At 33.9% G+C, this 72,089-nt stretch overlaps 1 protein-coding gene and 1 long non-coding RNA gene across 3 annotated transcripts; one reads left to right on the top strand and one right to left on the bottom strand.

Annotated features, from left to right (window-relative positions):
- Window positions 1–28,561: 28,561 nt before the first annotated feature.
- Window positions 28,562–44,578, top strand: LOC143247667 (uncharacterized). The gene is made up of 4 exons (XR_013026649.1): window positions 28,562–28,675; window positions 35,505–35,647; window positions 39,609–39,793; window positions 44,441–44,578. It is a non-coding gene; the product is annotated as an uncharacterized LOC143247667 (long non-coding RNA).
- On the bottom strand, window positions 40,475–66,478 carry LOC143247666 (uncharacterized). Of its 2 annotated transcripts, XM_076496051.1 has the most exons (10): window positions 66,278–66,478; window positions 61,225–61,803; window positions 56,333–56,448; window positions 55,817–56,050; window positions 55,406–55,516; window positions 54,608–54,643; window positions 54,136–54,195; window positions 53,707–53,820; window positions 51,176–51,400; window positions 40,475–45,542 (listed from the first exon to the last, which is right to left on the bottom strand). In XM_076496051.1, the coding sequence occupies exons 2-9, from the start codon at window positions 61,781–61,783 to the stop codon at window positions 51,176–51,178; spliced, it is 1,455 nt and encodes a 484-aa protein (XP_076352166.1). In that variant the 5' UTR covers window positions 61,784–61,803; window positions 66,278–66,478; the 3' UTR covers window positions 40,475–45,542. The 2 variants fall into 2 exon arrangements, with proteins under 2 accessions (XP_076352166.1, XP_076352165.1); XM_076496050.1 differs by having other exon boundaries at window positions 40,475–51,400.
- Window positions 66,479–72,089: the final 5,611 nt, after the last annotated feature.

Genomic DNA, 72,089 nt, shown 5'->3' with positions numbered 1-72,089 from the left:
GTAGTAAACCCTTAGTAAATAAAACAATATACCAAGTAGTAAACCCTAGTAAATAAAACAATATACCAAGTAGTAAACCCTTAGTAAATAAAACAATATACCAAGTAGTAAACCCTTAGTAAATAAAACAATATACCAAGTAGTAAACCCTTAGTAAATAAAACAATATACCAAGTAGTAAACCCTAGTAAATAAAACAATATACCAAGTAGTAAACCCTTAGTAAATAAAACAATATACCAAGTAGTAAACCCTTAGTAAATAAAACAATATACCAAGTAGTAAACCCTTAGTAAATAAAACAATATACCAAGTAGTAAACCCTTAGTAAATAAAACAATATACCAAGTAGTAAACCCTTAGTAAATAAAACAATATACCAAGTAGTAAACCCTTAGTAAATAAAACAATATACCAAGTAGTAAACCCTTAGTAAATAAAACAATATACCAAGTAGTAAACCCTAGTAAATAAAACAATATACCAAGTAGTAAACCCTTAGTAAATAAAACAATATACCAAGTAGTAAACCCTTAGTAAATAAAACAATATACCAAGTAGTAAACCCTTAGTAAATAAAACAATATACCAAGTAGTAAACCCTTAGTAAATAAAACAATATACCAAGTAGTAAACCCTTAGTAAATAAAACAATATACCAAGTAGTAAACCCTTAGTAAATAAAACAATATACCAAGTAGTAAACCCTAGTAAATAAAACAATATACCAAGTAGTAAACCCTTAGTAAATAAAACAATATACCAAGTAGTAAACCCTTAGTAAATAAAACAATATACCAAGTAGTAAACCCTAGTAAATAAAACAATATACCAAGTAGTAAACCCTAGTAAATAAAACAATATACCAAGTAGTAAACCCTAGTAAATAAAACAATATACCAAGTAGTAAACCCTTAGTAAATAAAACAATATACCAAGTAGTAAACCCTTAGTAAATAAAACAATATACCAAGTAGTAAACCCTAGTAAATAAAACAATATACCAAGTAGTAAACCCTTAGTAAATAAAACAATATACCAAGTAGTAAACCCTATACCAAGTAAAACCCTAAAACAATATACCAAGTAGTAAACCCTTAGTAAATAAAACAATATACCAAGTAGTAAACCCTAGTAAATAAAACAATATACCAAGTAGTAAACCCTTAGTAAATAAAACAATATACCAAGTAGTAAACCCTAGTAAATAAAACAATATACCAAGTAGTAAACCCTAGTAAATAAAACAATATACCAAGTAGTAAACCCTTAGTAAATAAAACAATATACCAAGTAGTAAACCCTTAGTAAATAAAACAATATACCAAGTAGTAAACCCTAGTAAATAAAACAATATACCAAGTAGTAAACCCTAGTAAATAAAACAATATACCAAGTAGTAAACCCTTAGTAAATAAAACAATATACCAAGTAGTAAACCCTTAGTAAATAAAACAATATACCAAGTAGTAAACCCTTAGTAAATAAAACAATATACCAAGTAGTAAACCCTTAGTAAATAAAACAATATACCAAGTAGTAAACCCTTAGTAAATAAAACAATATACCAAGTAGTAAACCCTTAGTAAATAAAACAATATACCAAGTAGTAAACCCTTAGTAAATAAAACAATATACCAAGTAGTAAACCCTTAGTAAATAAAACAATATACCAAGTAGTAAACCCTTAGTAAATAAAACAATATACCAAGTAGTAAACCCTTAGTAAATAAAACAATATACCAAGTAGTAAACCCTTAGTAAATAAAACAATATACCAAGTAGTAAACCCTTAGTAAATAAAACAATATACCAAGTAGTAAACCCTTAGTAAATAAAACAATATACCAAGTAGTAAACCCTTAGTAAATAAAACAATATACCAAGTAGTAAACCCTTAGTAAATAAAACAATATACCAAGTAGTAAACCCTTAGTAAATAAAACAATATACCAAGTAGTAAACCCTTAGTAAATAAAACAATATACCAAGTAGTAAACCCTTAGTAAATAAAACAATATACCAAGTAGTAAACCCTTAGTAAATAAAACAATATACCAAGTAGTAAACCCTTAGTAAATAAAACAATATACCAAGTAGTAAACCCTTAGTAAATAAAACAATATACCAAGTAGTAAACCCTTAGTAAATAAAACAATATACCAAGTAGTAAACCCTAGTAAATAAAACAATATACCAAGTAGTAAACCCTAGTAAATAAAACAATATACCAAGTAGTAAACCCTTAGTAAATAAAACAATATACCAAGTAGTAAACCCTAGTAAATAAAACAATATACCAAGTAGTAAACCCTTAGTAAATAAAACAATATACCAAGTAGTAAACCCTTAGTAAATAAAACAATATACCAAGTAGTAAACCCTTAGTAAATAAAACAATATACCAAGTAGTAAACCCTTAGTAAATAAAACAATATACCAAGTAGTAAACCCTTAGTAAATAAAACAATATACCAAGTAGTAAACCCTTAGTAAATAAAACAATATAATAAAACCCTAGTAAATATACCAAGTAGTAAACCCTTAGTAAATAAAACAATATACCAAGTAACCCTTAGTAAATAAAACAATATACCAAGTAGTAAACCCTAGTAAATAAAACAATATATACCAAGTAGTAAACCCTAGTAAATAAAACAATATACCAAGTAGTAAACCCTTAGTAAATAAAACAATATACCAAGTAGTAAACCCTTAGTAAATAAAACAATATACCAAGTAGTAAACCCTTAGTAAATAAAACAATATACCAAGTAGTAAACCCTTAGTAAATAAAACAATATACCAAGTAGTAAACCCTTAGTAAATAAAAAATATACCAAGTAGTAAACCCTAGTAAATAAAACAATATACCAAGTAGTAAACCCTTAGTAAATAAAACAATATACCAAGTAGTAAACCCTAGTAAATAAAACAATATACCAAGTAGTAAACCCTTAGTAAATAAAACAATATACCAAGTAGTAAACCCTTAGTAAATAAAACAATATACCAAGTAGTAAACCCTTAGTAAATAAAACAATATACCAAGTAGTAAACCCTAGTAAATAAAACAATATACCAAGTAGTAAACCCTAGTAAATAAAACAATATACCAAGTAGTAAACCCTTAGTAAATAAAACAATATACCAAGTAGTAAACCCTTAGTAAATAAAACAATATACCAAGTAGTAAACCCTTAGTAAATAAAACAATATACCAAGTAGTAAACCCTTAGTAAATAAAACAATATACCAAGTAGTAAACCCTAGTAAATAAAACAATATACCAAGTAGTAAACCCTTAGTAAATAAAACAATATACCAAGTAGTAAACCCTTAGTAAATAAAACAATATACCAAGTAGTAAACCCTTAGTAAATAAAACAATATACCAAGTAGTAAACCCTAGTAAATAAAACAATATACCAAGTAGTAAACCCTTAGTAAATAAAACAATATACCAAGTAGTAAACCCTTAGTAAATAAAACAATATACCAAGTAGTAAACCCTTAGTAAATAAAACAATATACCAAGTAGTAAACCCTAGTAAATAAAACAATATACCAATATACCAAGTAAATAAACCCAAGTAGTAAACCCTAGTAAATAAAACAATATACCAAGTAGTAAACCCTTAGTAAATAAAACAATATACCAAGTAGTAAACCCTTAGTAAATAAAACAATATACCAAGTAGTAAACCCTAGTAAATAAAACAATATACCAAGTAGTAAACCCTTAGTAAATAAAACAATATACCAAGTAGTAAACCCTAGTAAATAAAACAATATACCAAGTAGTAAACCCTTAGTAAATAAAACAATATACCAAGTAGTAAACCCTTAGTAAATAAAACAATATACCAAGTAGTAAACCCTAGTAAATAAAACAATATACCAAGTAGTAAACCCTAGTAAATAAAACAATATACCAAGTAGTAAACCCTTAGTAAATAAAACAATATACCAAGTAGTAAACCCTTAGTAAATAAAACAATATACCAAGTAGTAAACCCTTAGTAAATAAAACAATATACCAAGTAGTAAACCCTTAGTAAATAAAACAATATACCAAGTAGTAAACCCTTAGTAAATAAAACAATATACCAAGTAGTAAACCCTTAGTAAATAAAACAATATACCAAGTAAAACCCTAAAAAATAAAACAATATACCAAGTAGTAAACCCTTAGTAAATAAAACAATATACCAAGTAGTAAACCCTTAGTAAATAAAACAATATACCAAGTAGTAAACCCTTAGTAAATAAAACAATATAAACCAAGTAAATAAAACAATATACCAAGTAGTAAACCCTTAGTAAATAAAACAATATACCAAGTAGTAAACCCTTAGTAAATAAAACAATATACCAAGTAGTAAACCCTTAGTAAATAAAACAATATACCAAGTAGTAAACCCTAGTAAATAAAACAATATACCAAGTAGTAAACCCTTAGTAAATAAAACAATATACCAAGTAGTAAACCCTTAGTAAATAAAACAATATACCAAGTAGTAAACCCTAGTAAATAAAACAATATACCAAGTAGTAAACCCTTAGTAAATAAAACAATATACCATAGTAAACCCTTAGTAAATAAACAATATACCAAGTAGTAAACCCTAAAATAAAACAATATACCAAGTAGTAAACCCTAGTAAATAAAACAATATACCAAGTAGTAAACCCTTAGTAAATAAAACAATATACCAAGTAGTAAACCCTTAGTAAATAAAACAATATACCAAGTAGTAAACCCTTAGTAAATAAAACAATATACCAAGTAGTAAACCCTTAGTAAATAAAACAATATACCAAGTAGTAAACCCTTAGTAAATAAAACAATATACCAAGTAGTAAACCCTTAGTAAATAAAACAATATACCAAGTAGTAAACCCTTAGTAAATAAAACAATATACCAAGTAGTAAACCCTTAGTAAATAAAACAATATACCAAGTAGTAAACCCTAGTAAATAAAACAATATACCAAGTAGTAAACCCTTAGTAAATAAAACAATATACCAAGTAGTAAACCCTTAGTAAATAAAACAATATACCAAGTAGTAAACCCTTAGTAAATAAAACAATATACCAAGTAGTAAACCCTTAGTAAATAAAACAATATACCAAGTAGTAAACCCTTAGTAAATAAAACAATATACCAAGTAGTAAACCCTTAGTAAATAAAACAATATACCAAGTAGTAAACCCTTAGTAAATAAAACAATATACCAAGTAGTAAACCCTTAGTAAATAAAACAATATACCAAGTAGTAAACCCTAGTAAATAAAACAATATACCAAGTAGTAAACCCTTAGTAAATAAAACAATATACCAAGTAGTAAACCCTTAGTAAATAAAACAATATACCAAGTAGTAAACCCTTAGTAAATAAAACAATATACCAAGTAGTAAACCCTTAGTAAATAAAACAATATACCAAGTAGTAAACCCTTAGTAAATAAAACAATATACCAAGTAGTAAACCCTTAGTAAATAAAACAATATACCAAGTAGTAAACCCTAGTAAATAAAACAATATACCAAGTAGTAAACCCTTAGTAAATAAAACAATATACCAAGTAGTAAACCCTAGTAAATAAAACAATATACCAAGTAGTAAAATAAAACAATATACCTAGTAAACCCTAGTAAATAAAACAATATACCAAGTAGTAAACCCTTAGTAAATAAAACAATATACCAAGTAGTAAACCCTAGTAAATAAAACAATATACCAAGTAGTAAACCCTTAGTAAATAAAACAATATACCAAGTAGTAAACCCTTAGTAAATAAAACAATATACCAAGTAAAACCCTAGTAAATAAAACAATATACCAAGTAAAACCCTTAGTAAATAAAACAATATACCAAGTAGTAAACCCTTAGTAAATAAAACAATATACCAAGTAGTAAACCCTTAGTAAATAAAACAATATACCAAGTAGTAAACCCTTAGTAAATAAAACAATATACCAAGTAGTAAACCCTTAGTAAATAAAACAATATACCAAGTAGTAAACCCTAGTAAATAAAACAATATACCAAGTAGTAAACCCTAGTAAATAAAACAATATACCAAGTAGTAAACCCTTAGTAAATAAAACAATATACCAAGTAGTAAACCCTTAGTAAATAAAACAATATACCAAGTAGTAAACCCTAGTAAATAAAACAATATACCAAGTAGTAAACCCTTAGTAAATAAAACAATATACCAAGTAGTAAACCCTAGTAAATAAAACAATATACCAAGTAGTAAACCCTTAGTAAATAAAACAATATACCAAGTAGTAAACCCTTAGTAAATAAACAATATACCAAGTAGTAAACCCTTAGTAAATAAAACAATATACCAAGTAGTAAACCCTAGTAAATAAAACAATATACCAAGTAGTAAACCCTTAGTAAATAAAACAATATACCAAGTAGTAAACCCTTAGTAAATAAAACAATATACCAAGTAGTAAACCCTTAGTAAATAAAACAATATACCAAGTAGTAAACCCTTAGTAAATAAAACAATATACCAAGTAGTAAACCCTTAGTAAATAAAACAATATACCAAGTAGTAAACCCTTAGTAAATAAAACAATATACCAAGTAGTAAACCCTTAGTAAATAAAACAATATACCAAGTAGTAAACCCTTAGTAAATAAAACAATATACCAAGTAGTAAACCCTTAGTAAATAAAACAATATACCAAGTAGTAAACCCTTAGTAAATAAAACAATATACCAAGTAGTAAACCCTAGTAAATAAAACAATATACCAAGTAGTAAACCCTTAGTAAATAAAACAATATACCAAGTAGTAAACCCTTAGTAAATAAAACAATATACCAAGTAGTAAACCCTAGTAAATAAAACAATATACCAAGTAGTAAACCCTTAGTAAATAAAACAATATACCAAGTAGTAAACCCTTAGTAAATAAAACAATATACCAAGTAGTAAACCCTTAGTAAATAAAACAATATACCAAGTAGTAAACCCTAGTAAATAAAACAATATACCAAGTAGTAAACCCTTAGTAAATAAAACAATATACCAAGTAGTAAACCCTTAGTAAATAAAACAATATACCAAGTAGTAAACCCTTAGTAAATAAAACAATATACCAAGTAGTAAACCCTAGTAAATAAAACAATATACCAAGTAGTAAACCCTTAGTAAATAAAACAATATACCAAGTAGTAAACCCTTAGTAAATAAAACAATATACCAAGTAGTAAACCCTTAGTAAATAAAACAATATACCAAGTAGTAAACCCTTAGTAAATAAAACAATATACCAAGTAGTAAACCCTTAGTAAATAAAATAAATACCAAGTAGTAAACCCTAGTAAATAAAACAATATAAAGTAGTAAACCCTTAGTAAATAAAACAATATACCAAGTAGTAAACCCTTAGTAAATAAAACAATATACCAAGTAGTAAACCCTTAGTAAATAAAACAATATACCAAGTAGTAAACCCTAGTAAAACAATATACCAAGTAGTAAACCCTTAGTAAATAAAACAATATACCAAGTAGTAAACCCTAAATAAAACAATATACCAAGTAGTAAACCCTTAGTAAATAAAACAATATACCAAGTAGTAAACCCTTAGTAAATAAAACAATATACCAAGTAGTAAACCCTTAGTAAATAAAACAATATACCAAGTAGTAAACCCTTAGTAAATAAAACAATATACCAAGTAGTAAACCCTTAGTAAATAAAACAATATACCAAGTAGTAAACCCTTAGTAAATAAAACAATATACCAAGTAGTAAACCCTAGTAAATAAAACAATATACCAAGTAGTAAACCCTTAGTAAATAAAACAATATACCAAGTAGTAAACCCTTAGTAAATAAAACAATATACCAAGTAGTAAACCCTTAGTAAATAAAACAATATACCAAGTAGTAAACCCTTAGTAAATAAAACAATATACCAAGTAGTAAACCCTTAGTAAATAAAACAATATACCAAGTAGTAAACCCTTAGTAAATAAAACAATATACCAAGTAGTAAACCCTAGTAAATAAAACAATATACCAAGTAGTAAACCCTTAGTAAATAAAACAATATACCAAGTAGTAAACCCTAGTAAATAAAACAATATACCAAGTAGTAAACCCTAGTAAATAAAACAATATACCAAGTAGTAAACCCTTAGTAAATAAAACAATATACCAAGTAGTAAACCCTTAGTAAATAAAACAATATACCAAGTAGTAAACCCTAGTAAATAAAACAATATACCAAGTAGTAAACCCTTAGTAAATAAAACAATATACCAAGTAGTAAACCCTAGTAAATAAAACAATATACCAAGTAGTAAACCCTTAGTAAATAAAACAATATACCAAGTAGTAAACCCTAGTAAATAAAACAATATACCAAGTAGTAAACCCTTAGTAAATAAAACAATATACCAAGTAGTAAACCCTAGTAAATAAAACAATATACCAAGTAGTAAACCCTAGTAAATAAAACAATATACCAAGTAGTAAACCCTTAGTAAATAAAACAATATACCAAGTAGTAAACCCTTAGTAAATAAAACAATATACCAAGTAGTAAACCCTTAGTAAATAAAACAATATACCAAGTAGTAAACCCTTAGTAAATAAAACAATATACCAAGTAGTAAACCCTTAGTAAATAAAACAATATACCAAGTAGTAAACCCTTAGTAAATAAAACAATATACCAAGTAGTAAACCCTTAGTAAATAAAACAATATACCAAGTAGTAAACCCTTAGTAAATAAAACAATATACCAAGTAGTAAACCCTTAGTAAATAAAACAATATACCAAGTAGTAAACCCTTAGTAAATAAAACAATATACCAAGTAGTAAACCCTAGTAAATAAAACAATATACCAAGTAGTAAACCCTTAGTAAATAAAACAATATACCAAGTAGTAAACCCTTAGTAAATAAAACAATATACCAAGTAGTAAACCCTTAGTAAATAAAACAATATACCAAGTAGTAAACCCTTAGTAAATAAAACAATATACCAAGTAGTAAACCCTTAGTAAATAAAACAATATACCAAGTAGTAAACCCTTAGTAAATAAAACAATATACCAAGTAGTAAACCCTAGTAAATAAAACAATATACCAAGTAGTAAACCCTTAGTAAATAAAACAATATACCAAGTAGTAAACCCTTAGTAAATAAAACAATATACCAAGTAGTAAACCCTTAGTAAATAAAACAATATACCAAGTAGTAAACCCTTAGTAAATAAAACAATATACCAAGTAGTAAACCCTTAGTAAATAAAACAATATACCAAGTAGTAAACCCTTAGTAAATAAAACAATATACCAAGTAGTAAACCCTAGTAAATAAAACAATATACCAAGTAGTAAACCCTAGTAAATAAAACAATATACCAAGTAGTAAACCCTAGTAAATAAAACAATATACCAAGTAGTAAACCCTAGTAGTAAATATAACAATATAAACCAAGTAGTAAACCCTTAGTAAATAGAATAATATACCAAGTAGTAAACCCTTAGTAAATAAAACAATATACCAAGTAGTAAACCCTTAGTAAATAAAACAATAAACCAAGTAGTAAACCCTTAGTAAATATAACAGTATACCAAGTAGTAAACCCTTAGTAAATAAAACAATATACCAAGTAGTAAACCCTTAGTAAATAAAACAATATACCAAGTAGTAAACCCTTAGTAAATAAAACAATATACCAAGTAGTAAACCCTAGTAAATAAAACAATATACCAAGTAGTAAACCCTTAGTAAATAAAACAATATACCAAGTAGTAAACCCTAGTAAATAAAACAATATACCAAGTAGTAAACCCTTAGTAAATAAAACAATATACCAAGTAGTAAACCCTTAGTAAATAAAACAATATACCAAGTAGTAAACCCTAGTAAATAAAACAATATACCAAGTAGTAAACCCTTAGTAAATAAAACAATATACCAAGTAGTAAACCCTTAGTAAATAAAACAATATACCAAGTAGTAAACCCTAGTAAATAAAACAATATACCAAGTAGTAAACCCTTAGTAAATAAAACAATATACCAAGTAGTAAACCCTTAGTAAATAAAACAATATACCAAGTAGTAAACCCTTAGTAAATAAAACAATATACCAAGTAGTAAACCCTTAGTAAATAAAACAATATACCAAGTAGTAAACCCTTAGTAAATAAAACAATATACCAAGTAGTAAACCCTTAGTAAATAAAACAATATACCAAGTAGTAAACCCTTAGTAAATAAAACAATATACCAAGTAGTAAACCCTAGTAAATAAAACAATATACCAAGTAGTAAACCCTAGTAAATAAAACAATATACCAAGTAGTAAACCCTAAGTAAATAAAACAATATACCAAGTAGTAAACCCTTAGTAAATAAAACAATATACCAAGTAGTAAACCCTAAGTAAATAAAACAATATACCAAGTAGTAAACCCTTAGTAAATAAAACAATATACCAAGTAGTAAACCCTTAGTAAATAAAACAATATACCAAGTAGTAAACCCTAGTTAAATAAAACAATATACCAAGTAGTAAACCCTTAGTAAATAAAACAATATACCAAGTAGTAAACCCTTAGTAAATAAAACAATATACCAAGTAGTAAACCCTTAGTAAATAAAACAATATACCAAGTATAAACCAAGTATACCAAGTAAAAACCCTAGTAAATAAAACAATATACCAAGTAGTAAACCCTTAGTAAATAAAACAATATACCAAGTAGTAAACCCTTAGTAAATAAAACAATATACCAAGTAGTAAACCCTAGTAAATAAAACAATATACCAAGTAGTAAACCCTAGTAAATAAAACAATATACCAAGTAGTAAACCCTTAGTAAATAAAACAATATACCAAGTAGTAAACCCTTAGTAAATAAAACAATATACCAAGTAGTAAACCCTTAGTAAATAAAACAATATACCAAGTAGTAAACCCTTAGTAAATAAAACAATATACCAAGTAGTAAACCCTTAGTAAATAAAACAATATACCAAGTAGTAAACCCTAGTAAATAAAACAATATACCAAGTAGTAAACCCTAGTAAATAAAACAATATACCAAGTAGTAAACCCTAGTAAATAAAACAATATACCAAGTAGTAAACCCTTAGTAAATAAAACAATATACCAAGTAGTAAACCCTTAGTAAATAAAACAATATACCAAGTAGTAAACCCTAGTAAATAAAACAATATACCAAGTAGTAAACCCTTAGTAAATAAAACAATATACCAAGTAGTAAACCCTAGTAAATAAAACAATATACCAAGTAGTAAACCCTTAGTAAATAAAACAATATACCAAGTAGTAAACCCTTAGTAAATAAAACAATATACCAAGTAGTAAACCCTTAGTAAATAAAACAATATACCAAGTAGTAAACCCTTAGTAAATAAAACAATATACCAAGTAGTAAACCCTTAGTAAATAAAACAATATACCAAGTAGTAAACCCTTAGTAAATAAAACAATATACCAAGTAGTAAACCCTAGTAAATAAAACAATATACCAAGTAGTAAACCCTTAGTAAATAAAACAATATACCAAGTAGTAAACCCTTAGTAAATAAAACAATATACCAAGTAGTAAACCCTTAGTAAATAAAACAATATACCAAGTAGTAAACCCTTAGTAAATAAAACAATATACCAAGTAGTAAACCCTTAGTAAATAAAACAATATACCAAGTAGTAAACCCTAGTAAATAAAACAATATACCAAGTAGTAAACCCTAGTAAATAAAACAATATACCAAGTAGTAAACCCTTAGTAAATAAAACAATATACCAAGTAGTAAACCCTTAGTAAATAAAACAATATACCAAGTAGTAAACCCTAGTTAAATAAAACAATATACCAAGTAGTAAACCCTTAGTAAATAAAACAATATACCAAGTAGTAAACCCTTAGTAAATAAAACAATATACCAAGTAGTAAACCCTTAGTAAATAAAACAATATACCAAGTAGTAAACCCTTAGTAAATAAAACAATATACCAAGTAGTAAACCCTTAGTAAATAAAACAATATACCAAGTAGTAAACCCTTAAAACAATATACCAAGTAAAACCCTTAGTAAATAAAAAACAATATACCAAGTAGTAAACCCTTAGTAAATAAAACAATATACCAAGTAGTAAACCCTAAAAAATAAAACAATATACCAAGTAGTAAACCCTAGTAAATAAAACAATATACCAAGTAGTAAACCCTTAGTAAATAAAACAATATACCAAGTAGTAAACCCTTAGTAAATAAAACAATATACCAAGTAGTAAACCCTTAGTAAATAAAACAATATACCAAGTAGTAAACCCTAGTTAAATAAAACAATATACCAAGTAGTAAACCCTAAGTAAATATAACAATATACCAAGTAGTAAACCCTAGTTAAATAAAACAATATACCAAGTAGTAAACCCTTAGTAAATAAAACAATATACCAAGTAGTAAACCCTTAGTAAATAAAACAATATACCAAGTAGTAAACCCTTAGTAAATAAAACAATATACCAAGTAGTAAACCCTTAGTAAATAGAATAATATACCAAGTAGTAAACCCTAAGTAAATAAAACAATATACCAAGTAGTAAACCCTTAGTAAATAAAACAATATACCAAGTAGTAAACCCTTAGTAAATAAAACAATATACCAAGTAGTAAACCCTTAGTAAATAAAACAATATACCAAGTAGTAAACCCTAAGTAAATATAACAATATACCAAGTAGTAAACCCTAGTTAAATAAAACAATATACCAAGTAGTAAACCCTTAGTAAATAAAACAATATACCAAGTAGTAAACCCTTAGTAAATAAAACAATATACCAAGTAGTAAACCCTTAGTAAATAAAACAATATACCAAGTAGTAAACCCTTAGTAAATAAAACAATATACCAAGTAGTAAACCCTTAGTAAATAAAACAATATACCAAGTAGTAAACCCTTAGTAAATAAAACAATATACCAAGTAGTAAACCCTTAGTAAATAAAACAATATACCAAGTAGTAAACCCTTAGTAAATAAAACAATATACCAAGTGGTAAACCCTTAGTAAATAAAACAATATACCAAGTAGTAAACCCTAGGTAAATAAAACAATATACCAAGTAAAACCCTCAGTAAATAAAACAATATACCAAGTAGTAAACCCCTAGTAAATAAAACAATATACCAAGTAGTAAACCCTTAGTAAATAAAATACCAAGTATAAACCCTTAAAATAAAACAATATACCAAGTAGTAAACCCTAAAACAATATACCAAGTGGTATACCAAGTAGTAAACCCTAAGTAAATAAAACAATATACCAAGTAGTAAACCCTAGTTAAATAAAACAATATACCAAGTAGTAAACCCTAAGTAAATAAAACAATATACCAAGTAGTAAACCCTAGTTAAATAAAACAATATACCAAGTAGTAAACCCTTAGTAAATAAAACAATATACCAAGTAGTAAACCCTTAGTAAATAAAACAATATACCAAGTAGTAAACCCTTAGTAAATAAAACAATATACCAAGTAGTAAACCCTTAGTAAATAGAATAATATACCAAGTAGTAAACCCTTAGTAAATAAAACAATATACCAAGTAGTAAACCCTTAGTAAATAAAACAATATACCAAGTAGTAAACCCTTAGTAAATAAAACAATATACCAAGTAGTAAACCCTTAGTAAATAAAACAATATACCAAGTAGTAAAACCCTAGTAAATAAAACAATATACCAAGTGGTAAACCCTTAGTAAATAAAACAATATACCAAGTAGTAAACCCTTAGTAAATAAAACAATATACCAAGTAGTAAACCCTAGTTAAATAAAACAATATACCAAGTAGTAAACCCTTAGTAAATAAAACAATATACCAAGTAGTAAACCCTTAGTAAATAAAACAATATACCAAGTAGTAAACCCTTAGTAAATAAAACAATATACCAAGTAGTAAACCCTTAGTAAATAAAACAATATACCAAGTAGTAAACCCTTAGTAAATAAAACAATATACCAAGTAGTAAACCCTAGTAAATAAAACAATATACCAAGTGGTAAACCCTTAGTAAATAAAACAATATACCAAGTAGTAAACCCTAGTAAATAAAACAATATACCAAGTGGTAAACCCTTAGTAAATAAAACAATATACCAAGTAGTAAACCCTTAGTAAATAAAACAATATACCAAGTAAACCCTTAGTAAATAAAACAATATACCAAGTAGTAAACCCTTAGTAAATATAACAATATACCAAGTAGTAAACCCTAGTTAAATAAAACAATATACCAAGTGGTAAACCCTTAGTAAATATAACAATATACCAAGTAGTAAACCCTTAGTAAATAAAACAATATACCAAGTGGTAAACCCTTAGTCATGATAACAGTACACCAAGATAGCATTTACTGAGAAGACATGAAATATTGTTATACTGTGTTCTTTCAGAGAACGTACTCAGAGAGAAGACGTAAGATATTGTTACACTATGTTCCTTCAGAGAACGTACATAGTGAGAAGACGTAAGTTATTGTTACATTATCTTCCTTCAGAGAACGTACTTAGTGAGAACACGTAAGATATTGTTACATTATGTTCTTTTAAAGAACGTACTTCGTGAGAAGACGTAAGATGTTGTTACATTATGTTCCTTTAAAGAACGTACTTAGTGAGGAGACGTAAGATGTTGTTACATTATATTCCTTCAGAGAACGTACTTAGTGAGAAGATGTAAGATATTGTTACATTATGTTTTTTCAGAGAACGTACTAAGTGAGAAGACGTTAGATATTATTACATTATGTTGCTTTAAAGAACGGATTTACTGAGAAGACGTAAGATATTGTTGCATTATGTTTTCTTTAAAGAACGTACTTAGTGAGAAGACGTAAGATATTGTTACATTATGTGTTTTCAGAGAACGTACTTAGTGAGAAGACATAAGATATTGTTTCATTATGGTCCTTCAAAGAACGTACTTAGTGAGAAGACGTAAGATATTGCTACATTATGTTCTTTCAGAGAACGTTCTTAGTGAGAAGAAGTAAGATATTGTTACATTATGTTCTTTCAAAGAGCGTACTTAGTGAGAAGACGTAAGATATTGCTAAATTATGTTCCTTGGGAGAACGTCGTTAGTGAGAAGACGTAAGATATTGTTGCATTATGTTTCTTTAAAGAACGTACTTAGTGAGAAGACGTAAGATATTGTTACATTATGTTTCTTTAGAGAACGTACTTAGTTAGAAGACATAAGATATTGTTTTATTATGGTCCTTCAGAGAACGTACTTAGTGAGAAGATGTAAGATATTGTTACATTATGTTCCTTCAGAGAACGTGCTTAGTGAGAAGACGTAAGATATTTTTACATTATGTTCCTTTAAAGAACGTACTTAGTGAGAAGACATAAGATATTGTTACATTATGTTCCTTCAGAGAACGTACTTAGTGAGAAGACGTAAGATATTGTTACATTATGTTTCTTCAGAGAACGTACTTAGTGAGAAGACATAAGATATTGTTTCATTATGGTCTTTCAGAGAACGTACTTAGTGAGAAGACATACGATGTTGTTACATTATGTTCCCTTAAAGAACGTACTAAGTGAGAAGACGTAAGATATTGTTACATTATGTTTGTTCATAGAACGTACTTAGTGAGAAGACGTAAGATATTGTTACATTATGTTCCTTTAAAGAACGCACTTCGGGGGAAGACGTAAGATGTTGTTACATTATGTTCCTTTAAAGAACGTACTTAGTGAGGAGACGTAAGATATTGTTACATTATATTCCTTCAGAGAACGTACTTAGTGAGGAGACGTAAGATGTTGTTACATTATGTTCCTTTAAAGAACGTACTTAGTGAGGAGACGTAAGATATTGTTACATTTTGTTCCTTCAGAAAACGTACTTAGTGAGAAGACGTAAGATATTGTTACACTATGTTCCTTCAGAGAACGTACTTAGTGAGAAGACGTAAGTTATTGTTACATTATCTTCCTTCAGAGAACGTACTTAGTGAGGAGTCGTAAGATATTGTTACATTATGTTCCTTCAGAGAACGTACTTAGTGAGAAGACGTAAGATATTGTTACATTATGTTCCTTTAAGGAACGTATTTAGTGAGAAGACGTAAGATATTGTTGCCTTATGTTTCTTTAATGAACGTACTTAGTGAGAAGACGTAAGATATTGTTACATTATGTTTCTTTAGAGAACGTACTTAGTGAGAAGACGTAAGATATTTTTGCATTATGTTCCTTTAAAGAACGTACTTAGTGAGGAGACGTAAGATGTTGTTACATTATGTTCCTTTAAAGAACGTACTTAGTGAGGAGACGTAAGATATTGTTAGATTATATTCCTTCAGAGAACGTGCTTAGTGAGGAGACGTAAGATATTGTTTCATTATGGTCCTTCAGAGAACGTACTTAGTGAGAAGACGTACAATGTTTTTACATTATGTTCCCTTAAAGAACGTACTTAGTGAGAAGACGTAAGATATTGTTACATTATGTTTCTTCATAGAACGTACTTAGTGAGAAGACATAAGATATTGTTACATTATGTTCCTTCAGAGAACGTACTTCGTGAGAAGACGTAAGATATTGTTACATTATGTTCCTTAAAAGAACGTATTTAGTGAGAAGACGTAAGATATTGTTGCATTATGTTTCTTTAAAGAACGTACTTAGTGAGAAGATGTAAGATATTGTTACATTATATTGCTTTAAAGAACGGATTTAGTGAGAGAGACGTAAGATATTGTTGCATTATGTTTTCTTTAAAGAACGTACTTAGTGAGAAGACATAAGATATTTTTTCATTATGGTCCTTCAAAGAACGTACTTAGTGAGAAGACGTAAGATATTGCTATATTATGTTCCTTCAGAGAACGTTCTTAGTGAGAAGAAGTAAGATATATTTACATTATTTTCTTTCAAAGAACGTACTTAGTGAGAAGACGTAAGATACTGTTACATTATGTTCCTTTAAAGAACGTTCTTAGTGAGAAGACGTAAGATATTGCTAAATTATGTTCCTTGGGAGAAGGTACTTAGTGAGAAGACGTTAGATGTTGTTACATTATGTTCCTTTAAAGAACATACTTAGTGAGGAGACGTAAGATATTGTTACATTGTATTCCTTCAGAGAACGTACTTGTTGAGAAGATGTAAGATATTGTTACATTATGTTCCTTCAGAGAACGTACTTAGTGAGAAGACGTAAGATATTGTTACATTATGTTCCTTTAAGGAACGTATTTAGTGAGAAGACGTAAGATATTGTTGCATTATGTTTCTTTAGAGAACGTACTTAGTTAGAAGACATAAGATATTGTTTCATTATGGTCCTTCAGAGAACGTACTTAGTGAGAAGATGTAAGATATTGTTACATTATGTTCCTTCAGAGAACGTGCTTAGTGAGAAGACGTAAGATATTTTTACATTATGTTCCTTTAAAGAACGTACTTAGTGAGAAGATGTAAGATATTGTTGCATTATGTTTTCTTTAAAGAACGTACTTAGTGAGAAGACATAAGATATTGTTTCATTAGGGTCCTTCAAAGAACGTACTTAGTGAGAAGACGTAAGATATTGCTACATTATGTTCCTTCAGAGAACGTTCTTAGTGAGAAGAAGTAAGATATTGTTACATTATGTTCTTTCAAAGAACGTACTTAGTGAGAAGGCGTAAGATGTTGTTACATTATGTTCCTTTAAAGAACATACTTAGTGAGGAGACGTAAGATATTGTTGCATTATGTTTCTTTAAAGAACGTACTTAGTGAGAAGACGTAAGATGTTGTTACATTATGTTCCTTTAAAGAACATACTTTGTGAGGAGACGTAAGATATTTTTACATTATGTTCCTTTAAAGAACGTACTTAGTGAGAAGACATAAGATATTGTTTCATTATGGACTTTCAGAGAACGTACTTAGTGAGAAGATATACGATGTTGTTACATTATGTTCCCTTAAAGAACGTACTAAGTGAGAAGACGTAAGATATTGTTACATTATGTTTGTTCATAGAACGTACTTAGTGAGAAGACGTAAGATATTGTTACATTATGTTCCTTTAAAGAACGTTCTTCGTGAGAAGACGTAAGATGTTTTTACATTATGTTCCTTTAAAGAACGTACTTAGTGAGGAGACGTAAGATATTGTTACATTATATTCCTTCAGAGAACGTACTTAGTGAGGAGACGTAAGATGGTGTTACATTATGTTCCTTTAAAGAACGTACTTAGTGAGGAGACGTAAGATATTGTTACATTATGTTCCTTCAGAGAACGTACTTAGTGAGAAGACATAAGATATTGTTACATTATGTTCCTTTAAAGAACGTACTTAGTGAGGAGACGTAAGATATTGTTACATTGTATTCCTTCAGAGAACGTACTTAGTGAGAAGATGTAAGATATTGTTACATTATGTTCCTTCAGAGAAGGTATTTAGTGAGAAGACGTAAGATATTGTTACATTATGTTCCTTCAGAGAACGTATTTAGTGAGAAGACGTAAGATATTGTTACATTATGTTCCTTCAGAGAACATATTTAGTGAAAAGACGTAAGATATTGTTACATTATGTTCCTTTAAAAAACATATTTAGTGAGAAGACGTAAGATATTTTTGCATTATGTTTCTTTATAGAACGTACTTAGTGAGAAGACATAAGATATTGTTTCATTATGGTCCTTCAGAGAACGTACTTAGTGAGAAGACGTATGATGTTGTTACATTATGTTCCCTTAAAGAACGTATTTAGTGAGAAGACGTAAGATATCGTTACATTATGTTTCTTCATAGAACGTACTTAGTGAGAAGACATAAGATATTGTTACATTATGTTCCTTCAGAGAACGTACTTCGTGAGAAGACGTAAGATGTTGTTACATTATGTTCCTTCAGAGAACGTACTTAGTGAGAAGACGTAAGATATTGTTACATTCTTCTCATTTCAAAGAATGTAATTAATAAGACGTAATATTACTAAAATTTTTCTACCTTTAGATGTCATTTGAGGAAGTTTCTTACGTCATAATATTCCCACAATGCTTTGCACAATTATAGGACGTTAATCTTGAACCAAACTATTGAAATGGATTTACGTAAACCTACTTTGTTATTTCATATCGGGCTCTACACACATCATGTGACGACATATACAGAAGCTATGATAATTGGTGTTTCATTTTTTGTCATTTCGAGTCTGAGCTGCGTGTACAATACTTGAGTGCTGCCATCTAGTAACCAGATATGAAGTTTGACGAGTATAATATGGAAGTTATAAATATTGATGTTACTAACTCTGCTTATGGTCGTCTTCTAACATAATTCTTAATATATTTTGTTTTGCAGTATATGTGTAATACTGGGACGATAATTACTATTAGACAATATAGTTTTAAAATTTAAATATGCGCAGTTCAGTAGCGAAAATTAAAAAAGGAAAAAGTTGACGTAGAAAACCACGACACAGAATAAGGAACTTCATAAACCACATATTTCCATAGATTGTCTTTCTTCTCCATTGGTGAACTTAGACTGAACGGAATGAAACCGTAAAGAAATAATAATTAAACTGTTTCGAATTTCGCGCAAAGCTACACGAAGGCTATTTGTGCTAGCAGTGTAAACCTAGTGGGAAGGTAGTTAGCGAATACTTGGCATCAATTCTTGGGCTACTTTTTACCAACGAATTGTGGGATTAACTTATGTATTGTAACACCCCCACAGTTGAAAGGCGACCATATTCGGTGACAGGAATTCGAACCCATAATCTACAAATTGCGTGTTGAGTGCCATGACAACCAGGCTCATAGAGGCGTATAGCGCTAAGAACTGTGCTTCGATACTCGTGGTTGGCTAGTACAGATAGCTCATTGTATATATTTGCACTAAGCAACAAACAAGTGTCAAAGTTTGTGTGGCCTATTAGTAAGACTGCCAGCCTGCTTATCAAAAAAGTCCAAGGTTGGAGACTTGATACCAATGCACATCCATCATATAATATATAAATAACAGTCAGTTCCGATATTCTGTGAGACAGCAGTAGGTATACGGATTTACAACGCTAAAATAAGGGATTCAATTACCCTCGGTGGACACAGCAGCTAGCCCGATGTGGCTTTGCTATAAAAAAAAAATTAAAAAAAAAACACACATGTACCAGTCATTCTATTCAAAGGCTTTATGGAGGTGGTTACTTTACTGTTAACTGACTGTGAACTCACTGCGGTCAGCCATTAAAAATTAAGGACAGCTATATCCAGGCATTTCTCCCTTTTGTTTTATTTTTTTTTTACTAAAACCTTATTGACGTAGCTGTTTAGCTGATGTGCCAATAAAGGTACAGCTCCGATTGAAACTTCCAGTTTCTAAGAGCGCCCTCTACAGTCTGTTAGTTGCAACTTCAGGATTATTATTCTTATTTTAAATATTGTTCATTGTTAGGAATGAGCTAACGGTTCATATTATTATATATCGTTTTACTGTTAGTCACTCCAACACACATATACGAAAGAAATATCTTAATAACGAACTTGATCTGTAATTTAGATAAATCTAATTATAATGTTTGTTACATGTTTCGCGTACATACCAATAGCTCAGTAATAAATATGAGGGCTTACAACACTAAACATTTAGTTTCGATACCTGTAGTGGACAGAACACACATAGTCCATTGTGTAGCTTTGCATTTTATGACAAACAAATCATATGTTGTTGTTTTTTTATTTCTTTGGTTCATGTATGTGTTTGTCTTTAAGCACAAAGATGCACAGTGTGCTAACTGTGCTGTACCTATAGCAACAATAGAGCACTGAATTTTAACATTATCAACTCATAAGCTTATCGCTAAACCAGTAGGGCAGAAGCCCAAATATATTTAACATGTTATTATACAATCCACATGTTTTGTATCATTCGTCTTTCAGGCCCGGCATGGCCAAGCGTGTTAAGGCGTGCGACTCGTAATCTGAGGGTCGCAGGTTCACATCCCCGTCGCGCCAAACATCCTCGCCCTTTCAGCCGTGGGGGCGTTATAATGTGACGGTCAATTCGGTGGTAAAAGAGTAGCCCAAGAGTTGGCGGTGGGTAGTTATGACTAGCTGCCTTCTCTCTAGTCTTACACTGCTAAATTAGGGACGGTTAGCACAGATAGCCTTCGAGTAGCTTTGTGCGAAATTCAAAAAACATTCATCTTTTTATTTCAAATTATATGGCAGGAAAGGTACTTATGCTCTGCTATCTAGTGATTTAAGTACAAATCGTCAAGTTATTATTCGGAATTGACACCAGAGGCCAGCACGTTCTGACATATTGTGTCCTTATGCCATGTTAGTTCTTTAGAAGCATGCATATGTGAAATATGGTGTGTGATTTTTATCACAAAATAACTCAATAATAGTCGTATAAAAATTGGTAACATTCAATTATGTCACATTGCTAAATAATGATACGTCAAACCTACATTTTTGTTTCCATACGTGATTATAGTACACTTAACTTTTACTCCCATAGATGGCACGGCAGTCTCCAAAATGTAATTAAATATAATTGTTGATTTATGTTGCATGGCAATATAATATTTGGATATATATAAAGGGTGCACAGTTTTAAAGACCATGGGTTGATTACAGGTGTACCTTATCAAACTGTCTCTGTATTAGCTTTCTTCAACTAATTAAATTTTCATATTATTATTTAAAGATTCAAATCTTGTTCAAACTTTACGTTGTTGACTGATATGAGTAAAGTCTAGCTAAGTGACTTTCATTAGTAATTTGAGAGAACATTTAATGTAAGGTGTCCAAATCTGTCGCGCAACGGTTAACAAGCTACATTAATAAAACAAGTAGCCTGTCTTTTTTTGTTTGTTTGTTTTTATAAGAATATGATAGAAACTTATTCAATATATTTAATTATAATTCTACCATTTTACGTGCATAAGTCATGATACAAGACTTATTCAAATTAATATGGCACTTCTGCAATCAACACTGCGCACAACTAGTAGATACACTGATGTGAGGATGTAATAATTAATTGTTATAGGTTATTGTGACATTTCTGTAACCAACATGGTACAAAACTCCTGGATGCACTAAGGTGGAGATCTGTTAATGAAATACAACAGCGTCGAAGTCAATAATCGGGGCATTTATTTGTACTTAAGTTCACGCAATTTTCGGATACTCGTTGGATGGTAGGACTGGCAACAAAATTAATATCTGATAAGACTGTCAGTTATCTTACTATAATGGAACTCTTGCTTCTATGATACTGGAAAAACATTTTATTACGCGATGTGCAACTCACAACTTCGCGAAACTTTTATCCTGTGTACATGTAGATTTGCAATAGGGGGCTACATTATTCTCGCTTCGCCACCGTTTCCTGTCACGAAGAACTTTATTTTTCAGGGTGCAGATATGATGTTAGAAACACGTCTTACGAGGATCTAATGCGCTGGGCCATCTATATAAATATAATAGTACTGTTTGTTGTATGTCCATGTATTGTTTGTGTTTTCTTATGAAAAGGCCACATCAGGCTATCTGCTTAATTCACCGAGGGGAATCCGAGCCCCTGATTTTAATGTTCATGTAAATACTTCACAGGGTGTAGATATATGAGTGTGTTGTTGTGTTTTACCACTGCTTTGCTCCTGTTAGTGGATCTTCACCAAATTCAGCATGAAGGTTTGTTAGGTCCACGAGGAGATATGTGCAAATTTACGGTTTCACGTTTTGTGTTTTGATGTTTTCATGCGCGTTTTGGGTTGTTGTTATTGGTTTTTACTTATATATAAAGGAAACAATTTTTCATGTACTAATATAACCTTTCATTAATCATGAATGTACATAACTTCTGTCCGGGGGACGGATACCCCAGCACGTTTTTGCGATCCAAAACGTGGTCTAAAAGCTATGAAAGTGATCAAAAATTCACATAACCACGTGGAAATTTTAAGGTTCATTTCCTGCAGGTTCATAGGTCATTATTTGTACTTGTTCTTTTGAATTAAGCACAAAGCTACACAATGGGTTATCTGTGCTCTGCCCATCATGGCGCGTACCGCTGAGCCACTGGGGAGCTACTTGTACTTTCTCGGAAGATAAATACTGCCTTAACAAGAAACATACAGAAAAAAAAAATAGATAACTTATCGATATATCGGAATTGTGAAAAAAAATTGATGTAAGGTCATTTTTCAACATATTTTTATAATCTTAATTATACTCTGTATTTGCAACTGAAAAAATATTGTGTTCATCTCATATAATCCATCATCATAACTAATGACGTTAGGATCGCATGTAAACTCGATCAAGAAAACGAAAATGCTCTAGTTCTAATCGATTTCGGTGGTCCACTGAAGAGTTATTATTGAACGAGGGCTAGCACGTGACTTTTATAGGTGTTCATAAAGATTGAAGCTCGATATGGCCAGTTGGTTAAGGCACTAGACTCGTAATCTGAGGGTCGCGGGTTCGAATCCCTATCGCACCAAACGTGCTCGCCCTTTCAGTCGTGTGGGCGTTATAATGTGACGGTCAATCCCACTATTCGTTGGTAAAAGAGTAGCCCAAGAGTTGGGGGTTGGTGGTGGTGACTAGCTGCCTTTCTTCTAGTCTTACACTACTAAATTAGGGACGGCTAGCGCAGATAGCCCTCGTGTAGCTTTGCGCGAGATTCAGAAAACAAACAAACAAACTATTTTATGTTCTAGAAAGTGGCTGATAGAAATCAGTCTTTAAGTTATTACAAAATTTTATTAAAATATTCTAATCTTTACGTATATATCGAAATCTGTCGTATGTTTGTCCACTAAATCCTCATACAATGTTTGACTATTCTCCACCAAACTACGCATGGTGACTCCTACAACCCCCAAGAGTAACCTTAGAGGTGAATATTCTGTCTGGTCATCTGTCACACCGATAACTTTGGCCATATGGTACACTGCTGACCAAAATCTTAAGGCCAATGGACATAAAGAAAAAATATACATTTTGCGTTGTTAGACTCAACCACTTATTTGAGCAGAGCTTTGAAAGATGAAAATAAGAAAAGGGAAAATAAAAATAAAAAACTTTTTTCAGCATTTAATAAGGAAAATGTGAACACTATGAAATTAGCCTAAATACTAGCTGGTCAAAAGTTTAAGACCATACCACAAAGAAGTCGTAAATAGAGTAGGAAATGCCAAACAAGAGGTCTCAGTAGTGAGTTGCACGGTCGTCATTGTGAATAACTGCAAACATTCGCTTTGGCATGGTCGATATAAGCGTTTGCAGAAGGCTGGCTGGAATGTTATTCCAAGTGGTGAAGATGGCTTCACGAAGATCATGCACTGTTGCACTGTTTGGAATTGACGTCTATTTCTATAGACTTTCCTTGCCATCCACCCCCCAACATTTTCAATGGGGTTCAGTTTGGGCGAACACGCTGGATAGTCCAAAATAATCACGTTATTCGCCATGAAAAAAGTCCTTTGTCCTGCGGGGATTGTGGATTGCAGCGTTGTCCTGCTGAAAGATCCAGTCATTTCTACACAAGCGAGGGTCTTCAGTCAATAAGGATGCTCTCTCCAACATGCCAATGTAGCCAGCTGCTGTTTGACGCTCCTGTATAAGATGAAGCTGCATTGTTCCATGAAAGGAGAAAGCACCCCAGATCGTGATGGAATCTCCTCCACTGTATCGTGTAGAAAATGTCTCCAGTGGGATATCCTTATCGTGCTAGTAACATTGGAAGCCATCTGGACCATCCACGTTAATTTTTTTCTCATCAGAGAACAAGTGTTGATGTTGTCACTGGGAGTCGTAAGATTCGGCTTGCCAATGTCTATGCACCTGCCCAGTCTGGGGAGTGGGAGACTTTCTTCTCGGGCTTGGACAGGTTCATGGTTACACAGGCCGATATCGTCCTTGGTGGCGACTTCAACTGTGTCTTGGATCTTCACCTCAACAATATTGGGGATGATCCTTTTTCTGGTGATCGGTATATCCAGTCTCTGCATGCGGTGCTGTCAGATTTCGCCTTTTCCGATGTCTGGTGTGCAATGCATGTGTTTGCTTTTGTGGCAGCTTGGACAGTTGGGGTGTTTCTTGTCGCCTTGACAGGTTCTATGTAACACCTGGCCTTTGGCACAGCCTCAGTTGGGCTGCTGTTCACCAGGTTGTGGATGTCTCGTTTTATGTGTCTGACCATCGGGCGTTTCTCACCACATTCTGAGATTTTGTCCCCGTTTTTTTGGGGCCCTGGTGTGTGGAGGCTCAACGTCTCCCTCTTTGTCGAGGATGGGGTTGGAGACGATTTGCTTGCCCTTGTTTGAGACCTCTGTACTGTCGAGTCTGTCATGGGGTCTTGGTGGGCGAGTCTCAAGGAAGCCTGTGCCTCCTTGCTGCGGCAAGCTGGCATGCAGCATTTGCAGGCCCGGTGCTTGGTCTTGTGGGGCAAGAAGGACACCTTGGCTGCCTCGCTTCGTGGCAGACCAACGAATCGCTGGGTCCTCTCGAACTTCGAGACACTACATAGGGATATAGATTTCGGCAGAGATCATCCTGTCCCTGTTCCCAGCCATCTGGCCTTCACCTTCCAGTACACTATTACCATCTTTAAGTACGTCAGCTTGCTTGCTCGGAACAACTTGTTCTTCGAACAGTCTCCGGTATCGTCCTTATCGATACTAGGTAGAGCCAAGTATCGGCTGTTACTCCGTCTTGAGGCAGACTACCAGCGCCTGGGTTCCGGGACGTTTTACCAACTCTGGCGGCCGGACGTCTCGCCCCTTTGTGCATTGGTGCCTCGCTTCGTGGCAGACCAACGAATCGCTGGGTCCTCTCGAACTTTGAGACACTACATATGGATATAGATTTGGACTATTCCAAACTGTTCTGTGCGGCGAGCGTCTCTAGTCTGATCGAGTCGCTCGATCCCAGAACTGCCACCAGGGTTCCACTGTGCAAGGCACGGGAGATGACTCAGACCAGACACATCACCAGTCTGGTGTTGGAGGATGGTCAGTCGTCATCTGACATTTTCACCCATGGGTTGTGGGTTTACTCGGTTTTAGCTCTCCCTCGACCCTTTCTTTCACGACCAGCTGGTGAAACCCATCAGCTTGGGTGAGTGTTGGTTGGCCATTTGGTCCATGCTGCTCAGAAAGTGTCCTGAGCCAGATGGACTGCCAGTGGAATTCCCCCGCCACGTGTGGCATGTTATCGGGCCCTATTTCGTCAGACTTTTTAACACCTGTTTGACCACAGGAATGCTAGATGGGCTCCTTACTCTTATCTGTAAGGATCCCAGCCAGTCTGAAGATCTTTCCTCGTGGCGACCCATTTCTCTCGTGAACATGGATTCAAAAATTATTTCTAAGGTCCTGTGTGCCCGTTTGGGTGCAATTATGCCTTTCTAGGTTCACTGCACTCAGACGTGCAGCGTGCAGGGCATAAGTATCCAACCAAATCTGGTGCTTCTCAGGGACCTGTTCCACTACATCACTGATCGGAAAAACCCTGCTGTCTTTGTGTCCGTCGATCAGCAGTTTTACTATGCCCAATCTCACCAGCAATGGTACATTGAGAGATACCTTGCTTTTGCAGCTTGACAATTCTGCCACGTTCAAACTCTGCCAACTTTTTAGCCTCTGCCATGTTTTTACCCAATGTAACACAGGAGATGTCAGTGGGAGATGTTGACAACGCTAATGCTTAAACACAAATAACTAAATTTCGTTACGAGTTTACCGATTAATGCTTTGTTTCAGTATGGTCTTAAACTTTTGACCAGCTAGTATTTAGGCTAATTTCATAGTGTTCACATTTCCTTATTAAATACGTGTTTGTTTTTGTTTGTTTTTGAATTTCGCACAAAGCTACTCGAGGGCTATCTGCGCTAACCGTCCCTAATTTAGTGTAAGACTAGAGGGAAGGCAGCTAGTCATTACCACCCACCGCCAACTCTTGGGCTACTCTTTTACCAACGAATAGTGGGATTGACTGTCACATTATAACGCCCCCATGGCTGAAAGGGCGAGCATGTTTGGCGACGGGTATGCGAACCCGCAACCCTCAGATTACGAGTCGCACGCCTTAACGCGCTTGGCCATGCCGGGCCTTTATTAAATGCTAAAAAAGTTTTTTTTATCTATATTTTCATCTTTAGAAGCTCTACTGAAACAAGTGGTTGAGTCTAACAACACAAAATGCATATTTTTTCTTGATGTTCATTGGCCCTTAAGATTTTGGCCAACAGTGTAGTTAGATTAGATTTGAGGATATAGATTGGTGGAGATTGTGATAAGTAATAAAATCGAATCGAGTATGCACGCGCTCCACAAAAATCACAATAACTGGCTGAAATTCCCCATTACGTTTGCTTGGTTGTCAAGGGGACACATTGATACAACGTTACCAAATTTTGTGCAGTTGGAACCCGCGGCTACAACTCTGTAATAACTCGCAAAGTTTAGCCGCACCACATATCAGTTTTGAAAAATGTCCCAGTTAATTACTTCTTCACTTTTGAATTGTAATCTAATTCTTACTAATTTCTTTAATTTAGATGACTGACTCAAGTAATTATAATGATAACAACGTACCTGAACGATATCGCATAGATCGTGAGATGGGATCATTATGTGCCACCAAAATAATAGTGTTTCTAATGACCTTTTGGACCATTAAAGGGTCCATATAAATGATAAGTTGATAAATTACACGTTCTACACTTTAACAGACACTAAATTTAAGTCGTGTATCCTTATTTTAATTATATATCCTGAACCACTGAAAAATATGGGGAGACAAGACTTTTGGACCACCCTGTGTGTTTGTCTGCCCCGTAACTCATCACACTCACTATTTGACCAGTGTCCACCAAATCAAACTTTCCACTAGGTTTCTACAACAACAACAAAAACAGTTCTGATTTTAATAAACAACTTGAAACGTAATCTACTTCTGTACTTCTCTACAATAGCGTAACGCCGTCCGTTCCGTTTCTCTAAACGGTGGAAAATTCTACTGTATTTTTTTTTTTATGGTTCATGAATGTGTTCTGACACAATCACTTTTCTAGATTAAGTTTGGAAATAATCAAGTATGTCTCTCTTTCAATGTGAGGCTCTCTTCACTCTGGTGTTTTCAGGTGTGTGTTCAAAATGTAATTCTGATCAAAGAGCACATCTATATAGCTTCCACCCCTAAAGTGTGAATGTACAACGTTCCAAAAACACTCTTCCTTATACCACTGCAATTCACTGGTAAATTTTCCTGGAAGAAACAAACAAGACTAAATACGTTATCACGCAGTGTGGATCAACAAGTACCACCTTGGCTGATCCTTCAATTTTAAGTTAAATCTATCAGAATCTAGCATTAGAATAAGGAACTATTTTGTGTTTAAACGCGGAATGGGTAAAACGAACTGCTCGAACTTTATCCACTTGTATTAGTGCTGTGGGTTTTATAAAAAAGACCGGTAGAGAGAATTATGTTATATGTTGGTGTAGTCCTGTGTGTAATAAATAGGAAGTTGTTTGTGGAGGGGGTCGATCCTGGCAGCTGTGTGGACATACAAGTTTATATAGATGATTTGTGAGTATAGTTGTGCCTTATGTTTATTAAGGAGCGTTATATCTCGGACGTGTTGTGTTCTCAGTAGTGCGTTTCTGTTGGTGCTAGTAACTCGCCGTGGATATAGAACATCGCCTGCAGTGACACGGGTCGTGCGGGGACCTGTTTCGTACCAGAGTCTCCTTACGGGGTTGTGCCTGTGTTTCATCGTGTGTATTATCGAGTTCGTGAATTTTGTCCGAGTGTCGTTTCCATTTTGTCCTTCGTCTAGCTTCTATCTTCCAGGGGTCGGTATGGCCATCTGGCCTTATTCCGTTCTGCTGCAGTCCATCAAGGATGTGTTGTCGGCGTACGGGATAGTTAGGAAAATCGAACATGAACCATACCAGACCTACCTGGGAGTGTGTAGAAGGAACTAGCATCGATATGAAGAAGTCTGTTCCCAACCATCCACGGCTTCCGGGTTATGATAAACTATTCCGGAATGCGGCGATTGTGCCTCCGCTGTGGCCTTGAAGGTCATCTGTTAAGGGCATGCCGGACACATTGAAAATGAGCGCACAGTTGTCTGTTCTGTGTGTGATGGTGACCACACATCCTCGCACTGTCCGAGGTGTGTGGCATCTTATGCCGCGGTGGCTGCAGGGCAGCCGCGTAAAATGAGTGGGGCGAAAGGGGTGGGGGTTTCCTCTGTCCCGCCTCCAGTTGTGACTGCTGAGAAAGGTGGGATCTCTCAGGAGATAGCACCCCAGTGGCGACCGCTCCTGTGTCACGGGATGGGGGTTCTCGATCCCTTGAGGAGAATCTGTACCCTCCTGGAGAGGTACAAGGTGTTGGTGATGCTGGGCCCACTCCTGCTGATATTCTGGTGAGTGGGGCCTCCGAGGAGGCTTGGGCCCACCCTCCTGACGTTGGAATGGTCGAAATCCTTGAGGAGACTCCAGGCTGAAGAGGGTGAAGATTCTAGTTCTTTGGAGGACATCTAGGGAGGAGGTTAGGGGCTGTGTCAGCATCCACATCCTCGCAACATGTGTGGCTGTTGGGGTGGGAACCTCTGAAGAGGATCAAGCCCCCTCTGTTTTTGGTGGGCTGGTTGAGGGAGTTTGTGCCTCTGAGGTGGCCCAGGTCCCTTTGGCCAGTGAAGCTGGGGTTCAGGACTCTGAGGAGCCCACTTCCCTGGCCTCGAGTATTGTGGGTGGTCAGGTGCTTGCCCTCATTGATGTTGGTAACCCCAACCCAATAGCAAATGAGCTGTCCTCGCTGGGCTCGCTCGATTACATTGTAGGATTTCCCAGTCGCTCGAGCTTTTCGAGATCTCAGGAGGAGAGCGACGGGGAGTGGGGGGGGGGCCTGCAGCCCTATGTCTCTCTCAGACACAAATCTGAGTCTTCAGTACAGCAGTGTTTGTTAGATTGTGGCAGCCACTGCAGTGATGTGGGGGTAGGGTTGGACAGTCTCAAGAGGCTGCTCAGCTCTCCTGCACAATCAGTTCAGCCAAAGCAGCAGCAGCATCACTGATTTCTACCCCTTCTGGCTGATTTGATGGGTTTTTCTTGTCTAACCCTACTCATCTAGGAAATGAGTAGCATTGCAAAGTAATTCAGTTTTCATCTTTAGTTGCTTTGCAGTTAATACAATTTTCTTGCAGGAGACCCATGTTTCCTCTAGGAGATACCACTTTTCGTTTTCTTCCCTCTTTCCTGTCCGTGCCTTTTTGTCGTTCAGCTCGACGCTTGGTGTGGGGATCCTTTTTCACCCGCGTTTTTAATGGCACCATTCTCGCGTCACACAGTAATGCTGAGGGGTGGGTTGTATGCGTTTATGTTGTCACTGGGGATTGTAAGACTTGGCTTGTTAATGTGCCTGTTTGGTCTGGGGAGGTGGATTCCTTCTTCCCAGGCTTCGACAGGTTCTTGATAATGCAGGTCGATATCATCCTTGGTGGCGACTTCAACTACGTGCTGGATCCTTACCTCGACAGGATTGGAGGCAATCCACTTTATGGTAATCAGTGTATGCAGTCTCTGCATGCTGTGCCATCAGACTGAATTTTTTTTTTTTTTATGTCTGGCGTGCACTGCATGGGTCTGCTTTTGTGGTCACTTGAACCAGTCAGGACGTCTCTTGTTACCTGGACTGGTTCTGTGTAACACCTAACCTCTGGCAGAGCCTTAGCAGGGCTACAGTTCACTGGGTTGGGATGTCTCGTTTTTACGTGTCTGACCATTGGGCACTTATCGCCACATTCCAGGACTTTGTCCCCGATTTTTGGGGCTCAGGTGTGTGGAGGCTCAATATCTCCCTCCTTGCTGAGGATAAGGTTGGAGACAAATTGATTGCTTTGGTCCAGGGAATTTGTTCTGTTGATGGGTCCTGGTGGGTGGATTTCAAGGAAGCCTGTGCTCCTTGTTGAGGCAATATGGCATGCAGCGTTCGCGAGCCCGTCGCCTGGCCTTGTGAGGCAAGCAGGACATCTTGGCTGCCTTTCTCTTTGGCAGGCCAGTGGATCACTGGGTCCTCTCAGACATTGAGAACCTTTGTAAGGATGTATATTTGGAGTATTCCAAACTATTTCATGCAGCGATCATTTCCAGTTTGATAGAACCTTTCAATCCCAGAAATGTTAGAGTTCCACTGTGCAAGACACGGGAGATGGCCAAGACCAGACACATCTCCAGTGTGATGTTGGAGAATGGTCAATCATCATCTGACATTCTAGACGCATGTCTCGGCTTTTATCGCCATTTATATTCGGCCTCTCCTGTGGATGAGGGGCTGTGGGATGATATCACTCTGTTTTTGCCCTCCCTCGATTTTTCTCTTCACGATCCGCATGGTGAAACCCATCAGCTTGGATGAATGCTGGTCCGCCATTCGGTCCATGCTGCTTGGTAGGTGTCCTTGGCTGGATGGACTACCAGTGGAATTCTGCTGCCATGTGTCGCGGTCGTGCCGCATCTGCCGAACAGACTCTCGTTCCCTCTACTGCTTGCTGACTCCTGACTGTACCCCCAGGGTTCAGCAACACCACCCTGCTCTTCTGTGGGACGTTATTTGGAACCGCGTTGTGCTGCGACATGTTGATATCTGCCTCCAGGCCTTCAACTGACGCATTGTACATAACATCCTTCGGGTGGGGGAGTGTACATTCTTATGGAATTATTGTACAACTCGGATGTGTCACACTCGGGTGGAGTCTGTTTTACACATGTTGGTCCTTCGTCCGACGTCGGTGGCGATCTGGGAAAGTGTGGTCCGCCTTTCCCGTGTCTCGCCGCTTTCGGCAGGGACCATTTTATATCGCGTGCCGGTCTCTGTGCCCAGTCAGTTGACCTTTTCATTCCAAAACACCTTAACACTCTTCTGAGTACGTCATCTGCCTTGTTTGAAATCAGTTTGTTTTCGATCAGGCACCGATGTCGTACTTGAAGATTCTGGGCAAGGCCAAGTAGAGCCTGTCATTTTGTCTTGAGGCGAACTACTGGCTGCTGAGTCCTAGGGACTTTTACCACCGGTGGCGGCCGTGCGTTTCGCCTCTCTGTGTGCTGGTGGGGGAGCTCGGGTTTTGAGCCGCCCTTTGCTCTCGCTTCCTTTTAACATTGTGTGTGTGTGTGTGTGTAAATTACTAATTTTCTATGATTTTGTGTTGTATTTTTTCATTTTGTTAACTCTTATTAATGAGCCATTAATATATTGATACATGTATTCCTAATTATTATGTTACTTTTGTATATATTAATTGTACTTACTCACTTTATGTATGTATTTTATTTCGTGTTTTTCTTATTAATCTCAGTATATTTATTTCCATTTATTGATTTTATATTAATTTTGTATATATGTAAATATGTATCCCTCACTTTTTCATATTTGTTTTCAATTTGTTTCTTTTGTATTATTATTATTATTATTATTTTAATTTTTTTTCTCATCACTGTGTACATTTCAGTACATCAAATACCAATGTATATTTCCAGAAATGTGTGCCATTTTGAACAGCGATTTCATTAGAAACTCGTACTCTGATTAATAATTCATTATTAGAAATAATCATGTTTATGAAAATATGCGTATATGTAAAAGAGAAGTGTTTTCCATATTTTGAATATATGTAAGTAACAATATTTGGGGGCTGACGGAGGGCATGGGCCACCACTACATGACTGTCACTGACTTTTGATGCAATGACCAGATATTTTGCACTATACTATTTCCTATATTTTTTATTTACAGTTTTAGTCCTTTTTAGATTTGCCAGAAAAAAAGACAATCTGGTGAACGAAGCCTTTTTTTTTTTTTTTTTTTCATTTTGTGAACGATCGCATTGGTGTTTCTAGGCCGCTTAGAAAACGAGAAATACCCATCTACGCGAGCGCTGATTGGCTGATAAACACTGACACCGTAACTATGGGTTCCCCCCACATACCTAATATGGAGAAGCACAGCACTCGAACTATTGGTAGACGTCGGAGATACAAATATTGTTTTTATTTCAAGCACAAACATGATTATCGCAAGTAGCCATTTGGACTATGTCTTTTATTTATTATCAAAATATATTTGTATCTCACTAGAAATTTTCTTTTCACCCATTTCAAGCCTTGGGGGAACAATTTATCACTTTATTGTATAGGCCTGTATAATATATATATAATTTGGGAGTTTCAACAAGTCGTAATATTTGAATGAATGAGCGTATAGTCGTAATGTATACACCAAAATCGTAATGGTTGGCATCTCTGTTACAGTCTAGGTATCTACCCTTATTTCTTGGTTCTGTAAATTTACGTCTTTTGGCAAACGCTACGTCACATATTATTTGTTTTATATTTTCTTTTTGTTTCTATCGAGAAAAATTCGTATAACATTTAATTTGTATTATAAAACTTCAACATAATAAAACTAGCCCCTCCCCGGAGGGGTCAGTTGTAAATTTAGACTTGCAACGTCATAATATCGGATTCGATTTCCCGCGATGATCAGAACTCGGTTAGCCCCTTGCGCAACTTTATGCTAAAACAAAAAGGGTCAAACTCTTAAAGAACATAATTTCTGTGACACCTAAAATGTGTTCTGTGATCTGAAATACACTGGTTTCATTATGTTAAACTTGCCTATAAAAGTCCCAACGAATAGTCTTCCAACACCTCGTTGTTTCAGGCGTAAAATGCATATTAAAGATGTTAACATTTCGAGAAACTATACGGATCGTTAATCAGAACTTTCATTGGACCGTTAAGGTTCCCATCCTTTAACTATAGTATGTCGACTTTAACTATTTTTAACTTTCCATAAAGTTAAGGACAGGTTGTGTTGGAAAGCGTTAGGCTTAACATTTATAAAAACTCGTGACCAGCGCGAGTCGTAATTCAAAACCGAGTTCTAATCAGTGTAGATGTATAAAATATTCTGTGCTATACGTAGTCCCTTAAATAGTATACATTTTAATGAATTAGAAATGTTTTTATTTATTAGTCTTGTTATAATAAGACAATAATAATTTTAACGTACAGAGTAAAATTAATGTCTACAAATGTAGAATATCGTTTACAGCCAGGGGCGTAGATTTTTTACACACGATGGATGGGGGGGGATAATTTATGCAACCACTTATATGGACTGTTCAATTTACAAAGTGGTATAATCTCTGATTATGTGAACCTGAAAGCTGTAAACATGCAGTCACAGAGTAATCTTGTTGTCACGATACTTGCATGTGTACTTAGGCCTATAAACTGATACTTAGAACTATCGCTTAGATCGAAAACTTAAAAGCACGTCTATATTAAAGATATACATTTCGGCTACTGAAAAAGCCTACATCTAGGCCTAATTATGTAATTCGATTGGAAAGAACATGAGAATCACACGAACAAACACGCAATTTGTAGGCCTGCGATGCAATAAAACAATTCAACAGACCAAACTGTAGGGAGGGGGATTGTATGCACCATACCCCCACCTAAAATGAAGGGGAGATGTACCCCCCCCAGGATCTACTCCCCTGTTTACAGCAATGTTTTGTTGAACAATAAAACGTACGACATGATGTAAGTTAACACTGGGCGTTGTGATCCTACTGTACATTAAGTGCAGTAAGTTAGGGTAACAAGATTTACTGGTCTAATATCATTACCATACACGGTCTTTGTCTATCACTCGTTATAAATACGTGTTGTTTTTTTTAACAGCTTAGAGGCAAATAAACGTTCTCACAAGTTGGCAAAAACGTTTAAGCTCTTTTGTTCTTAACCTAGGGTTATTCAGAGGAATGAAATTCAAGATTTTATTAGGCCTAATACAAGCTAAACTCCAATTTAATTATTGCAATAAATGTTCAGTAACAGCATGTCCGTCTGTTTCCTAGTCACTTGCTAGCAAAGCAACTAGCGATCGGTGAAGGCACTGCTTGAGGCTAAATATTTGCTAGCAAAGAAGCTATTGGTTAATAGTCACCAATTAAGCTTTAGACTAAAAAGAAAAAAAAAAAAAATTAGTAAGCTAAATACTAGCTAGCAAGTTAGCAAACGACTGGTAGTAAACTGCCTCTACACTAATTAATAATGGGAAACGATAACAAGAAGATTTGCCACTAAGCCCCCAGACGGTTATTACTGGTATTCTATTACTATTAATTTTTCAAATAGTGAGCTATCGGAAAGCGCTCGAATTTTGCGTCTCGTTTGAAAACCATTAAGCGTTTGTACCAGATCCTGTGTGGTAACTTCCTAACCAGAATTTTGTTCGTATTAATATTGAGAATTGTAATTAGGTTAAGTTACTAAGCAATATTTCATGGTAAGTATTAACAACTAACTGTTTGACAAGAAAATCTAGTCCCTTATTCTAGGAGCTTCCTGTATCAGAGCTTCAAGTGATAACCCTGATAGTTCGATAGAGGACGCTAACCAAATTTGTGTGGCTGATAAGCATCAATGGGACTTCGTTAATGAAACGAAGTGTGACGAACTTCACTCGGTTGAAGGAAACAAGGTGAGCGAATAATTATTTTAACGGGGGGATCTATATCATGATATACTGTTGCTTTCAAATGCTGTGTGATTAGTGCAAAAAAGACTAAAAGAAATGTAACATTTAGTTGAATGTGATTTTGACACCAACGAAAGCTTTTAGCTAAACCCTTTTGAGTAAACGTACAGTTTTTTGTTAAGTACAAAAAATACGCAAAATGTGGTCTGCCCTCTACGGATGTCAAAACCCGGTTTCTAGATGTACAGTTTATTACTTACTAGTTAGCTCCTTCGCTATTTCTTAAGCGCAGAGCTACACAGTGGGCTATCTGTGCTCTGCCAACCACTGATATCGAAACCCGACATATACTGTCGTAAACCTGCTGACTTGCAACTGAGCCACGAGAGAGGGGGGGAGAGGTCAACTGCTGAGATACAAGTTAGATTTTTTATTAAGTCAAATGATACTTAATGAAAACATCTCGAACATGCTCGCCCTTTCAGCCGTGGGTACATTTTAATGTTACGATAAATCTCTCCATTCGCTGGTAAAAGAATCCCATGAGCTGGCAGTGGATGGTAATGACTCGATGCCTTCCACCTAGTCTTACACTGCTAAATGAGGGATGGCTAGCGCAGATAGCCCTCGTGTAGCTTTTGAGCAAAATTCAAAACAATCAAATATAGACACCTAATGTTTCAAGATATCGACACGTATAGCAATTGGTTGAATCTTACGATTTTAATAAAACGAAACGGAGCTTTAAAAAGAGACGAGTCTGTGAGAAGCTAGATCCATCTCGTATTCTTATATTTAATACTCTTTGTTGGATTCTGGGTAAGGGAGACCTTGTGCAATGTATGAGCTACTCAGCTCAAGGGTTTAAACTCTTACGATCCATTTAAAAATGCAGAACAAATAGTGGCTCGAACATTGGGCCTAGTGATTAGCCTTAACGACAATTAATAGTCGATGTTACTTGTGAGTCTACTGTCGGTTCTGGATATCCAACTTGAACAGTAACTGTTGAAACAGCATAATTGGGTAATAAGATGAATGTAAAAGTTCAAGGCCAAATTATTCCCATAGTACCTTTTATACAAATTATGCGGGGGACATGCCCCCTATACTTTGTTATGATTAGCGTGTTGACTGTGCATCACACAATTTATTGGTTTTTCATTTCGAAAACTGTAACCCCCTCCTTTTAAAACGTACTACATAGGGGCCTGCTAGGGTGTACAATGTCACGCGATTTATATATCAAAGTAGTGCCATTACTTAGTAACACAGCGCAGAATACTTTGGTGTAAACAACGCATTATAACAATACAACCAATTCTGTCTGTAAAGTGAACGTGCCAGTTGGATTCTATTGATTAGGATTGTAAGAACTTTCAAAACCAGTTAATTGATTATAAACATTAAAGTTGTATTAATCGTATCGCACAGTTAACTGAATTTAAAATTTATTCCAAATACCGTGAAGTAGGACAGGGGACTTGCCCCCCCCCCCATAACATATCATTTGTTCCATATTATTTGAAACATGGTTGTGTATGAGAGAGAGAGAGAGAGAGAGAAAGAAATGGAAATCACTTGGTGCCTGGGGGTCTTGTTAGCTGACGATGTCAAAACTAACCGCCATTACCTCGAATAAGTGTGATAATACGAGATTACTCTAACCAGATTGCAAAGTTTAAAATCGAGATGGCGTTGTGTCGATGTTGTGATCAAAAAAATAACAAAAGCGAATTTCTTTTACGTTTGGTAACAGTATTTTGCTTTTAATTGGTTTCCTACGAATTTCAAATTTAAACTGAGTAAAAATAGCATCTCAAAGCGATAATTTGTCAGAAATCGTTGCCCGGAAGCCCTTTCGTTCAATATTAGAACTCGACAACTGGGCTATATCTGTTATACCTAAAATGCTGTTTCTATGCAATTCAAAACATTTGAAGTTTTATAAAACGCTTTTAAAATCATTTTTAGGAACATGGATTAACTTGGGGACCCAGGACCATCCAGAAGAAGACCCCTTCAATAAGTCGTACCCTGGTTATGCTAGGCAAAGTGTAGCATCTTGTAACAGATGAATCCACGAAGAGAAATTTCAGTGGTAAAAAGCCATCTACATGTAGCAGCCAGCAGTATTGATAACAGTATTGTGTGGGGGACCGCAAGTCACGTATACACAAGTTTGTTACACATCGCATTTACTCGCATGTTAGGCACCTCAAGCAGCTGAAGAATGAAGTGAGTGTTAAAGATATTTTGGAGTCCCTTCTGTGAACTTCTGACTGTGCTAGAGGGCACTAAAGAAACTTGGTCTTCGTAGGTTATGGGGACTGAGAAGCGAATTAGGATGTCGAATACTTTGAACATAACAATAATGGAACCTAGCTTTTCAGAGCCGTAAAAACTACACTGACAAACACCACACCAACATTATTTATAAAATACAATGAGATAACTGCCACAACTTCTATATTGGACAAACAAGTAGAAAAATGAAAACCAGATTTAAAGAACACAAAGTCACCTTCACACGTTTTTGAACACTGCAAATCAAATAAACACAACATAACCATAGAAAACACCTAAATACTAAATAAAGAAACATAAACGCAAAATAAAGAAGCCTTACCTATCCAACAACTCAATCCCAAAATAAACCAATACAAAGGAACGCCTTTATACCTATAATAAATATATCCAACATGTAAGCACGTCCTCTGCATTCCTACACTCAGTTACACAACCCCTTTCAAACATGTGGTCAGCTATCGGTCAGTTACCTCTTTCTTTCTTTGTGAACCTGATGATGACCGAAGAAGGTTAATTTTGTTCCTCTGGATAAAGAATTTTCTCAATCCAAACCAGCCGTCTTTACATATATATTATGTCGAATTCATTAAGCATGTGAAGGGTAAATATTTCGTTATTTAATTACATATAACTGCATTCTGGATTGGTGTTTCTCAAACGTTGGGTCGCCGCCACCTCGTGGACCGTGAAAGGCTTAAAATTACTGATAGTATTTTAAAGAATGTAATAAAACAAAGTATAATGCCAGCCGTAAAAAAGCATCGCAAAATTCTAACTATAAATCAATGTCACTCAAATAAACCTGGTATAGCAAGTAGTAGGTCACGATGTCATACATACCACACTTTTCTAAAATTATCCGTGGCAGGTCGCGGGAAATTTCTCTGAAGTTTAGTTGTACCGTGTTATTGTATGTTTTAATTTTTGAATTTCGTGCAAAGCTACACGAGGGCTATTTTCATTAGCCATCCCTAATTTTGCAGTCCAAGACTAGAGGGAAGGCAGCTGTTCATCACCACTCATAACAAACTCTTGGCCCACTACTCTTTCACCAACAAGTAGTGGGATCGACCATAATATTGTAACACCACCACGACTGAAAGGAGCGAGCATGTTTGGTGTGACGGGGATTCGAACCCGCGACCCTCACATTAAGAGTCGAGTGCCTTAATCACTTGGCCCCGTGTTATTAAAAAGATTGAGAAACGCTAGTCTAGAGAACTTCTTTAGCGTCTGTGTGAGAAACGCAAGATGTTATTTTGTCACGTCTAATAACTCCACACGGATGAGACATTATTAGCACAATAATTTTGAACGGTTACAGTGACCAACTTGCATATGAATAACTGTTAACGTCTTAAATAGATGCGAGTAAACCCTTTATGAATCTACCGAATGCCATTCGGCACCTTAACCAGAAGTTAAGTTGCCTACCAAGCAACGAGTGCTAGGTTCGTGTGTCTCATCTCGGCCTTTAAACTCTTGGAAACGTTAGTAGTGATGGAAGTCCCCAGACTCGTAGGTGATAATACAATTTAAACCATAAGTTGGAACATAAGATTTACATCATCTCTACTTTTTTGCTGTCATGAAAGCTACAACAACTGTTTTGGCTCTGCAATGATTGTTGCGATTGTGTTGATTTACTTTGCAGAATATTCAACCAAGAGAGGATCTTCGTAGAAGTGCGCCATCTTTCCCAGTTACCCCTTCATGACAACGCACGACTTCCGGTATTAGTAATTATCCTTCACCGAAGTTAGACTAGACCCCATTAAACTATATTCTCGAAAAACAGCCAGAATCGAGTTGATAACTACACCATCAACTGTACTAGAAGTAAGAACATTTTTATTTTAAACTATTAAAAAAAACAACTAACAATCCCCACCCCCCCGAAAGCCGAATGAAAAACTTTAAACTTTTTAAAATACTAAAGATGTTTATGTATCTCTCTATCTGTGCGCTCGGGTGTGTAGCGTTTATTTTTAGCGTGGAAACAAATTGGGCGAATGATTTGTTTGTGTTTTTTTAACAGAAGCAAAGCATAAATATTAAAGTTTATTGTGAGTTTCGATATCAAACTATTTTCGTCAAGCCGCGAGGTTTAAACGTGAGTTTTACCCTGACTTTCTAAACTTTTGTTTACTCTCCAAATAATTTTCCACGTTCATTCTTGCCGTTGACAACTCGCTGCGGAAATACCCCTTAACCCTATTGACTTAAGGTTAAGGTTGTATTTTGCTCTAATACTGGGAAAAACTAGTCTTATACTTCGTTAACAACCGAAATGCTGAGAAGATACGTTCACGAGCCTAATAATTGTTGTGGCGCGCACGCGCATATTGTTAAAGCTGCACAGGAAGTTAGTTGTTCATTAAGCCTTCAGTTTGAGAGTTAGAAGCGCCTGGGGGGGTATTGGGGCGTTTATTTCCATTTCTAGTCCTCTATAATTTAGCTAACATTTCATAATGTCTGCCTGAATTCCGATTTGAAAAAAAATACACAAAATCACTCGACTAGAGAAACAACCAACAAACAATTTTATTCAAACACAACATTAGTTACAAAACGTTCACAACATTACTACGTATTGGTTAAACAAAACAAAAAAACACCGCTATGAAATAACACACAACCCTAAAAAAAACCCACACCGCAAAATAAATATGGAAGTATATATATATATTGCATATAACTAAATTTTTACTCACCCGGGTTGTGCTTTAAGTGCATAATCAAGTCACCATATACATTAATATCAACTATTCCCTCAATTCTAATTTGAAGACGTGAAATAATAATGTCGACCTAAGTATATTCGAAGAGAAAATCGTACACGAAACAAAACAAAAAAACTTTATGATGAAAATATCCTAGGAAGATTTCGCTTATTTTGGCGCGTCTTTGTAGGGGGGGTCTTTTAGTTAAATATCTCCATAACTTCAACTGATATGTTACACAACCGTGAAGAAAGTCGTACAATAAGTTGGCTATCTCGGCCAAAAGTCGACGTTTATTATATATTACTGAGACGTTTTTTTAGATTCGAACGATTCGTTAAGTACTAACATTAAACTATCATAATACTACAACTTGCAAGTTATCTAACTACTGTTACCATAACTTAACACTATATTTGAATATCCTCTTCCTATTTATTTTCTTTGAGTTAGTATTTCAAAATCTCGAGATGAACTATGTTTATAAAATTATAAGTAGAAGTTGTATATATATTTATCTAAATGTTCTACATAAAAACGGAAGTAGCAATTATTGGAATAATAAATTTGGCAAAGATGCTCCTTTGTGATACGATAAGTTATGTAATAATTAACAAGTCCAACTATCCTTATACTAAATCTAAATATAATAAAATTAATGTTTTGATAAGATGTAGTTTCTTACATAAATCCAGTTTATTATGATAAAACGAACTATTAATTATATATATCAAACAAAATTGAGGAGTTAGGCCCATTACCTCGCATTAGGCCTAGCTTGCATTAACAAACGTAATAATGACATATGTGTTCACGTTTTAGTTATTTAAACCTACTTTTACGAGATACTGTGAAACATTACAAGGATTTCAGTTCAAAAAACTGATGGACGTTTTTATCGTGCTAACTTGCATGAAAATTGTAGCCCAAAGAAAAGCATCCCATACACAAAAAAACAAATTTAAGTCCTCAGCACCAGCACTATCTTCCTGTCTGGAACCTTCACACATTGTGAGACGTACTGTTGACTATACTTACATTCCGGATATTTTACATAATTTCCGCACGTCAAAGTAGTCAAATGTACTCTAAAAACAGTAGCAGAATTCATTCTACAAAAAATCACAAAATAGTTAGACACAATCGAAATAAAAGTGGTACCTACCCACTTTTGTTTTCAAACTTACGATAATTTCTACTAAACATATTTTGTTAGTTTGCAAGGTTGAGTCCATCAACTTAACAACTGTAGGCCTATCTTAAATGAACTGCAAGAAACGTACAGGGTGATCAGAACGTGGTTCCCCTTTACAGTATATAAATGTACCAATTCGTTGGGGTACAGGATGGGAAACTACGGCAACATGGACATACTAACCAGCAAACATTGGTTATTTTGATGCAACTTGAACAAGTTTTAGGATTAAACTGAGAAGTTAAATATACAGGAAACTATTACTTCTGTTTCTTATCCATTTTCACTGTAGGTTAGTAACAAGATTTTGCCAACTGAGTTTGCACGAACTATATTGCATACTGGATGTAAATACAAGTTATAACATATGCACACCTGTATATAACTGACAATCTCATAATGAATATCAAACCACACTACTAATCAACCATTAAATAAAGATGGAAGAGATATGTGACCTTGAGTGTCAAAGTCTTACTTTATGGTAGTAAGATACTGCAAAATAAAAACTACTCTGTGTATAGAGAAAACTGAGTCTCCAACTAAACTACCAGCTTCAGTTCAGTAATGCACCTTAAAACTGTAAATGTAGGTGAAACAACTGTCCCCCTTGTGTCCCATTATTGCAAATCCCTTATGTGAAATCATTTTCACTCACAATGAGCTGACTGACTGACAGAAAATGCACTAAATAATTGGATGGTCCCCTTTTGAAGAAACTATAATGTTCAGTTGTGATTGTGTGTCTAAGTATTTTTAATTATACAACTTTCTAACTCTATTATCACCGTTACGTTAAAGGAGTGTTGCTTTGGAACCCTTGTGTCAAGATGACAATGATGATCAAACTGCCCTGAATAGGATACCAATCCATTGCTGGTTGAACCACAACCAGATAGACTGAGTTCCTATCCAGGGAACTCCCCCTTATTCTAGTAATTTGCAGGTTAACCCCCAGCTGAATAGACTGGAATAATCGTTAAGCAAGATATTGAACCAATCCAGTCTATCCAGTTGAGGCTTAACCAGCAATGGATTGGTATCCTATTCAGGGTAGTTTGATCATCCACTTTAAACCAGGGTTCCAAAGCAACACTCCTTTAGTGTTATGGTGATAAGAGTTGGAAAGTTGCATAATTAAAAAAACTTGGACACATGATCACAACTGAACATTATAGTTTCTTCAAAAGGGGACCATCCAATTATTTAGTCCATTTTCTGTCTGGAAGTATATACTAAAATTATTTCATATAAGAGATGCCTAATGTTGCTGTTATGATGTCCGTAAAACGAAAGCATGTCATTTGAACCTCAAAAGCAAGAAAGAAAAATATTTTCTACTCTTAAAACAGAACTCTTTCAGGGACCCTAAGAATCACATTGAGTGTTTTTAGGGTAAAAACACTGTTTTATCAGAAAAAACAGCTTCAAATGCCATTCAGTGTGTTCACAACTGCCAACAGAATCTATAAAACAATCGACACCATTATGTACGCACAAGGGCATATCAGATGCGAGTTAGTGGTTTTACATAATTATTTAGCTACAGTTAATAAAATCTAATCTGTAAACCACAATGTATTTAGTTATAGGAGTATCAACACATTAAATGGAATCTTCCATTTTTACACTGTGTTAGTTTTTGTGAGAAACAAAATGAATCAACTCGTATAATTACACGATATTTTAAACATTTTGAGAACAAATTTCACATGCATTGTAACTTCTGTCAAGTCCAGGACAGAAGAATCACTTGACAGCACAAAACATGACAGCATTTGTATATAATGAACCAAACAAAAGTAGTTACTTAATAACAAAAATATTTATATAACAGAGTTAAATTGAAGAACACAAGTTCACTTAACAATTTGTAAGTTTTAAACTAGCAGCCATATGTATTCTTATCATGACAGTAACATATTTAAAACAATTTATTTTATTAAAAGATAAGTTTACCTTACTTATAATATTTACAAGTATCTGACTAATAAAATGAAGGGTTAATCTTTTTAGTCTTAGCTATAATTTTAAATAATGTTAAGTAAGCCTTGCACTAAAATATATCACACACAATATTACTCGATAGAGAATTTAAGACCAAAGAGAGCAAAGTATTAGAGCAGTACAAAAAAAAAATTATGCATGATAAAATAGACCCAAGCATATAATATGACACCCTGGTGGTAAAAAAATACATTACAAAGTATCAAATTATAACAAAGCTCTTCACATGGTAAGTTTGTGAAAATAGTCAACCATTAAAAATTAAAACACCTTACTGTAAAGTTAAATAACAATTATAACACTTTTAAAAAATCCCAGGAATACAAGTAGTGTTAATAACTCAGCATCAACTGTGGCATTTAAAAGAAAGCCAATATGTCAGTTTGAAACCAAAAGACACTTTATATTCTATACCACCATTTTAAAGCTGGTTCTATTCCTAATTTCTAAACTTTTATTTTTGGAGCTCCCACATTGATTCTTAAGGTTGAGATAAAATCATAGTTTTTTTGGGTGTTTTTTTTTTGTAAAGTAATCATTTATTATTTTATATATTTCTAGTGTTCCAGTAAAATATATACAGGCTGCTAAGTTTCAACTTCCTTTCACTTGTACTGGTAGATGGTGATTAAACATGTATTATACATTCTACATGTAATAAACAATCTCTGAAATGTTGAAGAGATTCAAAAAAGTTTTAAACATATTTTGATCTGGTTTCTCCCTGGTGTATTTACGTACATTCCGAGACAAAGAGTTTTGTAAACATTCATCACAACGTTGTTGACTTATTACCAAAACGTATCAAATATGATCTTGATTTTAGATAAAATGTAAACTAAAATCCAGAATAATTTCAGATGGGTAATAAAAACAGGTAAAACTATTTTATATACCATTACTATAATGACCTCAGGTCACATTAATAGTTTCCACAAAAATTGTTTTTTGAAGGTAAAATTTCTATAAAACAGTCAACTTGAAAATTAACAACAACAAAAAACCAAAATAAATAACATTAAGTTCAACTTCTTCAGGAATATTCTACATCACCGAAGAATAGTCAAATTTCATTTAAGTCCGTTTACAATAAATTATTATTCATTGAATAAACGTGTATAAACAAGATAAAAAGTAAACAAAGGGACGGCAGGTATAAATCATAAAACAAACTTTTAAATTTTCTTTTTTTTTTTTGCATTGGGTTAGGTTATTAGATAGATACAAATAATTTACATGCACAAGTGTGCACATTGTCCAGCAGGTCACTGAAATGTCATTTTGTCTTCTGCAAGCACGAATGTGTTCTCGCCAGCATTTTGTGTTAAAACCGACTCTTATGTCCAGTAAAATAAGACAGTGGGTATAGAGATTGTTTAGCAAAGCACTTCCAGGTTATGTAATTACTAGCTGAGAATTATTTCCAAACCAATATGCAATAGAAAATTATGAAAGGAATACAGTTTGAAGTAATCAAAGCATTTATACTTTGAGGTTCAACATGATTTAGTCCCACATTTGTGACAAACTTACTTGACATGTAACAGTGAACTTTCACAACAGTTTTCTGTCATAATCCTGCATCGTGTGAAACAAGAGGTAAAAATCACATAAAATATCTTCTCATCTGTTGCACAAGAAAATCATCAGATCTGTGTTGGTTCTTGTGTCAAAACAAAACAGATGTGTTAATACCTGGACACACACAGACAGGTGTAACCTTTCAAAACATAATGATACACTCAAATATTTTATTATCTCTACGTTTAGTATAAAAAAACAACCATTAATGACAACAAGTATTTAATTGGTGTCCTAATTGACTTTCTTTATGAAGTGTAAATGATGTTCACACCTATAACAACTTGTTTTAAACTGTCTATATTTATAGCGAGTGGACATACTTTAAATCGTAAGTTTGTTTTCTTATACATAAGAATACTGAAAGGTGCCTCAAAGGTTTGGATCACGTGGAGAAAATTAGTAGAAAGAAAAACATTATATCTTAAACCTATGTTGAGACATTGGATGTTAGAGTACTGGATACATACATAACAAAACTGTGTGTGACAAACTTTGTAACATACACAAATATAAACATTTGATACGTTTACTTCAAGAAAGAACACCTGGTTACTGTTCTACTTTCATTATCTCAATTATTCATACTCAAAATATCAATGGATAGTTCAAACTTTATACACAAACTTAGTAACAAATAATCAATACTAGTTATCCAAATTATTACCCGTTAAGTAAATCCTGATTATTGTTTTCACGGGACGACTTCACACTTTTATATGTTTTAGTTTTTACTAGTCAAAATACAACATCCATACATGTTACACAGAGCAATCCTGTAGTGTACTCATTCAAAATGTTTACAAAATAATTACTTGTAATATTGGACAAAAATACAACAGCAAATTATGAAACTAAAACTATAATCCTTAATCATTAACACCCCAAACTATCAAGTAGAATTATACTTTGAGAGACCATTTCCTTTCTAAACATGTTGCTGAAAATGCCTTGAAACCTGCTAGTTTTGAGTCATTATTTGTAGTTTTATCAATAGGTTATAATATAATCTCAACAAACTTGCAATAAATAAAAACAAGCTACCAACATGAAGGCACGAAGTATGGACGGAACAAACCAGAACAGACTTTCCAGTTAATACCAAGACCTGCTGCAAAACATATTTAAAGCAAATTAATTAATAAGTTATAACATGGCTTTACTTATAGAATATATTATTAAAATACTTCAACATTTTTTTTTTAAATCAAGGATACAAATATTAATTCACTGTGTGATGCCATGAAACATTTACGGTAAGCCGAGACACGCTTCAAATAACTTCCCTACAATATGGTACATTGTTTTAAACAAACAGTTTATAATTGTTACTTAAATACACTTTGCATGTTATAAACTACTACAAAAAGAAGTTCTTTGTTCGATATATATCATCTAGGTTTAATCATTTTCCATACCAGAACTCAGAGAAAAAATATTTAATAATAAAAGTTGTTCCTTTAATAATAATAATAAAAAAAAAAAAAGAGTTAGCTCTTGCTAAAGGAAGTGAAATTTTTAACTTGAATGGGACCTTATATCCAGGTTTCAGGTGTAGCTATATCAAATTTGAACTACTGACCAGGTGGAAGACAGCCAGCAACACCCACCACCACATGGGCTTTGCACAGCTCCTTAAGGAGTAACCAAATTGACTATTGTGTTTATTATGCACTCACAATTGGAAATGTGTTAAAAACTCGGCCACCTATGAAAGAACTGTGCAACTGTGCAAAGTGATTCTAATTTCATGGGAAGAGGAAACATCACAACTCATCAAACAAGACATTCTCTCATGATGATGAGAAACCCACTTGAAGTTGAAGTGTATTCTAATAATGGCTGGTATAAGTATTGAAACTCTAATTAAAATAAAGTACAGAGCAACGTTTCAAATTTTCTAGGTCATCCTGAGGTTAACAAAGAGTTTCCAACTGACCATTGCCATCCCTAAGACGTGCGCTCAGTAACGGTCAGTTACAGACTTTGTTAACCTGAAGATGAACTAAGAAGGTCAAAACACTGATCTGTAGTTTATCTTAAAGTTTTAATACTTACAACAACCATCATTAAAAGACGTTATGGCTTATAGTAAGAGGTGAACACAACAGGCTCAGTCAAGGTGAGGTTGCCCTCTCGCAACTCTAGGGGCACGTAAACTTCCTGGATATTTTAGTTTCTTGTTTTGTTTATAAGATCCATGACACAAAAAGAAACAAACACTCAGACATGCATTCGTACATAGCAAAATAACACCTAAACCCAAAGCTAATCTAATAGACCAACCAAACCCTTAAAAGTCAAACCTAGCCTACATGAAATTGGATCCAGTCGGTTTCCACACCTCACTATACTCCTATGTACATAATATTTTACAACAGACAGATTGTTTTCATTCCCAAACATGAATCCTCAGAACTGTTTTTTTAATTCATCAAACTCTATTATGATACACAAAGTGTTGAGAGTGATTTCATGGCAACTGGATGCAAACTAGGGATCCCCATATTCACAGTTTGGAACACAGCCAGTACACTTAGTTATCAACTTCAGTTTGACGTGCATAACTGATGCGATTACTAATGGAAGTGTACATATTTTAGTTTTACAATCACTCCTATGACACACTAATGAACTTCCTGTGTTAATATTCACTCATCCTTCTAAACTAAGTTTCTGAAGGACTGTCAGAACTTGTAGGTTAGTAAACTATAATCTTACGCTGGTCTTGATATGTGAAATACAAATAAACTATTTATAGTCATTATTTAAGAAAAATAAATGGACAATAACTAAAGAAAAATAGTAACTGTTGCACTAACAAGGTTCACTCTGTCACTGAAGAACTTTCAAGATGCACAGAGTAAACTTCCAAAGTATAGTATTTGTGTTCACGTGTTCAAGCCAAGTATTACACCTGTTGAAAATCTCCACACACATATTTGTAAACAAATTCTACATCCTATTTTGATGAAGTTCTGCACAAGTGTAGATTTCCACCAACTGATTAGTTAATGGAAAACAGTCAAGCTAGTGGAATTTATTTTACTGTACTACTTTATGTGTGTATGCATCTTCTAATACTAAAATGTACACTCTGTTAGTTGGTGTATTTTAAAATCTGAGCTATAGATACTTTGGACAAAATCTCCAAGGAGGTGCATGTTCCTAAATATGTAATTACTCTAATTTTATATGATGAAAAAAAATTAGAATTCCTACTTATTAAAGTTTTTGTTTTTAAAAATTATTTGTGAAATATTCTGTATAAAACATTACACGTTAATGTTTAAATCTCTAAACTGGTGAAAATATTAATTATCATAGGTATGTTGGGGTTTAAAAATATTAATCATCATAGGTAGGTTAGGGTTTAAGTTAAAGTTAGAAATCTTTTTAATATTCACTTACAATCAACCTGGAAAATTTAGCTAAGCATCCGAGTAACAACAGTTAAAACTTTTCATTCATTTGTAACGATAAAATACTTAACAAGTTCAAGAGAACCTAACAAATGCTTCATAAAAATTACTGTTTTTGATGTAACGTACGAGTGTGGTAACACAAACTTTTGTATAACTAATAACCACTCACATTTCAAAATATTCTAAATTAAAAGTTAAGCACTGAAGCTCATTCAGTTTCAGTCCTGATACTCACTAACAATGATACGCATCGTTTGAAACATCATTTCAAATATCCTAGTCTATCTTCCAATCTCTTTGCATTTCATAAAAAACATAAAAAAGATAGTTCTATAAAAAAAACCATTTCATTCTAGGATTTTCTTCAAACCCCATGTCTACTTTAAATTATTTTATTTTAATGTAATGCTACATGGCAGACTATCTGAGCTGTGATTGCCAGATAAATCGAATCCCAAATTTTAGCATTATACACGCTCACCCTCACTGCTTGCTGAAACACTTGGGGGCACTTCTTAAAGTAAACAAGTTCAGGTACAATTAAATATATAAAATAATTAATGCATCTATTCAATCACCTGAACACTCATTTTTTATAATAAACACGAAAAATATTTGTTAAATTTAGGATTCCAAATTTACAGTAGACTTTGCTGGCACATGGCTTACAATGGTGAAAAATGGTTGTATCAAAAAAACAGATTACTACAAAGTAATTATTGGCATATATCAGTTTTAAATAACATAAACTGCTCTCTTTGAAAAAGCACATACACATTTATCATAATAACAAATAGGTTTAATTTGTGATTTCCTTTTTAAACAAAGTCTTCATTCATTAACAATTTAACCACGTCTTTGTGATGGTTTCTCTGCAATATTTTAAAAACATTATGCTTTATAGTTTACTTACAGTTATTAAGCTAATAATGTTACATTAAAAACTTGATTAAAGTATTTTAAAGATGGTTAATGTGAATCACGTAACAAGGAACCAAGAAGTCACTGTACTCAACGAATAACCTTACAACAGTTAAAACAAACAATACAAAATGAGCAAACGTATGCAATTTGAATAACCTCTCTGAACACAAAAGCTGCCTGTTTCTACCTCGAGTTTTCGTAAAACTTTGTCATTTCTTTAAACACATATATTGCTGTCATTCAGTTGTCAGTATTGCAAAAGTTAACTGAGCTAAAAATAATAAATGGTCCAAAAATAGAAGTTCCATGGTAACAACATATATATTTTTTATAAGCTCTACTACTGACTTTCCAAGAAAGCTCCTTGGTTTCTAAGCCTTATATTTTTTTTTTATTATATTAACAACATTGTTTCTGAAGCCACTCGATTGCTGAATATTTCAAACTGTGATTAATAATTTTTAACATTTTCTTCACTATAATCTCGTACGTGTTCAGAAATACATTTTGTTGATCACACATCCAGTTCAAGGGTAACAAAAAAGAAATCACCTAGTCTTATACTGGTACCCCTTAAAAACAAACCCTTACTTGAATACTGCAATACATAATACTACTTAGCACAAATTTGAATAATTCAGTCTATAAAATAAAGAATATTACGTGTTTCTTAGAGCAAAGCCACATCAGGCTACCTGCTGAGGGAAAGTACATTAATAACATAAATAGAAATTTCTAAACAGTACAAAGGTATTAGCTCATTTTTAAATTATTGTGTAAAAAGAAAAAGACAATTTATGTTTAAACCTAACTTATTTCCTTCTTTGAGGAACCTCAAGCACAATACAGAATCTCCCAAGTTTTGATAAAAAATCTTTCGAATATGTTCAAAAAGCTCCTTTTCAAATCTTTTCTACAAACTTACTCTGTTTAAAAAAATTATAATGGTCACAAAAAACTAATTTTAAAAACACATAATTTTAATTTTTTCAGGGAAAAAATCAGATATGCTTATTTTTATTGGGAAAAAGGAAGTTAATGTCTTTGTCGGTCAATTTAATAAAAACGTTAATTATCCACGTACTAAAAAATACAAGTTCCAAAGTTATTAACAGTAGTTTCAATTTGTTTACAACTGTATAATAAACAGCAGTATTACATGACTTGTAAAAATATTAAACATAAAAACATTTAAAAAAAAAAAAGAGATTCATAATTGTAAGTTTTTGATGTTAATACGAGACTGGATATGAAGACAGTTCTTATATATTTACATATTAAAACAGGAGAAAGCGAGAACAAAACTATTATTAATGCTACCCCGACAATTAACTTATGTTTCTGATGGAAAACATTTCACGTGTACCTAAATAAAGAACTCTTTGATGCTGCATTTGTTGCGAGGCTTGAATCGAAGATGCTCTTCAATGTACTGACACGGGCAACGAGCCGTCGTGCAGTGTCGAGGAAGACAAGGCGACGTTCTGTCTTCTATGTCCCCATGCAAAGGCATGTTCAGGTCCAGTCTCTTTCGAACAAACTCTTTAACCCATCTTTGGCTGTACCTCACGAGTAGTTTCTCGGCATATTTCTGAAATACCAAAAACATAGCAGGGACCTTTTCAAACAGTGCGTCCAAAGTTTTATCAGTAGAAGTAATGTACTGTATTTTCAACCAAGTTTTCTACACATCAAATTGATTTCTGAAAGAAAATACTAAAAAGTGACAAATAGAAGTATGGAAATAATAAATAAACAGTCACCTGATAACAAAGTATCTCTTCTGAATGATGAATAACGTTAGTTCCAGTAAAGTAAATAAATAAAGTTGATACAAATAAGAAATTATGAACCTAGCTCTGATGTGTAATGAATTAAACAACTGATAAAATAGAAATTTGCCAATTTAATCTTGTTCAAAACCAAAACAGTTGGTGTTTAAGTTACTGATGCTAAAAGTAGTGTTTTGGTCACAGTAGATAAGAGGTAAACATAAGACATATCTCAAATTATTTTTACACACCTAGATGAAAAAAAATGTCTACAGTTGAATGTGGTTTTTCATTACCTTTCTTAGCCCTAACTCGGTAATTTATTGCAATAAAAAAGTTTGTTTGCTTCTTTCTTACTTTCATAAGTTTGTTTTCGTGTTTGTTTAAAGATGTTTATGGACAGCTGTAAAAGGTCTATCAGCATTAGTCATCCCTAATTTTGAACTTGTGGGCTAGAAGTCACACAGCTAGTCGACATTACTCATAGCAGTTCCTGGACAACTAAAATCAAATAGTGGGGCTCAACCACAGCTCTTATGACACAGCCCCAAAATGTGAAGTAAGATTTTTGTGGCAACTGGACTTAAAACTCTTTGGTGCACAATAAAATAACCTGAAAAAGTATGAAACGTCATTCAAAGTAAGAAGAGTGCACCGTAATGTGTAAACCATGCTACATCTGCTCTATTCAATACTAACAAGACCGTTTACCCAGTATCAGGACTCTTCTGGCCAACTGTTACATGACCAATATGTAAACCACACTACATCTGGTATATCTAATACTAACAAGACTGTTTACCCAGTATCAGGACTCTTCTGGCCAACTGTTACATGACCAATATGTCAACCACACTACATCTGGTATATCTAATACTAACAAGACTGTTTACCCAGTATCAGGACTCTTCTAGCCAACTGTTACATGACCAATATGTCAACCACACTACATCTGGTATATCTAATACTAACAAGACTGTTTACCCAGTATCAGGACTCTTCTGGCCAACTGTTACATGACCAATATGTCAACCACACTACATCTGGTATATCTAATACTAACAAGACTGTTTACCCAGTATCAGGACTCTTCTGGCCAACTGTTACATGACCAATATGTAAACCACACTACATCTGGTATATCTAATACTAACAAGACTGTTTACCCAGTATCAGGACTCTTCTAGCCAACTGTTACATGACCAATATGTAAACCACACTACAACTGGTATATCTAATACTAACAAGACTGTTTACCCAGTATCAGGACTCTTCTGGCCAACTGTTACATGACCAATATGTCAACCACACTACATCTGGTATATCTAATACTAACAAGACTGTTTACCCAGTATCAGGACTCTTCTGGCCAACTGTTACATGACCAATATGTAAACCACACTACATCTGGTATATCTAATACTAACAAGACTGTTTACCCAGTATCAGGACTCTTCTAGCCAACTGTTACATGACCAATATGTAAACCACACTACATCTGGTATATCTAATACTAACAAGACTGTTTACCCAGTATCAGGACTCTTCTAGCCAACTGTTACATGGCCAATATGTCAACCACACACCAACAAGACCATTCACCCAATATCAAAACTCCTCTGGCTAGCTGTTATATGACAGACACAATAGTGGCTGGAATGTTATTTATTATTTGCAAACAATTATTACAATGTTTACTAATTACAATGTTTACTAATTACAATGTTTACTAATTACAATGTTTACTAATTACAATGTTTACTTATTACAATGTTTACTAATTACAATGTTTACTTATTACAATGTTTACTTATTACAATGTTTACTATATCAAATTGGTTACGTGTCATTTTTCATCAACTTTCATCTATTCAGAATACATCACAATCAAGGTAAGCACTTCACATAATTATTTATTTACTTTCACACCATATATTATTAAACATTAATTTCTTGTATTGACCTGCAATCCAGCATAATAAACAGAAACGTGATTTTATATTACTCTCCACTCTTGTTACTACATTATACAGTTTTAATCCTACAAACCTACTTAAAGCTGAGAAATAAAGACACCACAATTACAAGAAAAGTATTCTAAAAACAAAACGAATGGCAAAACTACCTCTTTCTGAGAAACACGTGTGGTGGTGTTCCCTGTTATAATAATATCTGATGTATCGATATCCATGCGGGAGTGATCAAAGGGTCGATTTTGTACCTGGTTCTCTGATTGTTGCTAAATAATAATAATAAAAAACCTAAATTTAATAACCTAAACCGGTATGTTCAGATCATTAAAAAATTCTCTGTTTTCATAAATTGTGTTAAACAGCAAATGTTGTAGCATGACAGCCAAACACTACACTGTTGCTCGAATAATTGTAAATTAACACTGGGTACATCTGACATTCCTTAATATGCTGACAGGTTAGACGGATTACTCTCTCCTTCAACTGGCCAAAGTTCTTAATAAAATTATATAAGGACTCACTACAAACTCAACTTCTGTGAAGAGAGCGTATGTGAACAGACGTAGACTGTAAACACTTACTTCAACTGTATTTTCATTTCTAGCTGGATCTTCATTGTCTAACATATCTTTTAAGTATTTCTGAAAATAATAACATCAGGTCAACCTATATCTTTCTTAGTTTAAAAAAAAAAACCAAAAAGATAAATTGAAACAAGCATTCTTCAACATGTCATAAGACTGAAATTAAATTTCGCTCGTGAGCTCAAGAAATGTTCCATTGATACAAGCCTGAAACTTTGTACTGATCTATCATATAGACATCATTTGTTTCACACAATTATCTCATCAAGCTTAGTTAACAAAAAAAAATCTAATCGTTTCTTTGTTTTTTAGTAATTGATATGATGAATTTTAACACCATTATAACAAATGTTATTCATAAGAAAACAATCACAGTTCATATGTACAAAACACTTTTAGCAATATATCACACTAAGTTTAAATGGTCTGAATATAAAAGCTCTTGAAAGCAAGCAACACTTTTACTTACTATACAGTAGGAGACATCAAAATAAACAAAAATTAGCTGATAACAAGTCAAGGGAAATGTATGAGATAGTTGAAAATTCTCCACACCAAAAAACAAATATCCTGCTACGATAAACATTACCAATTACATAATCACCTCTAAACAGATTCATTAATTTTTGTTTTTGTAAAAGTTTTTAAGTTTAAAAAAAGAAAAAAAATAGTTCAGGTTTTTTTCAAACAATATCATAACACGTGTTCCACACCACTGTTTTCAAAACCTTCTGCACTTCACTAGAAGTATAACTGGTGGAGTCCATTTTTCTCAAGCGTTTATGCAAGGAGTGGTTTGAGGGTTTATAACTGATGGTTGAAGGGTTCTTTCAAAACGTACGACTCGCGAAAATATTGTAAACAAAAGTACAATTAATATTGCAATAAATCGAACTAAATACTGTTGGGATCCCAATTTGTTTTACATAAAAAATGAGTGATTTTATCCAATTTTGTTTTGGTCAGTTCTTCAGAGTGACTGTCCTAATATTCAATAATTGTGGATTCTGTCAATAATAAACATGTAAAAACAATCCCATAACTGCAGAAAAAATTAATATTTCAAATCAGACAAAATTTAAAGCTACCATATGTTCTTCTAATAATTGCTACAGAGACATTTGAAAAAAAAATTTGGTTTTGGTACATTCACTAAAGAAGGCCTATTGTAAAAAAATAAAATATACACTGTACGTAAAGAAAAGATCATGGAAGATGCAACCAACGATCCAACAATGTAAACAAGTAACCATCACTATAAGGATACATTAATCTTATGGCAGGATATCTTTCCTCTGTCATCCAGTCCAAGTAATGTTCTGTGCTTGAACATCAAAGCGTTTACGCTTGCCATGCATCTCTCTAACATTCTGTATAACTGGATAATTAAAAATTGTTATAATTCAAATAATATTCATGGGAAAACCCTTCTACAAAAACTTTGAACAGAGACTGGTATCATGGCCGAAAATATCTATTTGTCTATGACATACAACCTACGTAGTTACATAAAAATAAACACACATTTTTGTTCCATTCAAGATGCCAATTAAATTCTCAGAACCATTTATTTATTTATCATAAAAACAATGAAATCAATTAATTTTTTCTTTATAAGTTATTACAAATGTTGTATACTTTACACTTCTACCATTAGCAACAGTTTCAAAATGTTTACCTTTACTTTCACCCACATACAAATAAAAATTCCAATGGCATTTACAATCAACCAAACAATTCCTCCACCAAACAGAGCGAGGCCTCGGACACCAGAGAACAGCAGGGAGAGCAGGATGATGAAACCTAATATTATCCACACCAACAAAACACGCTTGTAGCACGTGATGTACAAGTTGAAACGTACGTCGTTCACCAAAACTTGTAGAGCCATCACGTAGTCTTCAACTGTCAACTGGAAAGACAATGTTGAGTGTAAATGAGTTAATTCTATAACATCTGTTTTAGGTGAAAGATTTAAGAACGTACGTTAAATCATTGATAAGATATATAGATTGGGTATTTAAAATATGCATCTTGTATAAAAAATTACACACTATTTTCCACAAAACAAGGCTCCAATGCATCCATGTAAATTCTGACCACTTTTTCAAAAGTTAACATTTAAAGTGTGACACCCTATTGGAGAACTTTACTGTAACACAGTAAAACAAATTGTAATTGGTAATGTTCTTACTGTGAGCCCCTGGGCCATAAGCTCCTCTGGTACCAATTCTGGCTTGAACTCTGCCTTTGTGATCCAGGGGCACTTCTGATTCACGGGTAATAAGGTAACAATAATATCACCATTATCTGTAAAGAAAATATGACATATATTGACCTTTATTACCCTTAAGTAGAGTATGTAATGGTTTACCATTGTCAGAGCTGAAAACCTCTCTCTTACATTTTGGTATTCATACAACTGTATTGTAAGAAGTCCATAAAACAACTTGTTTTAAATTAATGCATCAAAAATTAAATATATGGTTTTTCCTAAATTACCCAAAATCTAGAATATAAAAAAAGCTGTGATCTAAATAAAAAACAAGTATTTCATTTAGTCAGGCTTTTGGCATTTCTTGAAATCGTATCACAAGATATGGTCATGAATGCAAGATATAATTGGCTCTATCAAATTACTTCTGAAAGATATTGAGTAATTACTAAGCCCAGTGTTTACAGAAAAAGCTACTCCAAAAGATGCATCCCGATGACTAAAGCTGTAACTTACAGAGAAAAAACTACTCTCAAAGACAAATTTTCATTACTAAGCCTAATAATCACATAAAAACTGCTCTGAAAAACAAATCCCAACTGCAAGGCCTTGTACTGACACAAAATACAACAAGAATACAACCATAACAAAGCAATTATAAACCTACTAATTTATCTTATATTATGTGAAAAAAATATTCATTTCATTGAACCACAGTTTAATGAGAACATTTACAAAAGATCAAACTTGACAAGATTGAAGGAAAAAGTTAAAACTGTAGTTACTTCAGACAGAAAGAATTATTTTAAATCAGGTAATTGTGTCAAGTGTTTGTAGCCCTGTCAGCCACACAATGTTTAACATCTTAATAACTATTACCCTCAGAATAACTTGAAAGAACTGTTTGTTTTGAACCAACAAACACAGATTGGGAAGAAAGTAATGCTGTATATGTTATTTCTCATGTTTGGTTATGATGTAGAAGACTGAACATTTTGGTCAGCACGTATACTTGGTTGATTTGATGTTTTATGGCCAGATATAGTTAAAACAATCAGAAGAATAGTAAGAGAAGCAGGAGCTAGATGGCACAGCATTTCATAGTGTACATCATCAGGTCCAATCGATGTGCTGCCAGACTGATGAAGGACCAGTTTGAGTTCCACCAGTGTAAAGGGATGATTATAGTCATAAAGACAATCAGCTCGAAAGGAAAGAGGTGATTTCTCTGCCCGAGTCTTGATGGCTAAGAAGGTGGAGAATGAAACAGAAGTGCTAGATATCTGGCAAAAGCTTTCACCTAGAGTTTCGGCAATGCTCTGGGTATCAGCTACTTCCTGGCCATCAGAGAACAAGATCAAGAGGAGACAGAATTATATTGTCCACTGACCTTTTGAATCTTGTCCCATATGACTGGAATTGGTGATAGAAGATATGCTGGTTGTGAACTTAATCCAAGATTCCTTCTGGCTTTGATGTCTTACCCACTGAGCATGTGCATGGGCCTGCTGGAAAGCTATGCAGTGCAAGAGTGTGGGATACCTACAAAATGCATCCCAGGCCCGTTTTTGAGCCTTCCATGCTATGTGGTGGGCAGGATTCCACCACGGATGAGGATATCGTGGAAAAATGTGTTGAGGTCTTAGGAATACATTGAGCAGCTACATGTATAATACAGTCAGCTACTGCTGCCTGTACACAGTCATCCATTGATGGCTTACAGACAATGGCAGGATCCAGTTCTGTGAGAGCAATGAAAGAGATCCAGTTTACTAGATCCAGCTTCCTCCAAGGCACGTGAGTTGGGTGACATTGGCCATGGCCAGTCCCACAAAATTATAGGAAAATGATCACTGCCTCACGGATTATTGTCAACCCTCCAAAAAAAAGGGGAGAATAGTGAAGGGGAACAAATTGAGAGATCAAAAGCAGTAAAGAACTGACTAGGTGCATGGAAATAAGTAGAAGAACCAGTATTGAAAAAAGAAAGGCTGTGATCAGAGAGCATACACTCTATGGAGTGACCCATATCAATGTCAGCACTTCTCCAGAAAGGATGATGTCCATTAAAGTCCCCCAGGATTATAAAGGGAGACGGCAAGTATTCAATGAGAGCATCAAAGTCTGATTGATCACAGGTCTCTCCAGGTAACAGCTAGAGAGAACAAACAGTAATGGTATGACCCAAAGAAACACATATGGCTACGGCCTCCAAAGGGTGTGTCGAGTGGCAAAGACAGGGTGGGCACATGCTGATCAGCCAACAGTGCCACCCCCATGCATTGCACAGCCTGTCATTTCTGTGCAAAGAAAACTACCAAAAGGTGACTGTATCATTAGGTTTCAGAAATGTTTCCTGTAAGGAAAGACATACAGGATGGTAGGAAGCAATCAGTGTTTTGATGTCATCCAGATTAGAACATAAACCTCAACAGTTCCATTGTATCAAGGTGGCCATTTTTATTTATGTGTAGGCAAATTGGCTGGAGAACCCTCCTGTTTACAACCATGTCATTTTTCTTTACTGTCTATATTCGAGGAAAGTCTGTCGACATCCATGGATCCTGCCCTGTGTCGATTGGGCAGGTCTTTGCTGTTAAAAGAGGATTCCAGTGACTGAGGACATGAAGGAATGATCATTTTGCATCTTGGGGTGGGAGAAGAAGATGTATCTGAGAAATGCCTGTACCCAGAACCAAAGGAAGTGGATCTTGGGGTTTGCTGGAATGTATGTTAGGGACAGAGATGGGTATTGAAGTTGATTCATTAACTTTTTTAACTATGGAGGTGAAAAAGACTTTTTATTTGGTTTGAGAACGATTCTTTTAGATGCACAGAGAGATTCCTCTGCACTTCCACTGTAGTAGTGGAATGAAGTGCAGCAGCAAACACCTGAGAAAAAGTGGTGGACAGGAACTTTCAAGCCTCAAGATAAGTAATGTTATGAATCGTTTTCAAATGCTGCACCTCTTTTTTCCTCCAACCATTTAGGGTAAGAACGAAAGTAGGACGGGTGAGAGCCATTGCAATTGGTGCAATGAGGGTGTGTTTGACACTCAAAGGCATTGTGGTCTTTGCCACTGCAACTAGCACATGTCAATGAACCACAACATGATGTCTTTGAGTGACCAAACTGCTGACACTGAAAACATCAGAGAGGGTTTGGAATGTATGGCTGTACCCTGCAATTAAGATATCCTGCCTTGATGGTGGCAGGTGGACGTGGTGATGTAAATGTCAGAATGAGGACATTGGTCAGCATAGTAATTCCATCTTTGTGAGTGGAGATATACCTCACTGTAGAAACTCCTTGAGTGGAGAAACCAGCAAGAATCTCCAACTAGGGGATGTTCTTCAAATCCCTCTCAACAATAACTCCTCATGATTAATTCAAAGTAGCATGAGGTGTAACCTCAATAGGTATGTCCCTTATTGCTTTTAAATGCAAGTGGAGTTCACTGTGGTGAGATGTGGGTGTTTCCACCAATATGTCACCAGAGTGAAGCTTCTTTACTTACTTTGGAGAACCAGCAAGTCTCTCTACTCTCTTCTGAATGAAAAAGGGAGACATCTGCCCTTAAGGTTTGTCTGAAAGAGAATGTAGTATTAGAAAATGAGGTACAATACATGTTACAGATGTTGATGATTGCTGCTCAGAATCTTCAAGATGTGGTCATTTACTTATGGACTGTTTTTCACTATTTTATTTAAGTTTTTATTTGGAGTATCCATAATAAAAAAAAAAATATTTCGGTGCCCACTGACCCCACCCATCATGGAGCTCAATGAGGGGACACACTACAATGTCAAACAAAAATTAAAAAGACTGCATATCATTATATATATATAATACTTGCTATAATCAGTACTGGTTCCCAAATTAATAAGAACTACAACAGTGAAGGAAAGAAAGATGTGAAAAGCAGTCAGTATCAACATTCTGGATTCTTAAAGAGAGAAAATTGTTATTTGGTGTATAAACTCAAAGAAATAAACCAGATATAAAACACATTATATCTTGAGAATCTTACATGAACATGAAACTGTGTATTATGTTTACGATGACATCAGGCATGTTACCAACATGTCGATAAACTCAGTAAATGGTCTTAGGTTTGGAAAGTATGCATTATGTCGAGTACGCACTTGAACTAAAATTATTCTCAATAAGTTGATAAACCATTCAGAAAGAACACTGAAGTTATGATGGAAAAAGAAAATGATTCGGATACGATCGTCTGCAATACTTTATGACACGTCAACCTTAATTACTATATGGGACAAAAAACTCTGATACAAATCTTAAGTAAAAGTCTAGACATTTTAGTTTTATAAGTAAATATGATCCAGTTTTGTATAACAACAACAACAAAAAAAGTCTTCAGTGTTAAATTTGATATTCTTATAATTCAGAGAGTTGCTGGAAATCATGCCAGTATAGAAAAAACCTTTTAGATTAATTTATAATGCACAATTTATTACACTCCACTCTAAGAGAATTAAAAAGAAACTGATTAACATGTTACAAGTGTTTAGAAAATTAGAGAACCATTATTTAAGTATGTTCAACCAATGAAAAAAAATTAGAACTGAAAAGAATGAACAGAACATCAGAGACTACAGCTACAAGTACTGGAAGAACAGAAAAACCCTTGTTTTGAAACCAGTCACTGTTTTTTGTGTCAATAGTGTGTGCAGTGGAATAGATGTATAAAGAGAGATGTACAATATTTATTTTGTTCCATAATTCTGTTTTAAAAATAAAGACAGTCGAATGACATACAGTTTATTTGTAAATGAATCCAGTTTAGCTGCTTCAATGTTTACAAGCTGCTCAACATACCGTTTGTGGTAAACAAGTCTTTACTTACTGAAACCTTGTTGAATACTACGACCAAGTCTCTGTGGTGAAGTCTGGTTGCTGTGATCGCTTAATGGTACTGATTGCAAGTCATTACGGAAATCGTGAGCAGCCTTTTGAGTGGAGAAGTTATTATTTGTAGGGCTGCTACTGGATGACTTCGGAATAGTTGGCTTCTGAGGTGATAACACCGACAATGCTGGGGAGCTCTTAGTAGCTGACAGCGGAGGTTTGGACAGGATATAGGAGCCTTGATTTAATATAGGGGAGACTGATCGACGACCCTCAAAAGAAGCAACGCCTTCTTTGTTTTCAGCAACTGCCTCTTGGTTAGGAAGTGCATCCTCTGCTAATGGGTGAGAATGGCTGCTAACCTGAACCGAGTGCGACGGCTCAATCGTCGCAACACCACTTTTCTCATCCTCAAACTTTATCCAAGACCTGCGTCGAGGTGGTTTGGGAGCAATGGGCTCCTCAGACAGCTCTGTACTCCCTAGTCCAGATGAGGAGCTCAAAGGTGAAGAAGGTTCTGCCTCTCCACTCTCAGAGCTTTCCAGTTTTTCTGACATATTTCACTGTTTCTCTCAAACTGAAAGAAATCAATTTAGTTTTAGTTTCCCATAAGAAATTCAAACTTTAAAATATGAAAAACTGATGAACATTTTCATTGGATGAATATTTTTTTGAAGAAAAACTGCTAAACATTTTCATTGGATGAATATTTTTTGAAGAAAAACTGCTAAACATTTTCATTGGATGAATATTTTTTGAAGAAAAACTGCTAAACATTTTCATTGGATGAATATTTTTCAAAGAAAATCTGCTAAACATTTTCATTGGATGAATATTTTTCAAAGAAAAACTGCTAAACATTTTCATTGGATGAATATTTTTCAAAGAAAAACTGCTGAACATTTTCATTGGATAAATATTTTTTAAAGAAAAACTGCTGAACATTTTCATTGGATTAATATTTTTTAAAGAAAAAACTACTGAACATTTTCATTGGATGAATATTTTTAAAGAAAAATTGCTGAACATTTTCATTGGATGAATATTTTTTTAAAAAACCTCAAGGATATAACCTTTGCTGTTTAAGCATCATTTTTAATTTTACCAACAACAAATAACAATGTTATTAAACTACTTCTGACAATAACTCAAACAAACTCTTATAACTTAATAAACTTTGCTTCTATCAATGTTAACAAGATGTTATAACTTCATAATCTTTATTTCTACCAATAATTTCATTCTTAATGAGCTGTTATAACTGTACAAGCTTTTCTTTTTATCAATAACAGTGCTGTTTATAAAATCTTAAGTTTAATTTCTTTTGTCACGATCATTACCAAAAACTTTTTAAGTGCTTTTTAAAATTGCAAATAAAATCGCTTAGATACCACACTTTTCAAAATACTAGTGAGAAAAGATATGTTCACCATGTTCCAGAACAAGGACAACTTTAAAAAATTGCCCATAACAGTAAGTACACAGTGTATAATTACTTTCAATTTGATGTTTACCGTTATGCTTTTACAATAAATATTGTTTAACATTCTCAATTTAAAATTGTATTTAGGATCAACCTAAATCTAAGTTGTCGAAACTTTGCGAGACATTACAGGAATAGTAAAAAATATCACTGTTGTTGTTGTTTTAAATTAAGCACAAAGCTGCACAATGGGCTATCTGTGCTCTGCCCACCACAGGTATCAAAACCCGGTTTTTAGCATTGTAAGTCCTCAGACATACTGCTGAGCCACTGGGGAGCAAATATCACTGTTTTTTTGTTTGTTTTTTGAATTTTGCACAAAGCTACATGAGGACAACCTGTGTGATGAGCCGTCCCTAATTTAGTAGTGTAGGACTAGTCATCACCACTCACTGCCAACTCTTGGGTTACTCTTTTACCAATGAATAGTGGGATTGACCATAACATTATAACTCCCCCACAGCTAAAAGGGCAGGCATGTTTGGTGCGACAGGGATTTGAACCCACAACCCTTAGATTACGAGTCAAATGCCTTAACCACCTGGCAATGCCGAGTCAAAAATATCTCTAACAACACAGAATGATTAAACAATTCATTTTAACATTTACTAGTGTATAGCCCATAAAAAACGATGGATGTTACTGAAACTCGGTAAAAGATTGCTATAAACTAATTAATAGCAATTATATTCATATAACAAACCACAATTTTGTTTCATAACATTTGTTTATATACAGCACTGACAATGTTTGTTATTTCTACTGTTAAAAAGCATTCTAAAATAATTTGTAAAAACTTTCTACCATTTAAAAAAAAAATTTAACATTTCTACTTTTATATTAATGTTAAACTTTTTATAATTTGCAACAAAGTATATAATTATTAAAGTAATATAGATAATATTTTCAATTGTGTAATTTAAATTCTACACATTCATACTTACATATATGTAACCAAATATTATCTGACTCTAGTGTTGGTAACAATAGGTCTTATTGTAATCTAATTTAAGCATTAAGCCTAATACATAAATGGAACGTAAGGCATAAATGAAACACAACTTCATCAAAATCCTTGATAACTTTTATTTGGTATAACTCAATGCCAAAAAACTTGGGTGCTCATTAAACAACTGAAAAAAAATATTTTTAAATATTATTTAACTGATCATAGTGTGATAAGAGAGCCTAAAGTATACTATTTGTTTTGTAATTAAGCCTAAAATAAAGGCATAGTGTGCAGTAACTTACCTTAGGCCTATAACACAGAAGTTTTAAAAATATATACCATAAAAAACATTCCTTTCTTTCTATTAGTTAACCTAATAATATCAGATAATAGTTTTGTTGCTAAGAGATAAGTTATATTGTTGAACATTACCAAACAAAGAACTTGAGATGAAGACAAAATTATACAGATATTTTATAATTATGCAAATGTAAGAAAATTTATTTAATTAGATATACTGATGACAAGGATACATTATGTTTTACTTTAAGTATTTACCTTACTGGTACTAAAAATTATATCTTATATCAAATTTAACAAGTTTTTGCTTTTGAAATATGTGCAAAATATCCAATATAAAATATTAAAAATCAAACTACAATTGAAAAAAAATATTATACTGGTTAATGTTTGATGATATAATCTTTTCTAACTTTTCTTAAGTCTAAAACATACTAGAAGTCTGAATGTATACATTTTACAAACAACACACAAGTATCCTTAACAACATACTAGAAGTCTGAATGTATACATTTTACAAACAACACACAAGTATCCTTAACAACATACAAGAAGTCTGAATGTATACATTTTACAAACAACACACAAGTATCCTTAACAACATACTAGAAGTCTGAATGTATACATTTTACAAACAACACACAAGTATCCTTAACAACATACTAGAAGTCTGAATGTATACATTTTACAAACAACACACAAGTATCCTTAACAACATACTAGAAGTCTGAATGTATCATTTTACAAACAACACACAAGTATCCTTAACAACATACTAGAAGTCTGAATGTATCATTTTACAAACAACACACAAGTATCCTTAACAACATACTAGAAGTCTGAATGTATACATTTTACAAACAACACACAAGTATCCTTAACAACATACTAGAAGTCTGAATGTATACATTTTACAAACAACACACAAGTATCCTTAACAACATACAAGAAGTCTGAATGTATACATTTTACAAACAACACACAAGTATCCTTAACAACATACTAGAAGTCTGAATGTATACATTTTACAAACAACACACAAGTATCCTTAACAACATACTAGAAGTCTGAATGTATACATTTTACAAACAACACACAAGTATCCTTAACAACATACTAGAAGTCTGAATGTATACATTTTACAAACAACACACAAGTATCCTTAACAACATACTAGAAGTCTGAAAGTATACATTTTACAAACAACACACAAGTATCCTTAACAACATACTAGAAGTCTGAATGTATCATTTTACAAACAACACACAAGTATCCTTAACAACATACTAGAAGTCTGAATGTATACATTTTACAAACAACACACAAGTATCCTTAACAACATACTAGAAGTCTGAATGTATACATTTTACAAACAACACACAAGTATCCTTAACAACATACTAGAAGTCTGAATGTATCATTTTATTGACTTCATCAGTAAACAAATTAATAAATTTCCTTACAATATATGTAAGGCTACATATCAAAAATTAAGTTTAACAAAGAGTACCTTTTACATAGCAGAACCTTGCATAAGAACATTTTAATGTTAGCAAAACTGTTTGACACACACCCCAAAAAACGTTCAATACACTTGTGTAAATGTTCACAAGTCATAGTTACATTACAATTTTAAACAAGGAGTTTTTTACATTTATTTTAAGACAATAAACCATCAAAACATTCAATTACATTTTACACATCACTCTGGCTCTTATGAGAGATGCCCATTCTCTAGAATAAAGCAATTACTAATTTCAGGCATTTTTGTTCCGTGTGTTATATTCCCTAATTTAAAGTTTAGCTTTATGCGAATGCATAGTAAATAAATTATTTATTTATAGAGGCCTTTATAAAACTGTGAAAAATTATTTGCCATAACACTAGTTATTGTGCTCTCGATTTTTTGTACGAGTTGTCAAGAACCATGATTATTATACTTTGTATTGCCAATACTAGTACTACCAGAGATAGTAATGACTATTTTGTATAACTAGAACTTCGAATGTAAGCTGTATTCCAACAATTAGTGGTCTAGAATATCATAATTATCCTGCACTTCCATCTCAGTGTTCCAATTTACACGTGTAATTTAGACTAGCCTATTAAAGAAACCCGGATTGGCAAAACTTCAACAAGCACACTACTATACAGTGTGTGGCACAACTACTAGTATTTAAATTTGATCTGGTAAATTAACCTGACTGTTATGGTTAGGCTGCACACAGTTGTACATAAAAAATATAATTTAAATTTTGATATTTACACAGCAACAAGTATAAATAAATCAACACTGCACTCTTAACTTAATTGGCACACCTGTTATTTGAAGAACTGTCAATATATCGTAAGTCCCACTCAATCTTAAACCCAATACATAATGATTTTGTGCACTTAACGTCACCAAACAACTTTTTTCAAAAACAAAAAGAATATCGTTGATATATCCACACCCACAATACACCCTTACTTTAAAAGTACAAATTTTTATCTCCAAACACGGAGGTTTACAACTCGCCCTCTGTAAAACTACTTTAGTAATAATGAACCGTTTGTTAAAAATTAAAGGAAACTGTCTTTTTAGATTTATATAAAGAGAGAGACAGAAAGAGAGAATAAATGTAAGAAGAAAATTCATTACTATTGAATTATCTGAAATTATACAAATGTAAATGCATTCACACTGTAAAAGGTGGACATAAAACCTTAGTTGGTAAAAACTAACAAATATGCACAAAATATATATTGTTAATAGAATTGATAATGTTGATGCACAATATTTTATCGTACTTATGACGAAAATCATAAAACTGAGGATAGGACTCATCTTTAGTTAATACAGCTTAATATCTTTAACAGTGTAGTTGGCTTTTGGAATGGGTTATCCTCAGATATAGAGAATGTAGGAAAATGTTTGTTTGTATTTGAATTTCGCGCAAAACTACACTAGGGCTATCTGCGCTAGCCGTCCCTAATTTGGCAGTGTAAAATCAGAGGACAGCTAGTCATCACCACTCATTACCAACTCTTGAGCTACTCTTTATCCAACGAATAGTGGGATTGTTCGTAACATTAGGGTACCTCCCAAGGCTGAGAAAGCGAGTATATTTAGTGTGACGAGGATTCAAACCCGCGACCCTCAGATTAGGAGTCGAGCGCCCTAACCACCTGGCCATGCTGGGACCTCGTAGAAAAGGTGTTTTAGAAGAAGGAAGGCTTGAAAAATATAAATGTGTGAATGATAAGGGGTGGTTTTGATTATTTTATTTTGATTTTAATGTTTAGTTTAGCCGATGTGACGGCCTGGATGAACCAACAGGTCTCTTTTTGTCCTTAACTTATACATATTATTTTCATCAAACTTGGGAGCATTTCTGTTATTCACACTGGATGACAACACTTTTAGTTTTGATTGTTTTAGAGTAAAATCGCATTGAGTTGTCTGCTGTGTCCATTTCGAGCAATCTAACTTCGGATTCTAGTGTAGCAAGTCCATAAAATTATCGCTGTCCAACCAAGGAGAGAAAATTTTGTCTGGTATCAATTTTTTAAGAAAAAAAACGTAGAGAAGTGTTTTTCAATGAAAAAAATGTCTTGTTTACTGTTAAGTAAAAAACATTCTTGCTCTACCCATCATGACTGTTTAGCGCTATAAGCCAGTGAGCTTACCAGTGAACAGCATGAAAGATATTTATCTGTTTTAAGTTAAATTTCTGTCTTAAGAAACACATGACTATTTTATTATCTTCAGTAATCGATTGTAATTACTAAAATTTATTATATAACAATTAAAGCAGTTTATTAATTAAAATCAAACAGATGACATTACTTGATGAATTTAACCAATATTTAATTTTAATAATTTTTTTTAGACAACCGTAATTATAAATAATTTTGTTACAAGCACATGTTTGTATAGTCATGTAATATTCTTATGTAAAACTGACTTTCTCAAAGAGTATTCAGTGTATCCGAAGTAAAGCGGGGGAAACACCAGAACAAATTACAAAGTAACACTAAATGTAAACAAAAATAACTAAGTTTGTATATGGAAGTAAAGAGTCTGTATGAAACGTGTAATAGAAATAATAATCAAATTTTGTTGACATTAGAGACAATATACGGTTCGTATATATTCATTCTGTACACTGAACGGTGGTATTTCACGAGATCCGTAGATTCGTCAACTGATTTTCTTCCTTAAGATGGCTTTTTCGTCAAAGAGTGGTCATGAGATCCCACGTATTGATGCTTACCTTATTAAGATATATTTCAGAATGTTTAAATCAAGTGTTTCTTACTTGACAAGAAATGTTGGATTTACCCATTGTGACTAGCGTTATCCACGTTACTGGTCGTTCACATTCAAGCATAGCGAAGGCAGTTACCTCGAGATATCTCCTGGCACACCACAACGTTTAGTTATAGTTGATCAAACCATGAGTGAAACATATGTTATTTATTTATAGTAAAAAAGGAGCAGGAGCTGCTAGTCTTCAAACAAAATTCTTTATATTATTTATTCACAGAATAATATGAAAGGTTGATTTTGAAAATGTGTAAAAGTGACTTTTGCAGTTTTATTTAATCTTTAAAAAAAGTTTGAACGATAATTAGTACTTTGAAAACTTAAAATATATGTACATAATATTGTGTCGATGAGGTTCAGTTATTCAAAACGTGAATGGTGAAAAGTAAGAACAAACAATAAAGGATATAAACTGGCTTTTCTGTGCCACTGCAGGAACTGAAAACCGAAGTTTAAGCGTTACAAGCTTTAACTAGAAGAAAGACAAATGGAATTTACGGTTGTTGTTGTTTGATTATTTGATTTACAACAAACTAAAGTTTTTATTTTCGTTCTTCTCCTTGGTTATGATTAAAAATAGCATAGATGACTTTAAGTATAGTTTTACGATATGCTTTTCCAATAGGATAAAGACATTTGTAGCTACAAAGGCAGTATTTGTTTCAATATAAATAAAGTAACAATGGGTTAGTGAGAATAACTGTAATTTATGTTCTAGGACTAACGAAGTAGGTGTAATTAGACTTTATTTCGTCATCTTTCTTGTGAAAACAGCTGTTTATTTCAAGTTTAGGCTAGAGTCTTATAAACTTTTGCGAACTTCAAATCTTTGTCCATTATCTTGTTAAAATTAACAGGAGATATGACCAGCGATTGGTTTTTATCTCGGGGGATCAGGAATCTCCTTTTGGAATTAAGACATCGTTTAAAATTGAATTTAATTGTATTTTTTTACTTTTTTGGAGGACATCGAATGATAAGGAATTCACAGTGAACTAAAAGTGTGAGTGTTAAACATGTCGCACGTGAAGTATCACACTCCACACATCGCAACATCAGCCTATAAAAATTGTTTTCAAAGAACGCCATTAACCCTCTATACATACGAATTAACCCTTCCCTTTGCAATAAGGTCAGTAGGGAATCGTTTTCGCTTTGTAACTTATTGGGTATCTGGAAAAAAAACAACAACATACAAACATTAATGGTGAAGCTATTAGACAGAAGTGTACTAATGTTGAATAATCGCAAATAAGGTAAATTTATCGCTAGCTTTCAAGAAAATTCATTTGCATTACAATAAAACTGAAAATTCCGCCGGTCTTTTTTTGCGTGGTAGTTAGAGTATTCTGTTGATCGTGGGTTTGAAATCCATCTCCTAAAAGTCTCCGTCTTTCAGGTGTGGGAGCATTATAATATTACGGTCAATCCAACTATTTGTTGTTCAAGAGAAGCCCAAGAGCTAACAAATGTTTTGGGCATATCCTAAGCTAACCTCCTATCTTAACTCATCACTTTCATCTTAGGACACGTATGGAGATTTGTCGAGGTATTTTTAAAGAAAAAAGTGCGTCTTACAAAACGTAAAATATAATACTCATCTCTTACGACTACATAGCGACATACACTACACGGCAAAAATTAGGGGGTTCGGCTATTTCAGCCACACCTTTTGCTAATAGGTGCATAAAATCAAGCATACACCCATGTAATCACCATAGACAAATATTGGCAGTAGAATGTGTCCTAGTGAAGAGCTCAGTGACTTTCAACGTACCACTGTCATAGGATGCCACCTTTCCAACAAGTCAATTTGTCAAATTTCTGCCCTGTTAGAACTGCCCCGGTCAACTGTAAGTGCTGTTATTGTGAAGTGGAAACGTTTAGGAGCAACAACAGTTCAGCCACATAGCGGTAGGACACACAAGCTCACAGATCGGGACCCCCGAGTGCTGAAGCGCATAAAAAATCGTCTGTCCACAGTTGCAACACTCACTGCCGAGTTTCAAATTGCCTCTGGAAGCAACGTCAGCACAAGAACTGTTCATCGGGAGCTTCATGAAATGGGTTTCCATGGCCGAGCAGCCGCACACAAGTCTAAGAACACCATACACAATGCCAAGCATCGGCTGGAGTGAAGCACACCGCCATTGGACTCTGGAGCAGTGGAAACACGTTCTTTGGAGTGATGAATCACGCTTCACTATCTGGCAATCTAATGGGCGAATCTGGGTTTGGCGGATGCCAAGAGAACTCTACTTGACTGAATGCATAGTGCAAACTGTAAAGTTTTGTTGAGGAGGAATAATGGTCTGGGGCAGTTTTTCATGGTTTCAGCTAGGTTCTTTAGTTCCAGAAGAGGGAAATCTTAATGCTGCAGCATACAATGGCATTCTAGATAATTGTGTGCTTTAAACTTTGTGGCAACAGTTTGGGAAAGGCCATTTTTTGTTTCAGCATGACAATGCCCCATTGCACAAAGTGAGGTTCATAACGACATGGTTTGCCGAGGTTGGTGTGAAAGAACTTGACTGGCCTGTACAGAGCCCTGACCTCAACCACATCGAACACCTCTGGGATGAAATGGAATGCCGACTGCGATCCAGGCCTTCTCGCCCGACCTCACTGAAGCTCTTGTGGCTTAATAGGAGCGAATCCCCGCAGCCATGTTCCAAAATCTAGTGAAAAGCTTTTCCAGATGAGTGGTGGCTGTTATAGCAGAAAATGGTGGACCAACTCCATATTAATACCCTTTGTTTTGGAATGAAATGTTCAACAAGCACATATGGGTGTGATGGTCGGGTGTCCACATAGTACTGAAATGAGATGTTCAACAAACACAAATGGGTATGATGGTCGGGTATCCACATAGTATTGGAATGAGATGTTCAACAAACACATATAGGTGTGATGGTTAGGTGTCCACATAGTATTGGAATGAGATGTTCAACAAACACATATGGGTGTGATGGATGGGTGTCCACATATTTTTGGCCATGTGGTGTATCTGTAATCTTCCTGTGGCTAAAATATTTTTAAACATTTTAAATTCTGTTATGTAAAATTTGGGTGAAATAATTATAAAAATGGAAAGTAACTAAATTTGTCGTGTATTTTATTTGTTTTAGCCATCTTGGGTTGTATGCAATATCCAGGGTGGGAAATCGAACCTTGGATTTTATTGTCTTAAGTCTGTTGACTTGTCAGTGTCCTACAGTGATATATTATAGATAGAAAATAAACTTTAGAAACAACAGTTCCGGGTCAAGAACAATGATGTAATGAGATTTATTTGTTTGTTATTGTTTTTAACTTCGCGCGAACCTATAAGACGACTACCTGCGCTAGCCATTCATAATTTAGCAGCGTAAGACTAGATGGAAGGCAACTAGTCGTAACCATCCAACACCGACTCTTGAGTTACTCTTTTACCAACTAATAGTGGGATTGACCGTAACTTATAACTTTCCCGCGGCTGAAAGAGCGAGCATGTTTACTATGACGAGGATTCGAGCCCGCGATCCTCAGATTAAGAGTCGGGTGCCTTAACCATCTGGCTATGATGGGCCAGGAAGGCGTGATGAACTAAACCTTCTATCAAGTACATTGTCAGATATGTTTCCCTTCACACTTTGTTTTCGTATTATATCCCTAATGACCTCATTAGATGCTAATTACTATAATAATTGACCCTCTTAATTCATTAAGTACTTGTATCTTTAAATTCAAGGTTAAAATATACAAAAAGTATAAATATTTTCGTAAGGGGATGGGGAGGGCAAAACACATACTTAGGGGGCCATTATTTACCATGTAAATCAA

This window comes from Tachypleus tridentatus, chromosome 3 (genome assembly GCF_004210375.1).
Source record: "Tachypleus tridentatus isolate NWPU-2018 chromosome 3, ASM421037v1, whole genome shotgun sequence".
NCBI lineage: Eukaryota > Metazoa > Arthropoda > Merostomata > Xiphosura > Limulidae > Tachypleus > Tachypleus tridentatus.
This window is presented reverse-complemented; position numbering and strand designations above follow the sequence as displayed.

Coding starts and splice junctions, on each gene's coding strand:
- LOC143247666 (XM_076496050.1), bottom strand. CDS start 61,783: ATGTCAGAAAAACTGGAAAGCTCTGAGAGTGGAGAGGCAGAACCTTCT. Junction 55,517..55,816: donor GTATGTGGGTGAAAGTAAAG/GTAAACATTTTG, acceptor TTAATTATCCAG/TTATACAGAATGTTAGAGAG. Junction 54,644..55,405: donor TATCCTGCCATAAGATTAAT/GTATCCTTATAG, acceptor ACTTGTTATCAG/CTAATTTTTGTTTATTTTGA.